The sequence below is a fragment of the Ornithorhynchus anatinus genome, chromosome 6, assembly GCF_004115215.2.
Source record: "Ornithorhynchus anatinus isolate Pmale09 chromosome 6, mOrnAna1.pri.v4, whole genome shotgun sequence".
Taxonomy (NCBI): Eukaryota; Metazoa; Chordata; class Mammalia; order Monotremata; family Ornithorhynchidae; genus Ornithorhynchus; species Ornithorhynchus anatinus.
The window spans coordinates 13,515,822-13,568,819 of record NC_041733.1 but is presented as its reverse complement, the minus strand read 5'-3'; the positions used below and the strand labels follow the sequence as shown (position 1 = coordinate 13,568,819).

The window sequence follows — 52,998 nt, the reverse complement described above, 5'->3', positions numbered from 1 at the left end:
TAATCTTCATCCCCTTTTTAGAGTTAACAGGCATAGAGAAGTGAAGTCACTCGCCCAAGGTCAAAGAGGACAAGTGGCAGAAGTGGGATTAGAACCCAGGTCCTTCTGACTCCCAGCTCTGGGTTCTAGCCACTAAGCCGCAAAATGTTGAACCTCAAGTGGGCCCAGGTGTGTCCTTACAGTCAATTGTCCAGTTGTTCAAGGCCACTCGCTAAGTCTCGGCCTTCTTTTTGACTTAAAGTGTCTCATTTTAAAGTTAATTTAGAGTTTGTCAGCTGATTGGGTAGGTATGTGCCTGCCTGGATGGGGGATGAAGTAGATAAGATCCTGAGGTTCCCTTTAACCCAAGAACTCTTGGCCAATCTACAGGTAAGGTTGTCAAGATATGGGCAGCAGGACTGTATAGACGAGAGATTGCCTCTATTTGTTGCTGAACTGTACTTTCCAAACATTTAATACAATGCCCTGCCCTCAATAAGTGCTCAATAAATATGACTGAATGAATGAATCATTCAAATGCATCTAGAAGCTCTCATGCAAATATACTTCCTGTCATGAACTCGAAGGGCTTTAACTCTATAAACATGTTTGGAGCAAAAAAAAATAAATCCAAGAAGTTTGTTCAACATTTCAGTGATGAAAACTCTCCTCCATTCTGGGTGGGATTTTTTTCTGTGCTACTGCTGCTCAAAGAGTTTCTCTCTAGCATAGATGAGGCTGAAACGAATGCTAGGAAAGTTAAACACACCTGATCAATTATTTCATTTTTTCCAGTTGATCACTTATTAGCCTCTCAGGCCCCAGTTGCCAGAGAAGAGGCGTGGCTTAATGGAAAGAACCCAGATTTGGGAGTCAGAGGTCGTGAATTCTAATCCCCACTCTGCCATTTGTCAGCTGTGTGACTTTGGGCAAGTCACTTCTCTGGGGCTCAGGTACCTCTTCTGTAAAACGGGAATCAAGACTGTGAGCCCCAAGTGGCACTTAGAACAGTGCTTGGCACATGGTAAGTGCTTAAATGCCTTTATTATTATTATTTTTTAATGCAATTGAGTCCTATGACTACGCACTGTTGTTGGGATGTCCTAGATTGTGCAGATGTGTGTGTGGGCAGGAGCTCAGAGACCATCTGAAGTGTTGCCAATTAGGCTACTTGTCTGGATGTTGGCTAACTGCCAGTCAGGTGGGCCTGTCTGCCACCCCACACTGAGCCTATCTATAAAAATTCCCCAGGCTGTTCACTGCAGAGTATTGGAATTATTGAGCTAAAAGTAACCTTGAAAAGTCACTTGGACCTGCTCCAGTACTTTCAGGCAGACCAATGACTAGGCCATCTGGGGCAGATCTGTGACTGACGAGTCTAAGATCTTCCTGAGATGGAGTCTCTCTTGGTGGCTTAATTCACTGTTTTATCCCCCTAAGCAAAAATATCTTTACTATATCCAGCCCCAAATCTCTCCTAATTGTGGATGGATGCCCGGGGAGGTAGGGAAGAGGGTCAGAGAGAACCTAAATGTGTGCAAGAATTTGTTCTGTACTGTTACTCGGCTGAACTGAAATTTCCTTCGTCCTCGGCTGTCGGGAGTTGATGATTATGGTATTTGTTACTAATGTTGGTATTTGTTAAGCGCTTACTATGTGCAGAGCACTGTTCTAAGCGCTGGGGGAGATACATGGCAATCAGGTTGTCCCACGTGAGGCTCATCCTATGTGCCAGGCACTATACTAAGCGCTGGGGTGGATACAAGCAGATTGGGTTGGACCCAGTCTCTGTCCTATGTGGGGCTCACAGTCTCCATCCCCATTTTACAGATGAGGCCCAGAGAAGTGAAGTGACTTGCCCCAAGCCACACAGCTGACAAGTGGCGGAGTGGGGATTAGAACCCATGACCTTTGATTCCCAAGCCCGGGCTCTTTCCACTGAGCCACACTGCTTCTCTGTTACTGATATGGATTTGGAGAGAAAGGTAGGGGGCACCTCGGATTCGTATCGTTAGGTCTCCAAACTAAAGGTGGCTAATGTGCCAGTTACTGGCATCTCCTTCAACTCCTTTCTCAAAGTCCAGAAACTCTGGCACCAAGAGAAGCAGCGGGGCCTAATGGATAAACCAGAGGCCTGGGAGTCTGAGGGACCTGGGTTTTAATTCTGACTTCACCATTTGTCTGTTGTGTGACCTTGGGGAAGTCATCTGACTTCTCTACGCCTCAGTGCCCTCATCTGTAAAATGGGGATTAAGACCGGGGGGGGGGGGGGGGGGGGCCCATGTGGGCCAGGGACCGTGTCCAACCTGATGTACTTGTATCAACCCCGGTGCTTAGTTTCCATCAAAATAGATAAGTGGAATCATTGATCTATACACATCATTAATAAAATAAATGTAATGATCGATATGTGCAGATAGAGACAGGTGCTGAGGGGCGGGGGAGGGGGTAGAGGAGGGGCCGTGAGGGCGGCAGGCATCAATACTATCAAAAGAGATCGATTGTTCTAGGTCTGTATGAACGTCTGGATTTATTTGTGTGTGTGTGTGTGTGTGTGTGTAGACGGGGCTCCCTCCCGGGCGGCCGCACAACCAGCCCCGGTGCCTCAGGCGGCGCCATGGCCGCCTTCTTGGCCGACGGCCCGGCGGGTGACTGACAGGGCGCTGTGGCGCGGGGCATTGTGGGGGGAGCCCGGCTGGTGACTGACAGGGCAGAGACGCGCGGGGCACTGTGGGGCGGAGCCTGGCAGAGGACTGGCAAGGCGCTGTGGCGCGGGGCATTGCGGGGCGGAGCCCGGCGGAGGACTGGCAGGGCCGTCACGCGCGGGGCATTGTGGGGCGGAGGACTGACAGGACCGTGACGCGCGGGGCACTGCGGGGCGGAGCCCGGCGGAGGACTGACCGAACGGTAACGCGCGGGGCACTGCGGGGCGGAGCCCGGCCGGTGACTGACAGGGCCGTGACGCGCGGGGCACTGCGGGGCGGAGCCCGGCGGAGGACTGACAGAACAGTGACGCGCGGGGCATTGTGGGGCGGAGCCCGGCCGGTGACTGACAGGGCGCTGTGGTGGCGCGGGGCATTGTGGGGCGGCTGCCGGGCGGTGACTGACAGGTGTGCGCGGGGCATTGTGGGGCGCCCGCCCCGGCGCTGCCTCAGAAAGGGCGGCGGGCGGTCGGTCGGTCGGTCGGTGTGTCGGTGTGTCGAGCGCTCGGTCGTTCGTTCGTTCGTTCGGCGGCCATGGGCCTGTCCGTCCCCCAGCGCTGCCTCCTGCTGCTGCTGCGAGCCGTCGGCTTCGTCATCGGCCTGCTGGGCTTGGCGGCGCGCGCGCTGGATGCCAACTACCGCGCGCCCCGCGCCGCGCCGCCGCCCGCCCAACCGCTGCTCCTGCTCTCCGGGCTGCGCCTCGCCCGGGACATCCGACGCGGCAAGGTCAGCCGACAGAAATGAACTCACCGATTTGTTAATGTCGGTATTGGGCAAGCGCTTCCTATGTGCCGAGCACTGTTGCAAGCGCTGGGGGAGGTCCGGGGGCATCAGCTGGTCCCCCGCGGGGCTCCCGCGCTTCATCCCCATTTGACAGGTGAGGGAACTGAGGCACACACAAGTGAACGGACTTAGGAATGTCGGTATTGGTTAAGCGCTTCCTATGTGCCGAGCACTCTTCTAAGCGCTGGGGGAGATACAGGGTCCTCAGGTTGTCATGAGGCTCCCGCTCTTCATCCCCATTTGACAGATGAGGGAACTGAGGTACAGAGAAGTGAACGGACTTAATAATGTCGGTATTGGTTAAGCGCTTCCTATGTGCCGAGCACTGTTGTAAGCGCTGGGGGAGATACAGGGTCCTCAGCTGGTCCCCCGTGGGGCTCCCGGTCTCCATCCCCATTTGACAGATGAGGGAAGTGAGGCGCACACAAGTGAACGGACTTAATAATGTTGGTATTGGTTAAGCGCTTCCTATGTGCCGAGCACTGTTGTAAGCGCTGGGAGAGGGCCAGGGTCATCAGCTGGTCCCCCGTGGGGCTCCCGGTCTCCATCCCCATTTGACAGATGAGGGAACTGAGGCGCACACAAGTGAACGGACTTAATAATGTTGGTATTGGTTAAGCGCTTCCTATGTGCCGAGCACTGTTGTAAGCGCTGGGAGAGGATACGGGTTATCAGGTTGTCCCCCGTGAGGCTCACAGTCTTCCTCCCCATTTGACAGATGAGGGAACTGAGGCACAGAGAAGTGAACTGACTTAATGATGGTATTGGTTAAGCGCTTACTATGTGCAGAGCACTGTTCTACGCGCTGGGGAGGATACAGGGTCATCAGGTGGTCCCCCAAGAGGCTCCCGGTCTTCACCCCCATTTTACAGATGAGGGAACTGAGGGACAGAGAAGTGAAGTGACTTAATAATAATAATGTTGGTATTTGTTAAGCACTTACTATGTGCAGAGCACTGTTCGAAGCGCTGGGGGAGATACAGGGGCATCAGGTTGCCCCCCGTGGGGCTCACAGTCTGAATCCCCATTTTACAGGTGAGGGACCTGAGGCACAGAGAAGTGAAGTGACTTGCCCACAGTCACCCAGCAGACAAGAGAAGCAGCGTGGCTCAGTGGAAAGAGCCCGGGCTTGGGAGTCAGAGGTCGTGGGTTCGAATCCCGGCTCCGCCACCTGTCAGCTGTGTGACTGTGGGCAAGTCACTTCACTTCTCTGTGCCTCAGTTCCCTCATCTGTCAAATGGGGATGAAGACTGTGAGCCTCAAGTGGGACAAGCTGTTTCTACCGCAGCGCTTGGAACAGTGCTCTAAACATAGTAAGCGCTTAACAAATACCACCATTATTATTATTATTAATTCAATCAATCATCTTTATTCATTCATTCAATCAATCATGTATTTATTCAATCAACCATTTATTCATTCAGTCGTATTTATTCATTCCTTCAATCATATTTATTCATTCAATCAATCTTATTTATTCATTCACTCCATGGTATTTATTCATATTTATTAATTCAATCATATTTATTCATTCATTCGATCATTTTTTATTCATTCACTCAATCGTGTTATTCATATTTATTCATTCAGTCAATCACATTTATTTATTCATTCAATCATATTTATTCATCCATTCACTCAGTATTTATTTATTCATTCATTTGATCGATCATATTTATTCATTCAATCATATTTATTGATTCATTCATTCATTCGATCGATTGTATTTATTCAATCGTATTTATTGAGCACTTACTGTGTGCAGAGCACTGAACTAAGCGCTTGGGAAATAAAATTTGGCAGCAGAGAGAGACCATCCCTCCCCAACAGTGGACTCACAGTCTAGAAGCGGGGAGACCGACCACAAAACCAAACAAGTAGACAGGCCTCGATAGTATCAAAATAATAACAATAATGATGGTATTTGTTGAGCGCTTCCTGTGTGCCAAGCACTGTGCTAAGCGCCGGGGCAAGTCATTTAACTTCTCTGTGCCTCAGTTACCTCATCTGTAAAATGGGGATTAAGACAGTGAGCCCCACATGGGACAGCCCGATTACCTTGTATCCCCTCAGCGCTCCGAACGGTGCTTGACACATAGTAAGGGCTTTGCAAATACCATTATTATTATTGTTATACAAGGTGATCAGGTTGCCCCACATGGGGCTCACAGTCTGAATCCCCATTTTACAGATGAGTGAACTGAGGCACAGAGAAGTTAGCTTGCCCAAAGTCACGTTAGCTGACAAGTGGAGCCGGCATTAGAACCCGTGACCTCGGACTCCCGAGCCCGGACTCTTTCCCCTGAGCCACGCTGCTTCTCTAATTAGAATTATAGATCTGTACACATCATTTATAAAATAGAGTAGTAAATAAGTACAAACAGACACAGGTGCTGTGTGGAGGGGAAGGGGGTAGAGCAGAGGGAGGGAGGAGGGGCGATGGGGAGGGGAGAAGGAGCAGAGGGAAAGGGGAGGGGGAGTTGGAGTTGGAGGGGAGGCAGCTCGCCCTTGTCCCCCTTTTTGGTCGCTCACCGACGTGTCCCTTCGTCACAAATGGTGGCGCGGCCTCCCTTGGAGAAGCCAAACGGGGTGTGAGAGGGCGTCGTGCCCCGGGAGTACGAACCCGGAGTCCCCTCGTGCCCCAGAAGGCCCACGCAGGCCTGCCCTGCCCTGCGCCCTTGGGGGCCCGGGCCTCCTCTTATCCTTTACATAGTAATTCACTCATTCAATCATATTTGAGCGCTTACTGTGCGGAGCGCTTACTGTGCTTACTCTGTCCTGTGTGCAGAGGACTGTACTGGGTACCAGAGAACTGCTCTTGGAAAGATAGTCATCATAATTATGGTACTTGTTAAGCCCCTACAGCGTGCCAGGCACCATACTAAGCCCTGGGGTAGAGACAGGCTAATCAGTTTGGACAAAACCCCGGTCTCATATCGGGCTCAGTCTTCATTCATTCATTCATTCAGTAGTATTTATTCATTCATTCAATAGTATTTATTGAGCGCTTACTATGTGCAGAGCACTGTACTAAGCGCTTGGAATGAACAAGTCGGCAACAGATAGAGACGGTCCCTGCTGTTTGACGGGCTTCTTGAGTGCTTACTATGTGCGGAGCGCTGTACTAAGCGCTTGGAATGTACAAATCGGTAACAGATCCCATTTTATGGATGAGATGAGGCTCGGTGAAGTGATCTGCCCAATGTCCCACAGCAGACAAGTGGCAGAGCCGGGATTAGAACCCAGGTCCTCGTGACTCCCGGGACCGTGCTCCATCCAGAAGTTGTACGGAAGTAAGTGGGAGAACAGATATCGAGTCCCTGTTTTACAGATGAGAAAACCGAGGCCCAGAGAAGTGAAGTGACTTGCCAAGGTCACACAGCAGTCGAGTTGCAGGAGCAGTATTAGGAATCAGGTCCTCTGATGCCCAGCCTCTCACTACTGGATCCTGGAAAGTACAATTCGACCACAGACAATCCCTGCCCAACGACAGGCTCACTGTCTAGAAGATAGTAATCATAATTATGGTATCCGTTAAGCCCCTACAATGTGCTAAGCACTGGGGTAGATACAAGCTAATCAGTTCAGACAAAACCCCGGTCCCACGTCGGGCTCAGTCTTAATCCCATTTTATGGATGAGGTAACTGAGCCCCAGAGAAGTGATTTGCCCAGTTTCCCACAGCAGGCAAGTGGCAGAGCCGGGATTAGAACCCAGGTCCTCGTGACTCCCGGGACCGTGCTCTGTCCAGCAGGCCGCACTGCTTTATTTATGCAGCTTGATGATCCAGAGCGTGGGCCGGGAATCCTTCGTACTAATCTTGCCCAAGTAGATGTAGAGTCAGTTGGGAAAATAGGTAGCAAGAATTGACTGATCCACACCAATTTTTGCCCTCTTTTAATTATGGCCCGTTCACTCCCTGCAGGGATGTTTACGAGAGCTGGGCTAATAATAGAAGTAATGGCAGGTTTCTAAGAGCAGGTCTCTCTGGCTAAGTGTTTTAAATGATGCTCTTATAACTAATGGAAGCTCTTCGTACCACAGCCGGTGGTAGTTGACTCCGGCCCCTTAAGCGGAGGCGGTGTGGACTGATGGAAACAACACAGGCCCGAGAGCGAGGACGCTCAGGTTCTAGCCCCGATTTTGCCCCTCACTTGCTGGGTGACTGAGTTTCCTCCCCCTTTAAATAGGGATGAAATACTAATTCTTCCTACCTCTTAGACTCTGTGCTCCACACGGGGCAGGGATTGTATCTGAATTGGGAAGCGGCGCGGCTCAGCGGTAAGAGCCCGGGCTTGGGAGTCAGAGGTCGTGGGTTCTCATCCCGGCTCTGCCGCTTGCCAGCCGTGTGACTTTGGGCAAGTTACTTCACTTCTCTGTGCCTCAGTTACCTCATCTGGAAAATGGGGATTAAAACTGTGAGCCCCGTGTGGGACAACCTGATCACCTTGTATCCCCCAGCGCTCAGAACAGTGATTTGCACATAGTAAGCGCTTAACAAATACCTTTTTTTTTTTTTTTATTTAATTGAACTTTCCAAACGCTTGGTACAGTGCTCTGTATACGGTAAGCGCTCAGTAAATACGATTGAGTTGAATGAATGACTTTATCTTTGTCATCATCATCAGTGGTATTTGAGTACTTGCTATGCACACAGCACTGTACTAAGCACTTGGGAGAGTACAGTATTGCACTCTACGGTTGGCGGATACATTCCCTGCCCACAGTGAGCTTACAGTCTAGAATCTACAGTCAGGTCTTAATAAGTGCTTCATAAATACCATCAACTGTACTAAGCACTGGGGTAGGTTCTAGGTAATCAGACTGGAGCTCCCGGTCTAAGTAATAATAATAATCATTATAATAATTATGGTATTTGTTAAGCGCTCCATATGTGATTTGTACAAAACGCTGGGGTCGATACAGACAAGTCGGGTTGGATACGGTCCCCGCCCCACATGGGGCTCACGGTCTGAATCCCCATTTTACAGATGAATAAGAAGTTTTACAGAAGTGGGAGAACGGATATCGAGTCTCTGTTTTACAGATGAGAAAACTGAGGCCCAGAGAAGTGACCTACCCTAGGTCACAGAGCAGTCAAGTTGCAGAAGCAGTATTAGGAATCGGGTCCTTTGATGCCCAGGCTCTTATTACTCGGGCATTAGTGGTAAAGTCATGTTACTAAGGATGAGGATTATTTGTTTGCTTTAGATAGATGTTGTGTCTCCTTAGAGTAAAGGGATTGTTTGCCGAGTCCCTGTAAGTTTGTTTTGGTTTATGGTATTTGCTGAGTGCTTCCTATGTGTCAAACACTGTTCTAAGAGCTGGGGTGGGGTAGGTAGGAGTGAATTAGGTCAGACGCTGTCCCTGTCCCACATGAGGCTCACAGTCTAAGTACAAGGGAGAACAGGTATTAAATCCCCATTTTACAGTTGAGAAAATAGAGACACAAAGAAGTGAAGTGACTTCACTTGATTCTATTTATCCTGATTCTATTTATTGCCATTGTTCTTGTCTGTCCGTCTCCCCCGATTAGACTGTGAGCCCGTCAAAGGGCAGGGACTTTATCTGTTACCGATTTGTCCATTGCAAGCGCTTAGTACAGTGCTCTGCACATAGTAAGCTCTCAATGAATACTATTGAATGAATGAAAAGTGACTTGCCCAAGGTCACACAGCAAGCAAGTGGCAGAACTGGGATTAGAAACCAGGACCTTCTGAGTCCCAGGACCATGCTCTATCTACTAGGCCACACTGCTTCTCAGTAACTGTTTTGTGCCATTTTGGGTCTGCCACCTGTATCCCCCCTCCTACTGCTTGCCTGATTCAGGGAGGATTGAAAACTGCATGACTTTCTTCTCTGGTAGCAGAGTTAGAGAAGCACATTTCAACCGAGAGGTTCCCTAAAAAACAAACCGAAGGACACTTTGTTAAACGTGCCGAATACTCCACAAGTACATTTACTGGTACAAGTATCTGCACATCGTCTTTAAAAAAAGATATTTTCATAGAGGAAGTGGAAATGCCTCAGGAAAGCCAGCTCCTCCGAGATGGAAAAGAGAAGTTTAATCTCTGTGGACATTAATGATGTATGCCAGAGAAGCAGCATGGCTCAGTGGAAAGAGCCCGGGCTTGGGAGTCAGAGGTCATGGGTTCGAATCCCGGCTCTGCCACTTGTCAGCTGTTTGACTGTGGGCAAGTCACTTCACTTCTCTGTGCCTCAGTTCCCTCATCTGTAAAATGGGGATTAAAACTGTGAGCCCCACGTGGGACAACCTGATCACCCTTTCATCTACCCCGGCGCTTAGAACAGTGCTCTGCACATAGTAAGCGCTTAACGAATACCAACATTATTATTATGCCAGGTGATATTTGGCTACTGGCTTGGGAAGCGAAGGTGGAGGTAATCAAAATAATAATAGCTATGTGTCAAACACTGTTCTAAGCGCTGGGGTGGATACAAGTTAATCAGGTTGGACGCAGTCCCTGTCCCATATGGGGCTCACATTCTTATCCCCATTTTACAGATGAGGTACCTGAGGCACGAGAAAAGTGACTTGCCCGTGGTCACGCAGTAGAGCCGGATTAGAACCCGGGTCCTTCTGCCTCCCATTCCCATGCTCTATCTGCCAATTTATTTCCCAGTGCCCACCGTGCCTAGGCAGGGTCACCACTGAGGCAGGGAAGGAGCCTGCTGTTTGTTGCTGATTTGTTCGCAGCCTGCCTTCTCTTGGCCTCAGCGGAGGAGCCCTCGGGAGACCGGTCTTGCCGAAACCCCCCCTGGCGCAGCAAGTCTATTGTGGGTGGCCATAGGCCAATCAGGAGGAATGGAGGAGCAAGGAGCAGCGTGACCTAGTGGAGAGAGCACGGGCCTGGGAGTTAGAGGACCTGGGTTCGAATGCCGACCCCGCCAGCTGCCTGCCGTGTGACCTTCGGCAAGTCACTTCACTTCTCTGGGCCTCAGTTTCCACAACTGTAAAATAGCGATTCAGTAGCCGTTCTCCCTTCTACTTAGGCTGTGAGCCCCATGTGGGACAGGGATCGACTGACTGATATGATTAAGTCGTATCTATCCCAGTGCTTAGAACAGAGTAAGCACTTACTGTCGTCGTTATGGAAAAGCAGTCTCATGATCTGCATGGTCTCAACCTATGCAGACCACGTTTCCCCATGCCTCAAGAAACTCCAGTGGTTGCCCATCCACCTCTGTATTATAATAATACTGATAATTATGGTATTTAAGGGCTTACTATTCATTCATTCAGTAGTATTTATTGAGCGCTTACTATGGGCAGAGCACTTGGAATGTACAATTCTGTGCCAAGCGCTATTCTAAGGTAGATACAAGATAATGACCGTCCCATGTGGGGCTCACAGTCTTAATCCCCATTTTACAGATGAGGGAGCTGAGGCCTAGAGAAGTGAAGCGGCTTGTCCGAGATCGCACAGCAGACGAGTGGCGAAGCCGCGGTTAGAACCCACATCCTCTGACTCCTAACCCCGTGCTCTTCTCACTAAGCCACGCTGCTTCTCTGTCCATATCAAACAGAAGCTCCTCGCCATTGGCTTTAAGGCACTCGATCACCTTACCCCCCCACCTCACCTCTCTGCTCTCCTACTACAACCCAGCCCGCACACGCACACTTGGTTCCCCTGGTGCTAACCTTCTCACCGTACCCCGTTCTCATCTATCTCGCCGCCGCCCTCTCGCCCACATCCTTCCTCTGCCCTGGAACACCCGCCCGCCTCCTATCAGACAGATAAATGGTCTCCCCCACTTCAAAGCCTCACTGAAGACACGTCTCCTCCAAGAAGCCTTCCCTCACTAAACTCTCCTCTTCTCCCACTCTCTTCTGCATGCTCTTACTTGCTTCTTTATTCATCCTCCCGTCCCTAATGCACATATGTATATATGTATGTATCTGTAATTTATCTATTCATAGTAAAGTCCGTCTCCTCTCTAGACTGTGAATTCATTGTAGACAGGAATGTGTCTGTTATTTGGTACTCTCCCAAGCGCTTAGTACGGTGCTTTGCACGTAGTAAGGGGTCAAGAAATGCGACTGCATAAATGAACCTAATTTAGGATAAAAATCACTACTCGCAGAGCCTCTTTCTGTTGGGTTGAAAATCAGTCAATTGTATTTATTGAGCGTTTATTGTGTCCAGAGCACTGTATTAACTGCTTGGGTGAGTATAGTATTACAGAGTTAGAAGACACATTCTCTGGCCGAAATGAGCTTACGGGGGAGACAGAGTCTAAAGGGGTGACAGGCAGTAATACAAATAAATTCCGATATATTAATTAATTGTGGTATTTGTTAAGCGCTTACTAGGTGCACAGCACTGTTCTAAGTGCTGGGGGATACAAGGTGATCAGGTTGTCCCACGTGGGGCTCACAGTTTTAATCCCCATTTGACAGATGAGGTCACTGAGGCACAGAGAAGTTAAGTGACTTGCCCACGGTCACACAGCTGACTAGCGGTGGAGCCGGGATTAGAACCCATGACCTCTGACTCCCAAGCCCGGACTCTTTCCACTGAGCCACGCTGCTTCTATATACTTACTTATACTTAAGTGATATATACTTAAGTGCTGATGAATAAATGGAGCAAATCAAGGCAACTCACAAGGGAGTGAGAAAAGAGGAAACCAGGGCATAGTAAGGGAAGAGACTGCTTTTTTTAAGCCCTTTAAGAAACATGGATTCTACTTTTTTTTCCCTCAAATAAGCCATTTTATTCCTTGGAGATATAGCCAAATATATATTCATTAAATGGGCTTCAGAGGGTGAGCAGATGTGCATTATGCGATAGAAAGGTGATCCCAGAGGAATGTTGTCCACTTCCTCCGATTACCCACATCTCAAAATACTCTCAAGCTTCCTTCCTCTCAAATGGAATGACTTTTAGACTCTGAGTGCAGGCTGATATGGATGGAGTCTTTTTCCAGAGACGCCCGACGAACCTCAGTCTGAGACTTCAGGAACGAGAACCAGCTCAGAAGAGTTGATTCTAGTGCTTTCGGCTTGCACGGGGCCACTCTGTCTCTCGGCCCTGCCGGTCACGTTTCCTGCCGGGATGCGGAGTACAATAAGTGAGTCAGTGGGCAGAGGGGCAGTACGGTGCAAACCACGTGTGTGGTCCTGGCCCACATTAGCCAGCTTCAGGCAAAACTGGCACTTGAACCCTGGTCTCGTGATTCCCAGAGCATTGCTCTTTCCATCTGAGAAGGGCTTACTATGTTCTAGGCACCGTACCGAGCGCTGGCATGGGTACAGGCCAGTCAGGTTGGACACAGTCCATGCTCCATATGGGGCTCAGTATTAATCCCCATTTGACAGATAAGGGAACTGAGGCACAGAGAAGTGATGTGACTTGCTCAAGGTCACCCAGCAGATATGGTAGAACAGAAGTTGGAACCCAGGTCCTTCTGACATCCAGGCCCGTGCTCTAACCACTAGATCACACTGCTACAAGATGTCTTATCCGTGGCCTCTGTAAGTACGGTCTGAGCTGGGCTCGGAGCAGCCAGTGTCTCCCTGAGGGTTGAGTTCTTCTCCCCCGCCCACCCCCGGCTAGGGACCGGAAGGTGGAAAGCGCTTAAATACCGTTAACAACGACGACAACAGATCACTAGGATGCTTACTACCGATCTTCAGGAAGAGAATGAGGCCCAGACCAGAAATAGACATCATTAGCTTTGCCCACCTCCCATCCCTCCTTCCACTGGGAGAGACATCAGAGACTGAGTTGAGAAAAGGCTGTTGGGACTGAAGGCTTTAGGAATAATAATAATAATAATGATGGTATTTAAGTGCCAAGCACTGTTCTAAGCACTGGGGGAGATACAAGGTAATCCAGTTGTCCCACGTGGGGCTCACAGTCTTAATCCCCATATTACAGATGACGTAACTGAGGCACAGAGAAGTTGTGACTTACTCAGAGTCACACAGCTGACAAATGGCAGAGCCGGGATTAGAACCCACCACCTCCGACTCCCCAGCCTGGGCTCTTTCCACTAAGCCATGCTGCTTCTTTGGAAGGAAGTTAATCCCGGGTCTGCTGCTTGTCAGCTGTGTGACTTTGGACAGGCGTAATATACATAATTAATATATAAATATAATATTATATATTATTGATGTAAATAAATTGCAGATATGGACATATGTCTACCTGTCTCCCCCGATTAGACCGTAAGCCCGTCAAAGGGCAGGGACTGTCTCTATCTGTTGCCGACTTGTACATTCCAAGCGCTTAGTACAGTGCTCTGCACATAGTAAGCGCTCAATAAATAGTATTGAATGAATAAATACTATTGAATGAACATACGTGCTTTCCATTAGACCGTACTGTTTCTCCAGCACATCGACCCACCAATGCTCTAAATTGTGGCAAGATTAGTCTGGATTTGTATCGGACTCAAATAATGAAAATTCTGAGAAAAGTTTCATGGGAAAACATTGAGATTTGGAGGATAGGACCTGGGAAATGTCCCCTCAGCCCCACCGTACATGTTACGTATCCATAATTTATCCATTTATATTAATGCCCGTCTTTCCCGCTAGACTGTAAGCTCCTTGTAGGAAGGGAATGTGTTTACCATATCAGTTGTATTGCATTCTCTCAAAAGCTTAGTACAGTGCTCTGCACAGAGTAAGCACTTAATAAATACCATTGATTACCTATCTACTGGGAACTCAGGTCTTTCAATGCCAACGAGTTCTTTGCTTCCTCTCCCAGAATGACACTGACTGAATGATTTAGACCTGCTAGTTCTTGTTTCTCTTCTGTAAATTAGAGCTGAGAGCTTAATGACAAATCTCTCCCAGTGGGGTTGCCTAACGACATTAATAGGGAGCCCGTCGCCGCACGCGCGCTAATGATGACTGTTGTATTTTGTAGGTGAAGAGCATTGATGTCATTGAAGCTTATATCGCAAGAATCAAGGATGTGAACCCGATGATCAATGCAATTGTCAAGTACAGGTGAGGTGGGGAGAGTAATGCGGGTGGATCTTACGGGGCCGAGAGTTCCATTGCCATCTCCGCCACTTGTCCGCAGCGCGACCTCGGCCGAGTCACTTCACTTCTCTGTCCCTCAGTCCCCTAATTGGCAGAATGGGGATTCAGTACCTGTTCTCCCTCTTAGACTGTGGGCCTCAGGTGGGACCTGTTTATCTTGTGTCCACCCCAGAGCTCAGTACAATGATTGACACATAGTAAGTGCTTAACGAATACTATTATTACCATAGTAATAATTGCATTCACGTTTATAAGCTTAATGCAAAAGCTATTCTAGACTGTGAGCTCGTTGTGGGCAGGGATTGTCGCTCTTTGTTGCTGAATTATACTTTCCAAGTGCTTAGGACAGTGCTCTGCACACAGTAAGCGCTCAATAAATATGATTGAACGAATGAATTTAGTCTGCCCCTGATATTCTAAAAAGGCAGTCTTGAGCTCCTTAACTCCTGTGGCTCATAAAGAGAGCTCGGGTTTGGTAGTGACAGAATCAAAGGACCTGAATTCTGATTCTGGCTCTGCCACTTGCCTGCTGTGTGACCTTGGACAAGTAACTTCTCTATGCCTCAGTTTGGCAGGTCTAGAGTGAGGATGGAGTAAGGTTTGCCAGTGGAAACATTCAGATTCATTTCTCGGTCTTTGATCGAGTCACTGATGTTTCTGTTTTCTGGAATAACCTCTTCATAGACTGTAAGGCCAGGGATGCCCTAAAGGGTCTTTCAGTCGTAGCCCCCACAGCTTGTGAGACTTGTCGTAACTTTCCTTACCTGGGATAACTCACACCGTTTTCATTCAAACCAAGATGTAAAACTCTAGAAGTCGCCCTTTCAGTCCTCGGGGCAGGCTTCGGCCACTCGTACCTCGATTCTTCTTCCTAGACCAGTAGGCTTTGGAAAATGTCCTGGATTCGTTTTTCACCAGGAAAGAGTTAGTGGGTGGGATATAGAGAAAGATCTGCGTTCTAATCCCGGCTCTGCCACTAGTCTGGATCGACAAATCGCTTCACTACTCTGGGCCTCAGTTACATCATCTGTAAAATGGGGGTTGAGACTGTGAGTCTCAATTGGGACAGGGACCGCGTCCAACCTGGTCTACCCTGGCATTTGGTACAGTGCCTGGCACATAGAGCTTAGCAAATGTATTTTTTTTTTTTTTAAAAAGAGTTCCACTAAAGCCAGTCTCTTGATCTCCATGGTCCTGAAAGCAATGGCCACAACTTCAGAGATCAGGATTGTCTTTAGCAATAGAGAGGGAGAGAACTCAAGGTGAAACGATCCTCTCAGTTTATCTGTGTATATCTGTAATTTATATGTATTAATAATGTCTGTCTCCCCCTCTAAGCTGTGAGCTTGTTGTGGGCAGGGAATGTGTTTGATGTTATTGTACTCTCCCAAGCTGTTAGTACAGAGCTTTGCACACAGTAAGTGCTCAATAAATATGAGTAGTAGTAATAATTTTCAGAATTCCTCCAATTCATATGTATTTCATTAAGAAATCAAAGGGGAGTCTGATATTTATTTTTACGGCATATGTTGACCACTTACTATGTGCCAGGTACTGTAATAATAATAATAATAATGGTATTTGTTAAGCGCTTACTATGTGCCAAGCACTGTTCTAAACGCTTGGAAGGTACAAGGTGATCAGGTTGTCCCACATGGGACTCACAGTCTTAATCCCCATTTTACAAATGAGGGAATTGGGGCACAGAGAAGTGAAGTGACTTGCCCAAAGTCACACAGCGGACAAGTGGCGGAGCTGGGATTAGAACCCACGACCTCTGACTTCCAAGCCCGGGCTCTTTCCATTGAGCCACGCTGCTTCTCGCTGCTGTACCAAGCCCTGGGGTAGATACAAGCTTATCAGATGGAGTTAGTCCGTGTCCTAAATGAGGCTCACAGTCTTAATCCTCGTTTTGCCGAGGAGATAGTTGAGGCACAGAGAAGCTAAGTGAATTGTCCGAAGTCACATGGCAGACAAGTGGTAGAGCCAGAATTAGAAATCTGGTTCCTTCTGACTACGCACAATAGTTAGCGACATCCTTTGCCTAGTTGGCCAAATACCAAGATACAAGATGACTTGATATTCCTGCTGTTGTTTAGTTTCAGTAGTTTATCAGGGCCCAGTCGGATGCATCTGGAAATCTTTTTGATATTTTAAAAAATGATTTTGTTCAGCAGTTACTATGTGCCAGGCACTGTACTAAGATCTGGGGGAAGGTTCAAGATAATCAGGTTGGACACATAGTCCCTGTCCCACAAGGGGCTCCGAGTCTTAATCCAGATGAGTTAACTGAGGCACAGAGAAGTGTAGTGACTGGATGTCCTCTTTCACTTCCCATATTTCCCCTAAAGTACTTCTTTCTAGATTGCACTTCCTTTATTCATTCAGTTGTATTTATAGAGCACTTACTGTGTGCAAAGTACAATATAGCCGTAAAAAGACACGTTCTCTGCCCACAGTGAGCTTACAGTCTAGAGGGCGAGGCAGGCATTAATAGAAATAAATAAATTACAGAACTGTACTTAAAGTTCTTTGGCAATACATTCTACTGTTTTTCATTTCATCAGTTGGTGGTATTTATTGAGCACTGTGTGCAACACATTCCACTATTCACTTAGGAATGTACAGAAGGAAGAGATGGGTTTCCTGCCCTTAAGGAGCTCACAGTCTAATCAGGGAGAAAGACAAAAATGATTTGACAGTGTTACCAGGAAGATGTAGCAGGAATTATTTCAGCTCTGTCAGGGTGAAATAGCAGAATAAGTATCCGACTATTCCAAGGATATATATACCAAGGCTTGGCCACGTAAACTGAAGAGCTGAAGACCAAAAGCTTATGGCAGAGAGTTGCAGTTAAAAAAAAAAAAAAAAAAAACTATAATTCTTTTAACCGGAAGGGCGAGCAGGCGGTCCTGGGGGTGGCGAGGGGCGAAGAGGAGGCCGGCTGTTCTCGGAGCGGTTGGCAGAGAAAGGAGTGGCGAGCAGGGGTTGGGGATGGGGTCTAGTGCTGCATTCTTCTCCAGCCGGGGCCTGCCGCAGCGTGGCCTGGTGGAAATAACACAGACCTGGGAGTCGGGACTTGAGATCTCATCCCAGCTTTGTCACTTACCTAGTATGTGACCTGGAAAAAGTCACTTAACTTCTTTGGGCCTCGGTTCCCTCAACTGTAAAATGGGGATGAAAAGTCTCTTCTCTCTTTGACTGTGAAGTTCATGGGAGACGGCGACTGTGTCTGGCCCGATTATCTTGTTTCTACTTTAGCCCGTGGTACAGTGGGCTAAATCACATAACTTCTTTGTGCCTCGGTCCCCTCAGCTGTAAAATGGGGTTGAACAGTCTCTTCTCCTCTCTTTTACTGTGAACTTCATGGGAGACGGGGACTGTGTCTGGCCTGATTATTTTGTTTCTACTTTAGCCCTTAGTACAATGCTTGGCACATAGTAAACACGTAATGTCATTATTATTACTGCAAGGATGGGTACAGCAATACCCTATATAGCCTCCTGCAGAGGCTAAATATGATAATGCCTGTGTCCCTAGCTTTTCAGCGCAAGCCACAAAGAAAGTGAAGGTGAGCCCAGTGGGACTCACCAGCTACTGTTTGGTCACCCCCCTACCATATAAAGGAAAATATAGATACAGATTCACATAAATGACATCGCATACTGATTAACCTACCACAGTAGGTTTTAAATCACCTTCATGTTTTGTTCTTGTCGGGGTCAGATGTTGGCAGAGGCACCTGGGCTTTTGGTAATCATTCAGCCACTTTGTTTGCAGCTCATTACTCGGGATTTTCTGTTTCTATCATAATTTGATTTGATCTCCTAGAAACCTGGTCCCTATCATTTCTGTACTCCAGACTGTAAACTTCTTGAGGGCAGGGATTGTGTCTACTTACGCTTCTGTATTCTCCCAAGTACAGTGCCCTGCACACAGTAAGAGCTCAACTGTTAATCTCCGACCCTCAGTGAATTTCCTTGTTACTGTACGGGTTTTACTGCAGTTCATTTTATCACTCAACTCATCTGTAAATGTTGAGTGTGCATAAGTATTGGCCAATGTTAAGCCTGTCCAGTGAGGCCCTTTTATGGCGTGAGAGGTGCAAATGGAAGAGACTAGTTGATTTCCCCCTCCCCCCTGGAGAACTTGTGTGTTGTGTATGATTAACAAATAGTGGCCAGACACATCAGAGCAGGAAACAGTCTACACATGAGGAAAGATAAAACTGCTCCTCTCCGCCAATTTATCATTCATTACCTTTCAAGGAGCTCCTCTGGGCAAGGATGCTTCAATTCCACGTTATTATTCAAATGAAACCGAGAACCAAGAAGTGACTTCTTCAGAATCTCCTAAGAAGTACAAAGCTCCATGGTAGATTTTTTTTTTCCCCCCCTTATCTCAAAACACATATTTTTCTGTATCCTCATTCTGATAGTTCATTCGTGTTTATTGCTTGCTACCTGTGTGGAAAGCACTCTACTAAGCGCTTATAATCTGTCTCTGATCAAGGAGGGGGCATTATTTCACCACAGTTGGAGATGGACTGACGGTAGATCTTTCTCTCTCCTCTCTCTGTTCTCCTCAGGTTTGAGGCAGCTCGGGAAGAAGCCATTGCGGTGGATAAGCAGTTGGCAGAGGGCCATGAAGATGAAGCCACCCTGGAGAAGGAATGGCCCTTCTTGGGCGTCCCTCTGACCGTCAAGGAGGCCTTTGAAGTGGTTGGTAAGTTTTCACCGTGGCCTCCTCCAGAAAGTTGATAATATAGACGATCGCTATTTTGTTGATTCTCCAGCGGGAGAGGCTAACTCCTAGTCCACCGTTTCTAACCGTTCTCAAAAATTCATCTCCCAAAAGTCTGGTCGGCTTGCAAAATTGGTTCCATCCCACTTCATCAATAACCATTCCCTTGCACCAGTCGCTCAACTCTCTCTCCGAGAAGGGTTGCGGAAAACTTGGAGACCTCATTAGCAGGGGGCTCACGAAACCACTTGTAGCCTGTCAGGAAGGGGTCCCGTTTGTATCGTCTTCATCGGTGGTATTTATTGAGTGCTTCCTATGTGCAGAGCACTGTACTAAGCACTTGGGAGAGTACAGTACGACAGAATTAGCAGGCACATTCCCTGCCCATAATGAGCATAATGAGGTCTAGAGGGGGCAAGGTGTCTCGTAGTCTAGAGGGAAGAGCTTGGGACTAGGAGTTCTTTAGATGCAAAGCTCTTTGTGGGCAGGGAATGTGTCTACCAACTCTATTGTACTGTGCTCTCCCAAGCGCTTAGTACAGTGCTCTGTACACAGTAAGCGCTCACATACCATTGAGAGATTGACTGGGAGTCAGAAAGACCTGGATTCTGATCTCAGCTCTGCCAATAGCCTGCTACATGACCTTGGCCAAGTGATTTACCCTCCCCGTGCTTAAGAATACCAGCTCTCCTTGCCTCTTAGGCTATTGAGCCCTGTGTGGGGTAGGAACTGTGTCCGTTTATTCTTGCATCTACCTCAGTAGCTTCGTACCGTGTTTGGCTCCTAATAAACTCTTAATAAAAACCATCATTATTGTCAAGAAGAAGCAAATTGCTTCTGAACTAGAAAATTTCTTTCAAGTGAGAGATTAATGTGGCCAACGATAGGCTTTTTTTTCCTTGGTTTTTTTTTTTTTTTTTTAAGGGGACAAGGGTCTACCAGAGAATACTCTTTAAAAGTTGCAGGGAGACTAAAACCTTAGAAATCAGTTGGGGACTTTTCACTGGAACCCCGTAGTCGGGGAAAGTGGAGTTGAAAGTGGAGATGTAGTGTAGAGAAGCAGCGTGGCTCAGTGGAAAGAGCACGGGCTTGGGAGTCGGAGGTGATGAGTTCGAATCCCGACTCTGCCACTTGTCAGCTTGAGTCACTTCCGTGCCTCAGTTCCCTCATCTGTAAAATGGGGATTAAGACTGTGAGCCTCACGTGGGACAACCTGATTACCCTGTATCTCCCCCAGCGCTTAGAATAGTGCTCTGCACACAATAAGCGCTTAACAAATACCAACATTATTATTATTATTATTATTTTATCCTGCCTTTATTGTATGGTAAGAGGAGTTCTTTTTGCCTTTCTCCTTTTGAAGGAATGCCCAATAGCTCTGGCCTGGTGAACCGCCGCAATCTGGTGTCCCAAACGGATGCTACCGTGGTGGCCAATCTAAAGCGTGCTGGAGCCATTCCCCTGGGAGTGACCAACTGCAGTGAGCTGTGCATGTGGTACGAGTCGAGCAACAATGTCTACGGCCGATCCAATAACCCATATAACGTGCAGTGCATTGTGGGTGGAAGCTCAGGTGAGTCGCTCGTTCCAATTAGCTCTGTGCGCCGATTGAGCAAGAAATAGTACGTGACCCAAGTGAAAGATGCTAGAGGCGGAGAAACAGTCCTGCCGCTTACAGTTCGTTGCCCTCCGACAAAAAGAACTGGCGTCTTTTCTCAGGGATTTTATTTCTACTGATGGTCCACGTCTCCGGAACCATCCGAAAGGTCGGAGGTCTCGTTATTCATCTTAATTGGCATACCCTTATTGAAATATATTGAGAAACAGGGTTTCCTAGAGGTAGAGCACGGGCCTCGGGAGTCAGAAGGACCTGGGTTCTAATCCCGGATCCACCTCTGGTTTCTGTGTGATGTTGGGCAAATCGCTTAACTGGTGTGTGCCCCGGTTTCGTCTTATGCTGTCGAGTTGTCTCCGACCCTTAGCGAAACCGTGGACACATCTCTTCCAGAGCACCCCACCTCCATCTGCAAAATCATTCCGGTAGTGGATCCACAGAGTTTTCTTGGTAAAACTGTGCAAGTGGTTTACCGCTGCCTCCTTCCGCGCAGTCAGCTTGAGTCTCCCTCCTCCGCTCTCCCCCGTGCCGCTGCTGCCCAGCACAGGGTCCCTCAGTTACCTCATATATAAAAAGAAGATTACGACTGGGAGCCCCAGGTGGAACATGGACTGTGTCTAGCTTGTACCTACCCAGCGATTAGCAGAGTACCTGGCACATAGTAAGCACCTAACAGCTACCTTTAAAACATCTAAAAAGTGAACCGTGAGAGTATCCTTCATGAAAGTTTAATCTCCCTGGATGTGAAAAATGCCAGCAGGGTCAGGTAGCGATTCAGTGTTCTGCCCAACGCATCCGGGTTACGCGGTGAGGCTTCTCGAAATGTTCCTCCAGTCATTTTCAAAAGTGCTTCATTTTAGCCTTTGTTCTGTTCATAAAATCGAGGAAAATTGTGGCTGTTTTCATCATTACAAAGACAATACTTTAAATATATCGTGCCGTCAAATGAAGCAAAAATTATTGCCAAACTACAAATTAACTGTAGTACTGGCAACTGTCCCTAGTAACCAAACTGGTAACTGTTTTATCTAAACTTTGCAAATTACGCTATTCACATTGAAAGTTGCTATAAGTTATTATTTATGGCATTATTAAGCACTTACTATGTGCCGGGCACTGTTCTAAACACTGGGGTAGATACAAGATAATTGGGTTAGATACAGTCCCAGTCCCACATAGGGCATGCAGATGAGGTAACTGAATCAGAGAGAAGTTAAGTGACTTGCCCAAGGTCACAGAGCGGATAAGTGGCACAGCTGGGATTAGAACCCAGGTCCTTCTGACTCCCAGGCCTTGCTCTATCCACTAGGCAACCACGCTTCTCTCTTGGGTGGCACGGATTGCATCAGTCAGTTAATTGTATTTATTGAGTGCTTACTGTGTGCAGAGCACTGCACTAAGCTTTCGGGAGAGTACTATCTAACGATAAACAGACATATTCCCTGCCGACGGTGAGCTCGAAGTTTGTGGGGGGGGGGGGGACACAGACCTTAATGTAAATACATAAATTACAGATGCAGGCATAAATGCTGTGGGGCTCGGGGTGCGGGTGAATGAATAAAGGGAGCGAGTCAAGGCGACGCAGAAGGGAGTGGGAGAAGAGGAAAGGAGGGAGCAGTCAGGGAAGGCTTCTTGGAGGAGATGTTCCTTAAATAGGACTTTGAAGGGGGGTGGAAAGAGTCACTGTCTGTCGGGGCGGCGTAGAGGGGGGCGTTTTTACCGACTCTGCTGCGTCGTACTTTCCCAGGTGTTCAGTACAGCGCTCCGTAGGCAGCGCCATTGACTGATGTTGTCTGAAGGTTACGTTTCTTTTGTGTCGTAGGGGGTGAGGGCTCTGCCCTGGGAGCTGCCTGCTCGGTGATCGGCGTGGGCTCAGATATCGGGGGCAGCATCCGGATGCCTGCTTTTTTCAATGGCGTCTTCGGACACAAACCTACTTCAGGTAACGCGTGGCGCGGCGGAAAGAGCGCGGACTTGGGAGTCAGGGGACCTGGGTTCTAATCCCGGCTCCGCCGCTTGCCCGCTGGGTGATCTCGGGCAAGCCGCGTAACCTCTCTGTGCCTCGGCTACCTCATCTGGGGATTAAGACTGTGAGCCCCCCGTGGGACAACTTGATTACCGTGTATCTACCCCAGCGCTTAGAACAGTGCTCGGCACGTAGTAAGCGTTTAACGAATACCATGATGTTAATGCGACAGTGAGGGTGGCGGAGAGTTGTTCTGTCCTTGGGAGCAGTAACGTTGGTGAACCCCGTGAGGGACAGGGACCGTCTCTTAATTCCCCCCTGTGGATTCTCTACTCGCTCTTAGTACAGTGCTCCACACACAGTAAATGCTTAATATTACTACTATTATTCTGCCGATCCACGTAGCCATCTTCCCAAGTCTCTTCTTTCTCCTCCTTTCCGTAATTTATTTGGTGTGTGTCTCCCCTACCAGATTAACTCCTTGAAGGCAGGGATCAGGCTTCTACCTCAGTCGTACTCTTCCAAGTGCTTAGTGCAGCAGTCGACGCTACACACAGTAGACGATAGATCTGATGGATTTTTTTTTTTATAGGGTTTAAGTGTTACTCCGTTCCAGGCACTGTTCTTAAGCACTGGGGTAGATACAAGATGGTTGGGTCGGGCACAGTTCCTGTTTTACGCAGGACTCAGTCTTAATCCCATTTTACAGATGGGGTAACTAGGCACAGAGAAGTTAAGTGACTTGCCCAAGGCCACTCAGCAAAGCAGTGACAGAGGCAGGATTAAAACCCAAGTCCTCTGACTCTCAGGTCTGGGTTATTTCCGGTGGGTCACGGTGCATCATTGCTAGGACTGACAGGAGGGTGTTTTTAAAAGGAAGTATGTTCTCTCTACTTTGAAAACACAGGTGTTTCTTGGAGCAGAAACTTAAATGCTACCTTACAAAGTAGCAACATTTCGTGGCTCAGCGGGAAAGAGCCCGGGCTTGGGAGTCAGAGGTCTTGGTTTCGAATCCCGGCTCTGCCACTTGTCAGCTGTGTGACTGTGGGCAAGTCACTTCACTTCTCTGTGCCTCAATTAGCTCATCTGTAAAATGGGGATTCAGACTGTGAGCCTCACGTGGGACAACCTGATTACCCTGTATCTACCCCAGCGCTTAGAACAGTGCTCTGCACATAGTAAGCGCTTAAATACCAACATTATTATTCTTCACCTTCTCATTAAGCATACTGATTTCCTAGGCGTAGGAGAGTAGACTATTAAAGCTGAACCCGATTCCGCTTTTCACATTTGGAGAAGGAGATATGGAGAGGCTGGAGGGGGTCTCTAGTTGAACAACAGAAACGATTCAAGTGATAGAGATTAGTTCCAGAGAAAAAGCTAAAAAATGGAGGTGGGTTATTCTGGAATGAAGACAGTCCAGTATTTTGTGAATGTTTCTAATAAGGGTAAGAGAAACCCAAGAGGAAATGGTCTGAAATGTCTCTTTAGTATGTAAGCTCCTCGTGGGTAGGGATCTTTGGCATTGTGCTCTCCAAGCACTCAGCATCCTGCTCTGCAAAAATAAGCCTTCGAAGGATGCCGTCGGTGGATTGATTTTAGAGTTGGTTGTGCACGTGGATAATTTCTTGACTGTACAAAGGTTTAAAGGCTCGGACAAACAAATAAGGGAGTTGCAGACATCCCTTAATTACAACGTGGGTTAAGTGCTTACGTGTGCCAATCACTGTGCTGAGTCCTAGGGTAGAAACAAAACAATCAGATCCAAACAGTCCCTGTGGCGCAAGGGACTCACAATCTGAGAGAAAGGGGGAGTAGATAGGACAGCAGATACCCTCTCCCCATTTTACAGGTGAGGAAACTGTGGCCCAGAGAAGTTACGTAACCTGCCCAAGGTCACACGAGCTGGGGCTACAAGCTGCACCATCAGATCCCGGTTCCGTGCCCTCTTCCACTAAGCCGCGTTCCCTTCTCCTTCCCGAGAGACGTTTTAAAAATAGGTTGCCAAAGGTAATTTAGCTTCCGTCCTTCCTGAGGCACCGGGTTAGATCGGGTGATCTCTTCTGGTGCTTTGTTTTTATTTCTAACTTCAGGAAATCCAGGCTGGAAAAGGTCCAGACCGGGATCTTCTAAGGATTCAGTGCAGCTCAGTCAATATTCTTCACGGCTCCCTGTGTACCTGAATTATCTCCCTTTAGATTGTAAGCCCGCAGGGCACGTCTGCCAGCTCTGTTCTGTCGTACTCTCCCGAGTGCTTAGAACATTGCTCTGCACACAGTAAGCGCTCAGTAAATACGATCGGTTGCTCTCCCAAGCACTTAGTACAGTGCTCTGCACATAGTAAGCGCTCATTTAAGTTCCACTGAAGATCCCAGCTCTGCCGCTTAGCTGTGTGACCGTGGGCAAGTCACTTAACTTCTCTGCGCCTCAGTTACCTCATCTGTAAAATGAGCATTAAGATTGTGAGCCTCACGTGGGACAACATGATGACCCTGTATCTACCCCAGTGCTTAGAACAGTGCCCTGAACTAGTAAGCGCTTAACAAATACCAACGCTGTGGGGAAGCAGCGTGGCTCAGCGGAAGGAGCCCGGGGTTGGGAGTCAGAGGTCGCGGGTTCTCATCCCGGCTCTGCCGCTCGCCAGCTGTGTGACTTTGGGCAAGTCACTTAGTCACTTAACTTCTCTGTGCCTCAGTTCCCTCATCTGGAAAATGGGGATTAAAACCGTGAGCCCCACGTGGGACAACCTGATCACCTTGTATCCCCCCAGCGCTTAGAACAGTGCTTTGCACATAGTAAGCGCTTAACCAATACCACCATTATTATTATTATTATTAAATGTGATACTTGTCCTCAAACATCCACCGCTAAAACTGTGATCTCTCTGCCTGAGAGTTTGCCTTTTTAAGCTAGTGTCCGATGTGTCTGTAAGTATACATTTAAGTGTACATTAAGTCACTCCGTTCCCCGAGGTAAGGCTACTGAAGTGGCTTCTAAATCTGTGACTCGGCAATGTCTTCTGATGTTTGAATATCGTCTTTAGTTTCGAAATTAAAGTTGTGTGGTGGGGCCCCCTCCGTCCCCCCCACCCAGGGCTTACACTTGGCTGACTCGCGTGTCTCTGTGCTTTCAGGAGTCGTCCCTAACAAGGGTCAGTTTCCTCGGCCCGTGGGAGCCCAGGAAAAGTACCAGTCTACCGGTCCCATGTGCCGCTATGCCGAGGACCTGGTGCCCGTGCTCAAGGTCATGGCCGGGCCTGGCGTCCACAAGTAGGTGCTCTGCGACCTCAGCGACCCTCCCGACCGCTCCCCTTCCCCTTCCGTACGACGGACGTGGTTGTCCCCCACACCTGTCCACCTTCCGGGAATCTTGTGGAGGCGGAGGGGTCGGTGCTGGCGAAGGCGTTTGAGTCCCCTGCAGATGGCACGGTGTGAAAGTGGCTCATTTCACGGAGCTCTCCCCCATCGCCACCAACCGACGACGGCGTCGGGGCAGCGGAAAGAGCGCGGGCCTGGGAGGCAGAGGAGCCGGGTTTTAATCCCGGCTCGGCCACTTGCTTGCTGGGTGATCTTGGGCAAGTCATTTCACATGGCTCTATCTGTTGCCGAATGTACATTCCAAGCGCTTAGCACAGTGCTCTGCACATAGTAAGCGCTCGGTAAATACTATTGAATGAATGAATCTCTTGGCATCAGTTTCCTCATCTGTAAAATGGCGATTCACTACCCGTTCTCCCATCTAGCGAGACTGTGACTCCCGTGTGGAAGAGGGACTGTGTCCGACGTGATTAACTCGCATCTTCCCCGGTGCTTATGACGGTGCTTGACAGTTAGCGAGCACTTAACAAATACGACGATGATGATGATGTTAACCCAGCAGTTGTCCAGTTGTCCGTATTGCCGTCTTGTTTCTTCTGACATTCTGTCCTGAAGATGGCAAATTAGAACTGAATTGGAGCTGTCGATGGTATGAAGTTTTTCTTCCTCTGATGATTTGAATAATTTTTTTTTTAAAGGGTATTGAGCCAGGCACCATTCTAAGCTCTGGGATAGCTTCAAGGTAATCAGGTTGGACATAGTCCATGTCCCACATAATAATAATGATGGTATTCGTTAAGTGCTTACTATGTGCAAAGCACTGTTCTAAGCGCTGGGGGGGATACAGGGTCATCAGGTTGTCCCACGTGGGACTCACAGTTTTAATCTCCATTTTACAGATGAGGTAACTGAGGCACAGAAAAGTTAAGTGGCTTGCCCAAAGTCACACAGCTGACAAACGGCAGAGCCGGGATTAGAACCCATGACCACTGACTTTCAAGCCCGGGCTCTTTCCATTGAGCCACGCTGCTTGTCATTTGGGCAGAGCACCGATCTAAGCCCTGGGCGGGGGATACAAGGTGATCAGGTTGTCCCACGTGGGGCTGACGGTCGTAATCCCCATTGAACAGATGAGGCAGCCGAGGCACAGAGAAGTTAAATGACTCGCCCAAGGTCCCACAGCAGATAGATAAGTGGCCGAGTGGGGACTGGAATCCAGGTCTTTCTGACTCCCCAGCCCGTGCTTTCTCCGCGAGGCCACAGTGCTCCTCCAATAATGGCACTTTAGTATTTTTCAGTTTGCTCTGTCAGTATCTTAAAGTTATCCACCATGGTTTGCTCAGAGTTCCTCGTCCTCGTAGATGAGTGGGTTCATTTCTTCACCCTTTCCTCTTCCGCTGCAGCTTATCTAAATGCTTATCTAAAGCATGGTCGCCGTTATTAATTAAGTTTTGGGCTGAGAATCAGTTGTCCGTTCCAACTCCGCTTCTCATAGCCATTTTAAGTTCACGGTGGGATCTTCACCTGTCTCCTCTTCAAGCTTCCTCATGCTGAGACACAAATAGGCCCTTCTTCTCATGGCCAGATTGGCTGCCTCTTATGTAGGCAAGTTCATTCATTCATTCAGATAGTATTTATTGAGCGCTTACTATGTGCAGAGCACTGTACTAAGCGCTTGGAATGTACAAATCGGTAACAGATAGAGACGGTCCCTGCCCTCTGACGGGCTCACGGTCTAATCGGGGGAGACGGACAGACGAGAACGATGGCAGTAAATAGAATCAATTTCTATTGATTATCCAGTTTGGGAATAACCCGATCTCTCTCTGTCTCACCCGCAGCCTCCCCTTTATGCTTCCTGTTGCCCGCCTTGTTGTAATCCCTCAAATGGAGGATGGACAAAAGAAGGAAATAGAGATTAGTTTCCAACCACTTCATTTTGCCTTTTGTTGTGAGCTCCGATAGCAAGCGCTTAGTACAGTGCTTTGCATACAGTAAGCGCTCAATAAATGCGATTGAATGAATAACAAGTTTGATAGGGAAAGTACTCCAAGTTATTGGCGAAAATAAGGTTTGAAATCAGGTATCCATGCTACCCCTACCCTTCCATGATCGAAGGAGTTGGTTCTGTCAGAGTCAACCCCTCTCCTCGCTTTCACCACATGAAGGCGTTAGCTGAGACGGCCTATTCCTAAAATATTTGAAATCTGAATGATCAGGCTCTTCTTGGAAAAGTGCATCCATTTCAGTGATTAGAGGAAGGAGATTAGGATGAAGACTTCATCTGCCCTTTTCCGTCATCCACCTCAGGTTAAAGTTGGATCATGAGGTGCAGATGAAAAACTTGAAATTCTACTGGATGGAACACGACGGAGGCTCATTTTTGACATCCCCAGTGGACAGAGAACTGCTTCAGGCCCAGCGCAAGGTAAGTGGCAGAGGGATCCGGTGATTATGTTTGTTACCTGTAATTTAAGAGGTATCCTGCCCTCTGTTCTCCCCACCGGACCTGCTAGACACCTCAGCGTTCATATGTTAAAATGAATTGCCTGGAGAGGAGCCGGTTGAACTGGGTTATATTGTGCCATTTGAGCCTTGAGGTTCTACCGCTCAAGGTTGTTAAAATATAGGAAATGAGTTGATTTTTAGGGTAGAAACCTAACTGAAAAATCTCCCACCTAGCCAGTTTGGCCATGTAACTGCTCCTAGGACCCATGTCCCCAGATCGGTTCTTGGGATCAGTTCATTGCAAGGTGAAATGAAGAAATCACTTCATCTTCCCTCTGTCCAGCCCTGCCTGGTGATGAGTCCACCTTATGATAATAATAATAATAGACTGGAGAGCCCGTTGTTGGGTAGGGATTGTCTCTATCTGTTGCCAAATTGAACTTTCCAAGCGTTTAATACAGTGCTCTGCACAGAGTAAGCGCTCAATGAATACAAATGAATGAATAATAATAATGATGGTATTTGTTCAGCGCTTACTATGTGCCAAGCACTGTTCTAAGCACTGGGGTAGATACGTGATAATCAGGTTGTCCCACGAGGGGCCCACAGTGTTAATCCCCATTTTACAGATGAGGTAACCGAGGCACAGAGAAGTTAAGCGACTCGCCCAAGGTCAGACAGCTGTCAAGTGACAGAGCCGGGATTAAAACCCACGGCCTCCGATTCCCAAACCTGTGCCCTTTGCATTGATCCACGCTCCTTCTCCACGCCGATCTCTACCGAGCTGGGGTTAAATATGAGAAAGAGGTGTTCCGGCCGCCACCCTCCTCTTTTTGTCTGCGGCCCCAGACGGGGATCCTGTATTTATCACTCGGATAAATGCATCGCTCAGCAACTCTACTGCGGTTTTCCTGGAACTGAAATCTTTGACATTTAATAATAATAATAATAATAACAGTAATAATAACTGTGGTAATATGCACCTCGTGTTAAACAGGTTGGACACATTGGTGCATTCAGTCGAATTTATTGAGCACTTACCGTCTGCAGAGCACTGTATTAGCTCTTGAGAGAGTTCAGTACCATAAACAGACACATTCCCCGCCCACACGGTCCCTGGCCCCGAATCAAGGTTACATTACTTTCACAGAGAATATATTTTTCATGTACATTAGCCTTTGGCCAAAGCACCGTTCTCCGTGTTGCCTTTCAACGACGATAATGTTTGTCTTGGAGCCACTGCTGGCCTGGTTTCGTCGAATTCCCTTGGGCAGAAAAAGAAAAGAGTCAGCTGTGGCCCATGAACAGAAATAATAGAATTTATTAAGCACTTACTGTGTGCAGAGCACTATAGTAAGCACTGAACGAGGATGGATCTGTGGTTTAAGCCTAATGGTATTTAAACACTTACTCTGTGCCAGGCCCTGTACTAAGCCACGGGGTGGATACAAGCCAATCAGGTTGGACGCAGTCGTGTCTCGCATGGGGCTCACAGTCTTCCTCCCCATTTTACAGAGGAGGCGACTGAGGCGCAGAGAAGTGAAGTGAACCTCCCACGATGGCACAACAGACGAGGGGTAGAGCCGGGATTAGAACCCAGGTCCTCTGACTCCCAGGCCCGTGGTTTATCCGCCAGGTCGCGCTGCTGACGGAGATGAGACCTGAGGGACCAAACTAGAGCCTTTCATTTCTCTAGTTCATACTTTTCAATTCAGGGTGGTTGATGTTTATTGAAACCTTTGAGCTGGACACTATGAAATAGAAGGGAAGGACTGGAAGGCCACTGTTTCTGCTCTCAAGTCACTTGCAATTAAATTTGGAAAGTCAGACCAGTACATCAGCTAAGTATATATAGTTGTTGCAGAAGCAAATCTGATGGTGAGGGGCACGTATGAGTGAGTTTTGTGGGTGTCTGAAAAGGACAATGGGGGATCCTAAGCGCTTAGTACAGTGCCGTGCACATAGTAACTGCTCAGATACGATTGAATGAGCAACAGTTGGAAAAGTCAGAGAATAATCCAGTAGGTAAATACACATAAAGTATTGCTTTCTCAGCTCTGAGTTTGGGTATCAACAAGAGTCTGAAACTGCCTTCTACCGAAAAGGAAAAGTCGTCTTGGGGAAGCAGCATGGCCTAGTGGTTAAAGCCTGGGCCTAGGAGTCAGGTTGTGGGTTCTAATCCCAGCTCTGCCGCACGTCTGCTGAGTGACCTTGGGAAAGTCACTTTACTTCTCCAGGCCTCAGTGGCCTCATCTGTAAAATGGGGATTGAGACTGTGACACCCACATGGGTTGGGACTGTGTCCAACACGATTTGCTTGTATCCACCCCAGGATTTAGTACAGTTTCCGGTACCTAGTAAATGCTTAACAAATTCCACCGTTACTATTATTATTAGAAGATGAAGGTCGAGTTGGGCTCCGAAGAGTGAGAACTATTAGGTATCTGGAGTTCTCCTGTCTCTAGCCAGTGTAATAATAGAATAATTCTGTTATTTGTTAAGCACTTACTATGTGCCGGTCACAGCACAGCACTAAGCGTTGAGGTCGATGCAGGCTAATCAGATTGGACCCAGTCCCTGTCCTTTTTTTAATCCCCGTTTAACAGGCGGGCTAAACGGAGGCACAGAGAAGTTAAATGTTTTGCTCAAGGGTTAGAACCCAGGTGCCTCCGACTCCCAGGCCCATTCTCTCTCCGGTAGGCCGCACTGCTTCTCTTTGCACACGGCGTGTACCGCCTTTGGTCAGAGCTATTGATTTCTTTTCTCTTTTTGTCTGTCGTCTTCCTGATGGCTGACAGCCATTTGGTTTTGTTTCCGTAAGGTGGTGGAGCATCTTGAAAATGTGGTGGGTGCTTCTGTGCAGCATGTGAAACTCGGGAAGATGAAGTACTCTTATCAGCTCTGGATGGCCATGATGTCAGCCAAGCACCCAGATGGAACGGTATGCTGTGCGCCACGCCGGGCCGGCCGGCTTGATGTGTGAGGGAGAGTGATGTGTTGTGAGCAGCGGGGAGAAGGATTGGCTCTTAGGCCTGCTAGGAATCGCTGTTCGTTAGCCTAATCAATGTAATATAATTATGGTATTCGTTCAGTGCTTACTACGTATCAAGGACCGTTCTAGGCGTTGGAGTAGTTGAAAGTAAGTCATAGTACCTGGCTCACGTAGGGCTCGCAGTCTTAGGGGGAGAACGGGTATTGAATCCCCATTTTACAAGTGAGGAAACTGAGGCGCGGAGAAGTGAAGTGATTTGCCCTGGACCAAGCAGCAGGTGACTGGCAGAGCTGGGATTAGAACCTAGGTCCTCTGATTCCCAGGCCCGGTCTATTTCTACTGGGGCACGCTGCCTTTTTTTTTAAATGATATTTGTTAAGCATTTACCGTGTGTCAAGCACTGGTCTAAGCATTGATGGGTAGGCCAGTGGATCAGTGGAGGGATCTTGGAATCATCAGTATCAAGGAGTACCGATTTTTTTTTTTCCCACTTTTCTTTTTAATTTATTTTACCCTTTTTATGGGGTTACTACGCGCTTACTGTGTGCCAGTCTGTGCCGGAGTAGAAACAAAGTCATCCGGATGGACACGGTCCCTGTCCCACATGGGGCTCACAGTCTTAATCTCCATTTTTCAGATGAGGTAATTAGGGCACAGAGAAGGGAAGCGACCTGCCCAAGTCACACGGCAGACACGTGGCAGAGTCAAGATTAGAATCCAGGTCCTTCTGACTTCCAGGCCTGGGCTCTATCCACTAGGCAGTGCTACTTTTTGCTCTCTCCATGTAAAATAATAGTGATATTCTTATGGCATTTGTTGAGTGCTTCCTTGGTGGTAACCAATGCGTGGACTATAAAATAAGCCGAGCAGACACCGTCTCTGTTTTCCACTGGATTCTTCTATTACACATTTTCATTATGCGTTTTGAACAGAACACTGTTGAAGTATTAGGGAAGGTTCTTCGCACAATGCACATCTCTCTGGATGCAGCGAGATGCGGTGTCGAAAGAAATAGGTTTTGTGCATGTTCACGGTCTTGGCAAGGCCTAAGAGCCATCACACAAATTTGTGTGATCCCAAGTTTCTTTGGAAACACAACCCTTGTGATATTTGTTGCTGAATTGTACTTTCACTTTACTACGTAGTACAGTGCTCTGCACACAGTAAGCGCTCAATTAATACAATTGAAGGAATAGAAGAACTGATTGTACTAAGATCTGTGCATCTGCTGGAGAGAGGATTAGGATACCTCATGGTTCAGATTAGGGCCAAATCTCCTTTTCGAAGCCTTCAAAATGCAAATAACAGTGTTGGTTGTGGTTTTATGGTATTTGTTAAGCACCTGCTGTGTTTCGGGCACTGTACTATCCGCTGGGGTAGATACAAGATATTCAGGTTGGACACGGTCCCTTATCCCACATGGGGTTCATAGTCTTAACCCCCATTTTCAACTGAGGAACTGATCATTATTATTATTATTAAGGGCCTTCGAGTCGTTTCCGATTCATAGGGACTCCATGGTTGTACTTTCTCCAGAACGTCCTGTGCTCTGCCATAATCTGCAACCTTTCTAATGGTTCTTCCGTTACCGTCGTTGTGGTCTCTACCTATCTAGCTGTCAGTCTGCCTCTTTCGTGTTTTCCCTGGACTTTTCCTAGCGTTAATATCTTCTCCAGAGAATCAGTCCGCCTGACGATGTGTCCCAGATATGCTAATCTGAGTCATTTGGCCTTTCAAAGACCACTTTGGTTTAATTTGCTCCGAAATCCATTTGTTTATCGGGCAGTCCATGGTATTTGCAAAAGCCTTCTCCAACACCGCATTTCCAGAGTCGATGTACTTTCTATCCTGTTTTTTCCACTGTCCAGCATTCGGATCCATACACTGTCACTAGAAACACCATAGAGTTGACAATTTTTATTTTTGTGGCAGTTGTTACATCAGCACATTTCGTGACTTTCTCCAGGCTCTTCATAGTAATTGAGGAACCGAGTCACAGAGAAATTGTGATTTGCCCAAGGTCACACAGCAGACAAGCGGCAGAGCTGGCATTCGGACCCAGGTCCTCTGACTCCTAGGCTCTTTCCAGTAGGCCCACACTGCTCTCTCTAACTGTTGATTTAATTTTATTTAATTTCAGTCCTGGAATAGCTGGAGTTTCTTTAGATGAGGATAAAGTTCAGGAGAGGTGGAATTTTCCTAGGCTTATGGAAGTTTGTTTTTGTATGTTTTTTTATTTTATGTTTTTTGTTGCTGCTGCCGCTGCTGCTGCTGCTGTTCTGTGGCCTATCACCAATTTCCTGCATCCCAGAATGAAGAATTCTCTTCTGGCTTTCAGTTGAAAGCTTCTGCTTTGGGTGGCTTACAGACTTTCGAATGAGCAGTATAGGAACTTAGCAGTTAGGGCTGTTCACCTCTTTTACATTGAAGATCATTTGCAAGAGCAACGTCTTGGATTGCCTGGCTGTCCAGAGAGTGCCTGTGTCCCCCTGTGAGCCCGGGAGAATGAGCGTATCCACTCTGTTATATTGTAACAGACAAACAAACGCTTAGTACAGTGCTCTGCACCCAGTAAGCACTCAATAAATACGGTTAATTGATGCCGTAATGTCAGTATTTCTCATGACATTTTTCTAAGAAGTCACGGAGACAGCTGGTCCGGTGATGAATGTGGAGGATTACTCTGTGAACAGGATGAACTTGATCTCATTCTCCCGGGCTCTCCCCCCGCGAGCTTCTAAAACATTCAGTGAGGCCCCGCACTTGAGTGGGCGGAAGGGTGATCGTAAAGTGGATGAAGTCTGAGAGCAGAGCCGGACCTGAATGTCAGCGGGGAGGGGGAGGGAGGAATTTCTTCGAACTCTGTTTTCAAATAGGAATGAAACCGGCTTTGAAACAGGCGTGTAAATGGAGTGTTGTGCTGGGTTAATTGCAGGAAGCCTTGACATTTCGAAAACTACTAAGAGATCATGGGAATCCCGTGTGGCCACTGTGGGAACTGGTAAAGTGGTGCGTCAGGATGTCTTCGCTCACCATCCCGTCCATTGGTAAAGTCTCGTCAACCTTTCTCAAACCGGTTTCGTTTCCTCGGTTTCGGGAAGGAGGTAACAAAGAGGAAACACCCTCTGTGCTTCAGTCGCCAAAGGCTTAGTTGTACAGACACACCGGTTTGGTCCTTTTATCCGTAGACATTCCCAGCCAGTGGTGTATCTGGGTAAGTGTCCGCAGGCCGTCCGTCATTTATTGAGCGCTTACTGTGTGCAGAGCACCGTTCTAAGCCCTCGGGAGAGTACAGTGTAATAGAGTTGGTAGACGTGTTCGCCGACCACAGTGTAGCTTAGAGGCTGGCGGGGGATACAGACATAAATAAATGAGGGATAATGGCTATAAGTGCTGTGGGGCTCAGGGAGGGGTGAATAAACTGTGCAAATGCCAGTTCAAGAACGACACAAAAGGGAGTGGGGGAAGAGGAAATGAGGGCTTAGTCAAGGAAGGCCTCTTGGAAGAGATGTGTTTTGAAGGTGGGCAGTCTGTCGCATATGAAGCACGGGATCAGGAATCGGGAGACTTTGGGTTCTGGTCCCGGCTCTGCCACTGACCTGCTGTACGACCTTGCACGCGTCCACTCAACCTCTCTGGGCATCAGTTTCCTCATCTATAAAAGGTGGACTACGTAGACTGTGAGCTCCGTGTCCGATCTGATGATCTTGGAGGGAGGGCGTTCCGCGCCAGAAGCAGGACGTGGGCAAGAGGTTGGCGGTGAGATAGATGAGATGGAGGTACAGTGAGTAGGTGGGCATTGGAGGAGCCAAGTGAGCGGGCTGGGTTGTATTAGAAAGTCAGGGAGGAAAGATAGGAGGGGGTAGAGTGATACGGTAAGTCCGTCTTGTCCAGCCCTGGTAAGTGGACAGTTATTAGACGGGAAGAAGACAGATGTGGCCTGGCATCAGCCCCAGTATTCTAATGCCCTTTCCTTTAGGTCCAGTTGTTGCCAGATAATGGAACTGAAATAAAAAATGAGTAAATATGCACCATTGGATGTCATTAATAATGTTGGTGTCTGTTAAGCGCTTACTATGTGCAGAGCACTGTTCTAAGCGCTGGGGTAGATACAGGGTCATCAGGTTGTCCCACTTGAGGCTCACAGTCTTAATCCCCATTTTACAGATGAGGTAACTGAGGCACAGAGAAGTTAAGCGACTTGCCCACAGTCACACAGCTGACAAGGGGCGGAGCCGGGATTCGAGCCCGTGACCCGTGACTCCCAAGCCCGGGCTCTTTCCGCTGAGCCCCGCTGCTTCTCTGTCATTCTGGCCCGTTAGAACGGCCAGAGCTAAAGGACTAGCAGGGCCCATGAACTATGAGAAACTAGTAAATTTTAATCGGCGAAACTGGGGAAGTATCAGTTCTAGACTAGACTGTGAGCTGTTTGGGCCGGGAATGTCCCTACTAATTCTGTTTTATTGTACTCTCCCAAGCTGTGCCCTGCATACAGTAAGAGCTCAATAAATATGATTGAGATTGGGCCCATCATTAGTCCTTCATGGGAAGAGACTCTTGGATTGTGCAAGACTGATTTGAGAACTCGGCGTTTCAAAGCTTCGGCCGTTTAACTTAGAGGCCGGTGACGGGTCGATTCCTTTTATTCCACAAGGAAGAATCCTGAGATTCAAGGCGAAACAAAAACCAGGGCCACAGGCAACAGAGTATACTCGCGCACCCCAGACAGCGTTGAAAATGAGATAGATGTTGCTCAGCTAGAGAGTCTTGATTTCTAGTTTTCCAGTTTATGATCTGGCGCTTATTAAATGCTTCCTGCCTGCTGAGCAGTGGGGTCAATCTAAGATTTTCAGCTCAGATCTGGAGCTCGTCTAGCTAATCCACATTCTGTAGGTGAGGAGACCGAGGCCCAGAGAGGTTGAGTGGATTTGTCGAAGGTCACGCTGCTTGCCAGGGGCAGAGCTGGGACTAGAACCCGAGTCTCCTGACTCCCGATCTTGTGTTCTCTCATTTAAATGCTCTTTCCTCACAGCGACCACAGACCGTTTAAATGATTTGCAGTCACCCGGAATTCGTTGTTTCGTGGGACTTGAGACCCAGTCTTTGAAGGCCAGACCTCAGACTAAAACTCCCAAGCCTCAGGGAGATCCCAGAAAATTCTGCAGCCGGTGTGGGGTGTGGCTTTGGTGGATCCCTAGGCACCCTGGGTTAGGATCCTGGTTAAGACAACTTTTGCGGAGCTGGGACAACTACAGAAATAAACATGATGGCATTTATTAAGGGCTTACTCTGTGCCAAGCACCGTGCTTAATCCTGAGGTGTAAATATAAGCTAATCAGATGGGACGGTCTCTCACAGGGTTCCTGGCAAGATGGGAGGTGATGTGGGCCTTGGGGAGCCCCAGTCTTCCCCAGATCCCTGGAATCCTGCGAACAATAATAATGATAATTGTGGTATTTGTTAAGCGCTTACTGCGTGCCGGGCACTGTACTAAGCGCTGGGATAAATGGAAGCAAATCGGGTTGGACACACTCCCTGTCCCACGCGGGGCTCACAGTCCCCGTTATACAGATGGGATAAGTGAGGCGTAGAGAAGCGAAGTGACTTGTCCGAGCTCACGTAGCGGACAAGCGGCCGAGCTGGGATTAGAACCCAGATCCTTCCGATTCCCAGGCCCGTGCTCTATCCGTTGGGTCCTGCTGCTTCTCAAATCTAATGGAAGCTCGAGGGGAGAGGCCTCTGAACCCCTTCAGCCGCCTGTAGTCTCTGGGTGTAAAGGAAACCTTTTGCCCCCTCCAGACCTGATGGATTTTGGAAACTGCTTTGTTTAAAAATCATCTTGCCTCTTCCACCTGGCAGCTACATTCTCCACGACTGTCATGAGAGAATCCAGATCCGCGCAGGGATAGAGAGGACAAAGGAGCCTATTCCCTGAATCTAGTCATAGCGTAACTTTTGATCTGATGTCCGATTGCTTTATAAAGACAGGAATCCAGAGGGGTCTCTAAGTTCTTTTAAAGCTGAGTGCCGTCCTGTTTCAGGTCATTTCATATTGGAATTTGATGTCGTCCTTTAGGGCTTTGTCTGTTCGAGAAGGTCAGTTTTGACTCTGAGACCTTCACCAGGCTTGAAAATTTGAGAAAAAGTTTTCGTGCGGAGTTAATAGAGCTGCTCGGCAACGATGGGGTTTTCTTATACCCCCCACATCCCAGATTGGCTCCCAAACACCACTTCCCCTTGTCGAGACCCTTCAACTTTTCTTATACAGGTGAGTAGAGTCTAAACCTTGGATCTTCTGCAAGAACTGGAACTGTCAACTAGTCTTTAGTGCCTTATGACGTTCATCTACACCACGCACCCGCTTATTTACAAACAGGTTTCGGGTGGAAAGAGATTTCACCTGCCATAAACTATAATTACCGAGAAGTGTGTTCGTAGCTTGCCTCGCTTCACCCTATTCATTCAATCAGTCGTATTTATTAAGCGCTTACTGTGTGCAGAGCACTGTAGTAAGCACTTGGGAAAGTACAATACAACAGTAAACGGTGACATTCCCTGCCCACAACAAGCTCATAGTCTAGACGGGGGGTGGGGGGGAAACGGACATCAATACCGATAAATAAAATTACAGATATTATTGCCAGCGGCAGAGCTGGGACTAGAACCCGAGTCTCCTGACTCCCGTTCCTGTTTTCTCTCATTTAAATGCCGTTTCCACACAGCGACCACAGACCGTTTAAATGATTTGAGTCACCCAGAATTCATTGTTTCATGGGACTTGGCCTTCTGGACCACATCTCTGAAGGTCAGACCTCAGACTAAAACTCCCAAACCTCCGGGACATCTCAGAAAATAACAAGCCTCCATTAGATTGGAGAAGCAGCAGGACCCAGTGGATAGAACACGGGCCTGGGAATCAGAAGGACCTGGGTTCTGATCCCACGCGGCCGCTTGTCTGCTGTATGATCTGAGACAGGTCACTTCGCTTCTCTGTGCCTCAGTTACCTCATCTGTTTAACGGAGACTGTGAGCCCCGTGTGGGACAGGGATTGTGTCCAACCCGATTTGCTTACATTTATCCCAGCGCTTAGTACAGTGCCCAACGCACAGTAAGCACTTAATAAATACCACAATTATCATTATTATTGTTCCACATAAGTGCTGGGGAGTGTGGGGGAAGAGGAGAAGGACCAAGTCAGGGCGACGCAGAAGGGAGTGAGGGATGAGAAAAAGTGGGGTTTAGTCTGGGAAGCCCTTTGTAGCTTGCCTCGGTTTACCCAACTTCCTTTAAAGTGTCATTTTATCATCCATGAAACCTATTTAGTCGATTCCTAGGTAACTTTGTCCAGTCAACTTTCCATCATTTTAGTAGGAGAAATAGTAGATTGGTAGCAGAAGTAACATGTATTGAGTGCCCGCTTGGTGCAGTGCACTGTACTAGGCATTGGGGAAGTGCAGAATAAGGAAGTGACGTGTCCCCTGTCCATAAGGAGCTTATACGCTAATCGGGGAGGCAAACCTACAAATTCTTACAACTAGAGGTCAAAATCCCTAGCCTCTTACGTCTATCTCCCACCCTTGTTTTTACCGATAACAGTCAAAAAGGTCAATTTGGTCAGATTTTCATATTTCTTAGCAGCCTCCTGAAAATGTTTGGCAAAGGAGGTCAAAGCACATAGTCAACACGAAGTTAGGGATTTCCTGTAAATGCCAGTACTCTGTGCAATTTTCCTGCCCCCATTAATCAAATAATGACTATTTTCAGACAGTGGTGTGCAAAGCATCATACTACGCGCTTGGGAGAGTACAATATTAAAGAGTTAGACACGTTCCCTGCCCATGAGGAGCTTACAGTCGAGAGAAGGAGCTTAGTACAGATAGGGTACCTTTAGTCTTATCACCTTGGGGTTACTACTCAGAGATTCCAAAAGAGATCTCTCTCCTTCCTGAAGATCCATTTGTCGTCGAGCTGAAATTCCAGCTTTGTAATTCCTGGCACTGACCCTTCAGTCGTATCTGTTGAGCACTTGCTGTGTGCAGAGCACTGTACTAAGCCCTTGGGAGAGTAAAAACACAACAATAAACAGACACATTACCTGCCCACAACAGGCTTACAGTTTAGAGACCACTTACGTCTAAACTACTAAACTGCTAAACTCGGAGATCGTACAGGATTGAACAGCTTTCGGACTTTGGGCCCTGGTAAGGGAATCTCTTTTCAGCAACATTTGGATCAGAAGGTTTCGGAGCTCTTCAGTTAAGGTGGAGTAGTTGGCTGAAAAATCAAATTGATATTTCAGACTAAAGTATGGGGTTTTACATCTCCACCTCACTCCAGTTTGATCCTCTTTGGAATAAAGCAGAATCTTGTAAATAAGCAAAATAAACAGGTACATGTATGTGTGATGCAGTATTTGAAGGAAAATTATTTAAGTGAATTTACAAATAGGCCTGCAAGAAGACTCGAAGGAGATCATATTATCGGCTAAGGGTGAAAAATTAGAAAATTTGGGTCATCTTGTTATTGGAAGATTCTAGACTAATCATTTCTGCCACATGTCTTAGAGTCTTTCTTGGAAATTTTAAGGAGTTACCCTAGGTAATAGATGGGGATCTCCATGAAACAGGAAACTCCCTGAAACAGGAAACTGCCCGGAGTTGGCAGCCCTTACACTTGCTTAAACCATAATCAATCAATAGTTTTTACTGAACACTTACTGTGTGCAGACCACAATACTGAGCTTGGGAGAGTACAGTATAACAGAGTTGATAGACACATTCCCTGCCCACAGGAGCTTACAGTCTGTTATGGATCATTGCTGTCTAAACCTTCCACAATCTTAATTCCCACCCTACACACCTGCCAAGGTGTGAGTGGGATATTAATGAGCAGAAAGGTGTGTGAGAATTTTTTTCCCCCCGGTACTTAATGTCAAAATAGGTACTCGTAGTCAAAGAAATGGAAAGCTAGATTAATGAGACTTTAGATGTTGCTAGGTGTTAGCAGAAAAATATCTGGGATGTTACAGGGACGATATGGCATCGTTAAGTGTCCAGAGCAAATATTAGCCAGTCTGATATTCACACGACACCTCTGTCCGTATCCTTTTACTCAGTCGCCTCCCCTACCTGTATTTTATCTTTAATGTCTGTCCCCCCTGATTAGATTGTAAGCTTCTTGAGGGCAGTGATCTTGTGTACTGCCTCTTCCGTGTTCTCTCAGGCACTTAGTACAGTGCTCATCACCCAGTAAGCACTCGGTCGAGAGAGGCTGACTGACCACAGACATCACATTTGGCTCCTAGGTCAGGGGTAACCAAATCGTGGCCCGGGAGCACATTTGACATATTGAAAGTCATCTTGACTGTGCCAGGTGGCGGCTAAATTCTCCCCGGGTTGATTAGCTGTTCAGTGATATTTTTCAGTGTGGCCGTTTGGGTAATCCCCTTAGATTGTAAGCTCCTTGGGTCTACCGCTCTTATTGTATTTTCCCAAATGCCTACTACATTCCCATTGCGAATCACGGTGCAGCACCTGAAGGAGTACAGATGCCGAGGAAGCAACTACCTTTCATTCGATCATTCGTATTTATTGAGGACTTACTGTGTGCAGAGCACTGTACTAAGTGCTTAACTTAAGCGACTTCAACTTGTTTCCGTGACATATATTGCCTTAGTCCAAGATGCTGAACAGTTGGGCAACTCTGCACCCCTGAGATGGCGGGAACGACATCTTAGCTTTATTGAAGTTCCTAGTCTGGAATGGTGTTCTGAGGGAGCGGCGTAGGAGGCGGCTGCTTCCCCAGCCTCCCTGTAGTGAGGTGCCTTCTTCCCAGAAGAGACCCCTGCCAGGTTTGGGAACTTTTCTCCGCCGGGATTTAGGGAGGAATTGCATCACTCCTGGAAGCCATAATTCCAAAGGGCCTGGAAGCAGGATGAGCGTCATAAAAGAATATCCCATCACCGAGCGTAGGTCGTTAGCATCATAAAAGAATATCTAGGTCTGGCAGGGAGCGGGGTGATCACCCACTAAGCCGTACATGGGAGGGTGAGTCAGAACCCCACCATGCCAACATGTGCTATTGGTTAAACGCTCACCGTCTCCCAAGCACTGGACTAAACACTGAGGTAGGTGCCAATTGATGCCATTTGTCCTGTAGCTGAGCTCCCCTAGGCTGCGGTTGTTCAGGTGAAAGTGGTATAGGGATGGATAGGAGTCCCTAGATCTTAAATTGGACCGTACTACAGAAGAAGAAAATGTCCTTGAGGATCTTTATAATCTGCTAGAGAGAGGAAGGTAGGAAGATGAATATGAATAGGACTAAAAGTAAAAATATAGGTGTAAATAAACACAAAATAAGCCAAATAAGTGATTTGTAGGTTTCACCTAGAGTGGCAGAAGCGTCAACTGCTGGAAGACAGCAATAGAAGACCAACCGGACAAACTCGCAGTACATTGCATACCGTGACTCAGTTGTGTTGAACAGCTAACTGGGGGAAGAGACAGGTTCGCCAGTCCTACCAGTAGCCGTGCTAGCCCCTGCTCAGAAGAGAATTTGTCTGTATAGTTAGTCTGGACAGGAATTCCAGGTTTCCATTTAATCTGATGAAAAGTAACTCCATCAACTCCAAATATAGTGGCTGACAGAAATAGACACACGGCTATCCGGTACTTTCTCTGGATTTTGAGAACTCCGCACTATCAACCAAATAGTCAGACGGCCCAGTTTACCGTGAAGGACGTAGCAGAAGGGCAACAGGACGATCGTTTTCAGAATGCATCTGTTTTCTCGTCTTCGGTTTTAGCCGTCTTCAACGCCCTGGATTTACCCGTAACCCAGTGCCCTCTTGGGCTGAGCAAAGAAGGACTTCCTTTGGGTATCCAGGTGGTAGCCTCGCCCTTCAACGATCATCTGACTCTGGCAGTGGCTCTGCACTTAGAAGACGTCTTTGGAGGCTGGGTCTCCCCTGGCAAGACATAGTACGACTTCTTGGATCTCAAAGACATCGAGGAGAGAGAGGTGAAAGTCTAACAGTCAGCAGTTGGTGGTGGGGAAGGAGCGGGCGCTCGATGGGTTTGGACAACCAGATCTTGAAAAATCACTGCCCAACATTCTGTATTACTTTCCTTTGATTGGCCGGAGTAGGTCTGTTAACGGCACCTCTGGTGCCTTGGGCGGGAACCGAAATTGGCAAATGGACTTTCTCTGTCTGGCCTCCTTTACCTGAAGAGTTGAAGGAGCTAACCACTCATCTCCCTAGGGCCCCTCCCCTCCCCCCAATTCCACATTGAGTGAAGGCGTGGGATCAATCGATCAATGGTATTTATTGAGCTCTTAGCGTGCGCAGAGCGCTGGACTCAGTACAGTATGACAGAGTCGTTAGAAACGGTCCGCGCCCGCAAGCAGCTTGCAGGCTAGAGGGGACTCGTCTGTGGCCATCGCTGCTTCTCTAGAAGGCAGCTAGGGAGAAAATCCCGGCTGGTTGGAGGAAGAAATGAGGACGGTGACGTAGAAGCATCTGCCAGTTTTTGAGGATGGGAGTTCGACGTGGCATTGTTCGTGCGAGGGGCCACCGAAAATCTTGGAGAATTTCTTTAGAAACCACCCCAGACTTCCCCTTCCCGTCGGTCCCGTTGACCGCGGTTTCAGTGGGCGCCGCGTTCTCTTCCTTTTTCCCCCGTCTAAGGTTTTTTCCGGCAGCCGCTCCGAGCTCGACCCGAACCAAGTGGCCCTTTCCCATAGGGTAAATTCCTGAAGAACCAGAACACCAGCTGCTGTTCGACAGCGTTCATGTTGGCACTCACTGATACCTCATCTTTAGGCAAGAAGGGACAGAACTCTGTCTCCTGTTGAGCCTGGATATGGAGGACCCAGCCCAAGTGGCAAAGCAAAATTCAGGATATAGCCGTCCCAAACCCTACCTGTTTTAACGTTTTGTTGGCCCAGCGGGGCAAGTGTAGTAAAGGGAGCGTGGCCCCTTTAAATAGTAGGGCTAGGGGGAACCTGGATTAGAAAAGGCCAATATTTATGGGTTGCCCCTCGTTCGGGATTTGCGAAATCCAGCCGGAACGAAACACTTCATGTAAATTCCCATTTGGGTCCCTTCCTCTCCCCCTTCCCCTGACTGCTTAATCCGCAGTGGGAGGCGGTAGGAAGCGGGAGAGGGCCCAAACCCTCACCGAACCCAACCGTCCGCCGGTCCGGCCTCGCCCCCGGGCTCAGGCGGCTCGGGACTCGCAGGCCGGGCTCGGTCCGTGCAGAACTCGTTCTCGGCTGGAGCGTGGGTACCCTGTGCTCGAGTAGGTGAGCGGAAGAGAAACCCCACGGCCTTGATGGAGCGAGCTTGGCTGCATAAAAACCAAGCCTTTTCATCTCCCAAAGGGGAATTTTTCGTCACTTGCGTCTGTGTTGAGCTGACCCCAGAGACAGGCACTTAAATCTCCAGTGTGTGGATTTGCCCCCTTTTTTGTGGTATTTAAGTGCTTACTATGTGCCAGGCACTGTACTAAGCGCTCGGGTAGATACAGGCTAACGAGGTTGGACACGGTCCGTGTCCCACGTGGGGCTCGCAGTCTTACTCCCCTTTTCACAGATGAGGTAACTGAGGCACAGAGAAGTGAAGTGACTTGCCCAGGGTCACTCGGCAGGCAGGTGGCGAAGCAGGGATTAGGGCTCAGGTCCTTCTGCCTTCCAGGCCCATGCTCTATCCACTAGGCCACGGTGCTTCTCGTGGTGTAACTGGCCTTTCTGGTTTAACTGGCATAAAAAGGAGAACAAGAAACCTGAAGGAATTCTCCTTTGAAAATATGGATTTTGGTGTAACTGTCTAAGCACTTCTCTCTTTCTCTCTCTCACTCAGAGGTAAGCAAAGCAGACTTGGCAGGGAGCCTAGTAATCTAATAATTTTATCTACCTCACCCCTGTTTGAACAGGAAGAGGTAGGTGTTTCATCTAAGGCTACACACAAAACTTCATCCTAACCTGTTCTGCTCTTAAATATGACTCTTAAAATTGAACCAGTTCTGGCTTTCCCCAAACAAGCAATATCTGGGAGGATCAGGGTCTGAGATTCTTCTCATTACTATTATTATTATTATTTTTGTGGTATTTAAGTGCTTACTATGTGTCAAGCACTATTCTAAGCACTGGGGTAGATAAAAGTTAATCAGTCAGGACACAGTCCTTGTTCCATAGAGTTCACAGTCTGCATGTGGGGGAGAGCAGGCATTGTACCGCCATTTTACAGACGAGGAAACTGAGGCACAGAGGTGTGAAGTGACTTCTCCAAGGTCACACAGCAAGCAATTGGCAAAACCTGGATTAGAATCCAGGTCCTGGGACTCTCAAGCCCGTGCTCTTTTCACTGGACCGTGCTGCTCCTCGACTTAAAATGCCATTTCTTTTATGGACTTGGGAAAGTCATGATGAACTTGGGGTTTTTCGATTAAAAATGCAAATACTTGTCTGTTAATGAAGCACTTGGGAGATTTTTGGAGGAGAAATACGATTCAAAATGAATGTGTAAATTCACATTTCCTTTCAGACCACAAACAACTAAGTTAACTGTAGCAAGTCCAATACTCTGACCTGGGAGTCTATACAAGGAATTCCGCTTTTCCTGTTGATACCGGCCACGTCCCCTCGTCTCCAGTAGTTTCCCTGTATGAAAATTAGGATGAAATCAGGGCAGTGAAATACTGGAATTGCAGATCAACCTCCCACCCTCTTCCAACTCCTCCAGTATCTTGTACAGGAAATTAGTTCAATCAAATTGCTGAAAAATGTGAAGTGGTTCATTGTCCAGTGTGAAAAGGCAGCTGGTGAGGTAACCAGGTGGGACCTACTTGGTGAAATTGAGGTGCAAAAAAAGGGACTGGATTTTGAAAATCCAGCTCAAAACCTTTCCCCATGAAGGGGGGAGGGGAGGTGGGAACGTATCGATGTATTTTCTTTTGATGTATTGATGTTTGGATCAGTGTGCTTCCTGAGTGCACCATTTCTCTGTCTCTTCGCGTATAATGAAGATAAAATGAATTGAGTTTTCAGGTCTACCAGAAACTTGGCCAGAGCGGTTAAGAGAGGCCATTCCGGTAGGAAGGTAGTGGAGGTTTTCAGGCCGATGGTCGCAGTGCCAGTGGAAATGGAAAGAGCAGACGTCTCTTCTGATCTTTCCCACCAAGACAGCTTAGCTGGTTGAGGCACCGTAAATTTCTGCTCGAGCGATATTTATTTCCTCTTGTTATTCTGTTTAGTGACTGGAACCTGATTTTTTTTTTTTTTCGGGTGGGGGGGGTGGGTCTTAGAGAGCATTTAAGACCTACAGATCACCAGTCATTGAACACCAGCATTTTGTGGACACTTGAATAAATAAATATTAATCTGGTATATGTTTGAATATGACTAATGCAATGATACTAAAAATAAAACTAATCACCTCCTTGGGACTTGTCTGTCTTATTTTTTAATGGGCATCGCAGTTATCCTCACCTGATTGATCAAGGCACAATGGGCCTGATTTTTTTTTAATGGTATTAATTGCTTTATTTATTATTCATGTGCCAAGCACTGTACTAAGTGCCGGGGTAGATAGAAAATCGGGTTGGAGCCAGTCCCTGTCCCACGTATTGCTCACGGTCGTACCTTTTACATCTTACATCAGATGAGGTAACTGAGGCACAGAGTAATTAAATGACTGGCCCAGTGTCATACAGCAAACAAGCGGCAGAGCCTGAACTCAGGTCCTCTGACCTCTAGGCCCGCGCTCCATCCACCCGACCACCCTGCATTTCCTTTGATTCGTGTCAGAGGAGAAACCGGCAAGCAACTGTGATCCCGTCAAGGGAAGTGGTGATTCAGTAGGGAGTATTTTGTCTTCAAAATGTGGACAGCCGCTTGAAAAAACCACTTGACGTGTGGGATTTTAATAGGACTGAGTGTGAGATGAGCTGTGAGAATATGAGGGAAAGGTGCATTTCCCTCTCTGCTCCTCACATCCAGCGTGGTATTTGCAGCATGTACAAAGTTCTTCCTTCTTCGAAAGAATCCTCCCCTAGATCTGAGTGACCGTGACTTTGGGAGAGGCTCCGGGGATTACGTGGCTCAGTGGCAAGAGTCCGGGCTTGGGAGTCAGAGGTCATGGGTTCGAATCCCCGCTCTGCCACTTGTCAGTTGTGTGACCTTGGGCAAATCGCTTCACTTCTCTGGGCCTCTGTGACCTCATCTGGAAAATGGGGATGAAGACTGTGAAGCCCGTGTGGGACGACCTCATCACCTTGTGATCCCCAGCGCTCGGAACAGTGCTGGGCACATAGGGGAGCAGCATGGCTCGGTGGAAAGAGCCCGGGCTTGGGAGTCGGAGGTCATGGGTTCGAATCCCAGCTCTGCCACTTGTCAGCTGTGTGACTGTGGGCAAGTCACTTCACTTCTCTGTGCCTCAGTTCCCTCATCTGTAAAATGAGGATTAAGACTGTGAGCCCCACGTGGAACAACCTGATTCCCCTGTGTCTGCCCCAGCGCCTAGAACGGTGCTCTGCACATAGTAAGCGCTTAACAAATACCAACGTTATTACTTAGTACAGTGCTCTGGACACAGTAAGCTCTCAAATACCATTGATTGATTGAAAGGTAAAGATAATACTAATAATTATGGTATTTTAAGGGCTTACAGTGTGTCAAGCGCTACCGAGTGATGGGGTAGGTATAAGCTGTAGAGAAGCAGCGGGTCCTAGTGGAAAGGGCCCGGGCTTGGGAGTCAGAGGTCGTGGGTTCTAATCCCAGCTCCACCACTTGGCTGTGTGACTTGGGGCGAGTCACTTAACTTCTCTGCGCCTCAGCTACCTCATCTGGAAAATGGGGATTAAGACTGAGAGCCCCACCTGGGACAACCTGATAACCTTGTATCTCCTCTAGCGCTTAGAACACTGCGTGGCACGCTGTGCTTAGCAAATGCCAGTAGTACTATTAAGATATTCGGGTTGGACACAGTCCCTGTCCCACATGGGGCTCACAGTCTAAGTAAAGATGTTAGTTTCAAGCAGAGCAGTGATCTCATTTCCTCCAGTCACCCTTTGGTGCCTTTATAGGAAGTAAAATGTAGGTCAGACAGACCATTGTTCCAACCCAGGTGGCACTGTGTATGTATTTAGGTTTTGATCATTGGTGGGACAGTTATTGCTCAACATAAACTGGGTTTGTAGTGTTACTGTCCCGAAACAGTTGACAGCTATTCAAGTCCAACGTGATGGCAAGAAATCTTCCTGAATGAGTACTTTGTGACTAATGAGAAGGTCTTAAATTGCAAGGATGAATATGTTTTTGTTAAACCAGGACATCCTTCCTAATAATAATGTTGGTATTTGTTAAGCGCTTACTATGTGCAGAGCACTGTTCTAAGCGCTGGGGTGGATACAGGGTAATCAGTTGGTCCCATGTGAGGCTCACAGTCCTTAATCCCCATTTTCCAGATGAGGTAACTGAGGCCCAGAGAAGTGAAGTGACTTGCCCACAGCCACACAGCTGACAAGGGGCAGAGCGCCATCTCCTTTCTCCACCCCACTATAGATCACTCCATCTACTTGGATTTGCTCCTTTCCTTCACCCCTCCCTCATCTCTCCAGAATTTATGTATATATCTGTAATTCATTTCTATCAATATCTGTATCCTCCTCTAGACTTGTAAGCTAATGGCGGGCAGGGAACATCGCCGTCGACTGTTCTGTTGTACTCTCCCAAGTGCTTAGCCCAGTGCTCTGCACACAGTAAACCCTCAAATATGATTGATCCGTATGGTGGGTTGGTCCTCAAATGATGTGGCAGTTCTACATCTTTACATGGTCTTCAAAGGGCCATGAGACCTCAGCTTACAAACACTCAATTTTAGCGTCGCGTTATAGGTGAGAAGTGGGGTGATAATGTACCGAAGGGATGGCAGAGGAGCGAGACCGTTTAGGGCAGGGTTTCTCGGTCCTAGAAAAGAGGACGGGGCTCTTTGAGAGTGTGGACACTGCCATTTGTCTGCTCTGTGACCTTGGGCAAGTCATTTCACTTCTCTGGGACTCAGTTCCCTCATCTGTAAAAAGGGGATTAAGACTGTGAGCCCCAGGTGGGCCACGGGCCGTGTCCGACCTGATTACGTTGTATCGTCCCCAGTGCTTAGAACAGTGCCTGGCACATAGGGAGTGTTTAACAAATACCATAAAAAAAGAAAAAGGGGGTTGGGAGTGGTGGGGGATGGAAACAGAGCATTGACTTATCAAACAGTTCAGAGAACGCACTTGTTTCAAATAGCGGCTCTCCGCCGATCCGAAAAACACTTGACCTGAAGTGTCAAGTGTCAGATCGATTCAGAAGCAGCGGTAACAGCACGAGGCTCCAAAAGTGCAGATTTTGCAATCCCTGGGAGTTTGGTCTTTAGTATAGGCTCGCCCGTGCAAATTTAAGTAAAAATCATATTCCTCTGCCAAAAAATGGGGGGGGGGGAGGGGAATACTCTCGTAGTTATAGCCACGGAGGATTCTCAAAGCATTCAGTCTTTAAGAGGAGCAGCTATGTTAAAACTCGTTTATGCCAAATAGAAGAAACACAGCTTTTAATCTGACCTTCAACTTCTTCATAGGAAACATACCAGCCAGGTGCGCAGCTAGCCCCAGGGGAGAAGCAAGATTAGTTGATAAGAGACAGGCTTGCTATCTAGAAACACTAACTCTTGCTTAGTCTATTATTTGGTTCCGCTGATTTTGAGAAATAGCCGGATTTCACGCGGCTTCTGTTTTAAATCAGTTGGCTCCAACCTTATCCGAAGAAGTCCGTGGCTCAGTGGAAAGAGCACGGGCTTTGGAGTCCGAAGGCATGGGTTCGAATCCTGCCTCTGCCACTTGTCGGCTGTGTGACTGTGGGCAAGTCACTTCACTTCTCCGGGCCGCAGTTACCTCATCTGTAAAATGGGGATTAAGACACCTGGGACAACCTGATTCCCCTGTGTCTACCCCGGCGCTGAGAACAGTGCTCTGCACATAGTAAGCACTTAACAAATACCAGCATTATTATTATTAATAATAATAATTGGTTCATGGAGAAACTGAAAACCACGGGTAAATTAACGGGGATTGTTCTACACCAGTTGAGGGCACTGGTAAGCTAAAAGAGGGGAGAGACAGGATATCAAAGTGAGAAAAGGTGTACTAATTCAGGGGTGGGGGGAGAAAGGGGGTGGAAAGACACCAGAAATGAAGTGCTAATTCGGGGGCTGCAGGGGGAAAGACACCAGAGAATGAGAAAGGAAAGTAAGCAAAGTAAAGATCCTGGAAAGCCTATGCAGGGCAAAAATAAATTTACTTCCCACTCAAAGTACAGGCATGAAATTATTCAGGATGTCTCAGAAACCATCTGGAGCCGATCCACAGGAAAGAAAGGAGGATGACAGATTTATCTCCAGGAACCGGAAGGTGAGACGGGAGACGAACAAGATTCTCTTCAACAGGAACCAGAATTTCAGGCAGAGATTATCGATTAGCGTGGATTTATTAGAGATCTCCCGTTCCTGCTCTCCAGACGCTGCCTGCTCTCCAGGGACTTCAAAGCGCAGTGTAGGGAATTTAAAACACGGAACTTTTAATATGAATTGAAAAAGAGTAATGGGAAAAAAGGGAAGGGAAAAAAAGGAACAGCAACTAAAAAGAAAGACAGGGGCTTAAGATGGAATGGAGAGAGAATGTCAGTTCTGGGAAATTACTGCATTTAATTTTTTTAGGCCACTGTGACCTTGATAACTGCTCTGTGCCTCAGTCTTTCCAGTTGTAAATGGGAATAACAGTGGCTTCCCCTCTCTCAAACAAGGAAGTTGTAAGGTTTATAAATTGTGAGAAAGTTTTAAATTCATTTGCCCCATTGAGAATCAATTAATCGTTGGTATTTATTGAGCTTCCTGTGTGCAGAGCGCTGTAGTCAGTGTTTGGGAGAGTTCGATGTAATAGATTTGGTTGACTGGGGTTCCTGCCCTTGAGGAGTTTACAATCCATAGGATATTTTTACTGGGTTTCACTGTGTACTAAGTGCTTGGGAGAGTACAATATAGCAGAGTTGGAAGACACGTTCCCCTCCCCAAAGGGAGCTTAGAGGAAGGGAAGGGAAGAGAAGCAGCATGGCATAATGAATAGAGTCAAGACCTGGGAGTCAGAAGGTCTGGGGTTCCAGTCCTGGCTCCACCGGGACCTTGGGCAAGTCAGATCACTTTTCTGGGCCTCAGTTACCTCATCTGCAAAACGGGGATTGAGACTGTGAGCCCCACGTGGGCTCCGTCCAACCTGATTTGCTTATATTCACCCCAGCGCTTAGTACTGTGCCCGACACATAGCAAGGGCTTAACCAACACCCTTAGCAGGTGAGACATTAATAAATGTACATAGGTGCTGTGGGATGAAGTGCCAAAAGGTTACGGGTCCGAGCGTGTAGATGACACAGAAGGGAGAGGGAGAAGGGGGAGAGGAGAGCTTAGTCGAGGAAGGTCTCTTGGGGGAGATGTGATTTTAATAAAGCTTTGAAGGTGGGTAGAGGAGCGGTCTGTTGTTTACAGAGAAGGAGCTCTGCATCAGGGAGGATGTGGGCAAGGGGTCGGTGGCGAGATAGGCGAGATCGAGGTACAGTGAGTGAGAAGGTTGGCATTAGAGGAGTGAAATGTGCAGACTGGGTCGTAGTAGGAAATCAACAAAGTAAGGTAGGAGAGGGTGAGGTGATTGAGTGTAGATTGGAAACTCTAGACCTTAAGGTCCTTTTCTAGACTGTAAGTTCATTGTAGGCAGGGACCGTGTCTCCCAAGTGCTTAGCACAGAGCTTTGCTCCCGGTAAGCGCCCAATAAATACGTTTGAGCGCTTTAAAGCCGACGGCAAGGAGTTTCAATCGATCAGTAAATCAAAGTGGAAATCTTGAGAAAAGTCACGTCTTGGTTGTCCCCAGGGGTATGGCCTTGGTTTCTGGACTAGATCTTAGGAAGCTTTTAACCCTGGGCCAGTGCTCTGGGTTCATAGTCTGTCCATGCGGCCGTATCCTACATTATTATTATCTGCCATATCCTGCCGTATCCTAACATTATTATTTTTTAAGACATTTGTGAAAGACCTACAACATGCGGGGGACAGTACTGAGTGGTGGCCTGTGGGGAAATCACAGTCTTAAAGTTTGGGGGAATTGCAGAACAGAGGGAGAGAATTATGCAGTCTCATGTGATTTCTGGGCCCAGGGCCAGAAGCACCACTGGGGACAAATCAGAAAAGAGGGCCCTGAGGGAGATCTGGCCCCATTAAGCCCAAGAGAGGGATGGTCGCGTAAGGATCAAATAATACAATTTGATGTAATTCGTTTTGGAGTGTGTGGATGTAAAGCAAACTCTTTAGAACCAAATGAAATGAGCAGCTGCAAGCTATCACATCTGGATTTTAAATGGACCACAGATAATTGCTTCTATCAGTCAAATCCTGTGGAGTTATTTAGTCACTGACCTGCTGAATGAAAGCGAACCGTCTTGCCTTCGTTTCTTGTGACTCAACAACGCACCCGGAGATACGCCAACGAGAGTGATAGGGAAGAAACGGGGCCCGTCACACTGAAAAGGGGAGGCCATCAAGACATAAGGCCTAGCAATAATTTCCGGCCCTTTCAGCTTTGTATCTTTGATAATACAAAATCCCCGTTTCTTAGGTAAAGTTAGAAATGGAAATTGAAATCAATCATATTTTCCCCGGAATGTTTAACCGTTTTCGGTAATGGAGCGGCCGTCAGAGAAGCATCAGCCTGGACGGGTAGGTCCCTGAGGCGGACGGCTTCCCCGGCCCAGGCCGCTGAGACCAGATCCTGCTCTGAAGGTCAGATCTGTTCATTAGGCACCAGTCGTTGCATTTTTCAACTGGCACGGGTGCTTCTTCGGTGTTAGAGCGTTAGACCTCTCTGATGGGAAGGTGAGTGGGAAGGCAGGGTTTGGGTGGGCAGGTAAGAAGTGCCGTTTTAGAGCCGTATTAAGTCTGAGGCGACGGGAGGACATCCGAGCGGAGAGGTCCTGAAGGCAGGAGGAGATGCGAGACTGCAGAGAGGGAGAGAGATCGGGGCTGCAGATGTAGATTCGGGGGTCATCAGCGGAGACGTGATAGTTAAAGCCTTGGGAGCGCATGAGCTTTCCAAGGGAGTGGGTGTAGATGGAATGTAGTAGTAAGGGATGTAATGTAGTGGAAGCGATGCCTTCTCCAAAATGCAAGCGGATGTTCTGCAGTCCGCGGAGCGCCCCCAGTATCTCTGGCCGAGCCAGGCGGTTGAAGATCGACCCTGGGAATAATAATAGTAATAATAACGTTGGTATCTGTTAAGCGCTCACTAGGTGCACAGCACCGTTTTAAGCGCTGGGGTAGATACAGGGGAATCGGGTTGTCCCCCCGTGAGGCTCAC

The 52,998-nt window shown here is 47.8% G+C and overlaps 1 protein-coding gene across 2 annotated transcripts; it reads left to right on the top strand.

Annotated features, from left to right (window-relative positions):
* Positions 1-3,068: 3,068 nt before the first annotated feature.
* FAAH2 (fatty acid amide hydrolase 2) lies at positions 3,069-42,684 on the top strand. 2 transcript variants are annotated; one of them, XM_039912360.1, is made up of 11 exons: positions 3,069-3,407; positions 14,368-14,450; positions 19,075-19,211; positions 20,593-20,802; positions 22,667-22,786; positions 25,944-26,079; positions 28,438-28,555; positions 31,397-31,516; positions 34,503-34,614; positions 37,644-37,835; positions 41,958-42,347. In XM_039912360.1, exons 1-11 carry the CDS (start codon positions 3,216-3,218, stop codon positions 42,047-42,049), a joined length of 1,512 nt encoding a protein of 503 aa, XP_039768294.1. In that variant the 5' UTR covers positions 3,069-3,215; the 3' UTR covers positions 42,050-42,347. The 2 variants fall into 2 exon arrangements, with proteins under 2 accessions (XP_039768294.1, XP_028923434.1); XM_029067601.2 differs by lacking the exon at positions 41,958-42,347 and adding an exon at positions 42,373-42,684 and having other exon boundaries at positions 3,083-3,407.
* The last annotated feature ends 10,314 nt before the right edge of the window (positions 42,685-52,998 follow it).

Coding starts and splice junctions, on each gene's coding strand:
- FAAH2 (XM_029067601.2), top strand. CDS start 3,216: ATGGGCCTGTCCGTCCCCCAGCGCTGCCTCCTGCTGCTGCTGCGAGCC. Junction 19,212..20,592: donor GGAGGCCTTTGAAGTGGTTG/GTAAGTTTTCAC, acceptor CTCCTTTTGAAG/GAATGCCCAATAGCTCTGGC. Junction 20,803..22,666: donor CATTGTGGGTGGAAGCTCAG/GTGAGTCGCTCG, acceptor TTTGTGTCGTAG/GGGGTGAGGGCTCTGCCCTG.